The sequence below is a fragment of the Netta rufina genome, assembly GCF_964035555.1.
Source record: "Netta rufina genome assembly, chromosome: 2".
Taxonomy (NCBI): Eukaryota; Metazoa; Chordata; class Aves; order Anseriformes; family Anatidae; genus Netta; species Netta rufina.
This window is the reverse complement of record NC_140124.1, coordinates 71,282,425-71,354,513: the sequence shown is the minus strand read 5'-3', so window position 1 is coordinate 71,354,513 and position 72,089 is coordinate 71,282,425. Positions and strand designations below refer to the sequence as shown.

Sequence of the window (72,089 nt, the reverse complement as noted above, 5' to 3'; positions counted from 1 at the left end):
TCAGCTTTCAGTTGCTATAAATTGAGAAAGATTTAATTGATTTCAGCTAATGTATTCTAGAGTTGCACATGTATGTTTGGGAGCCAAATTTGGGCCAAGGACAGTAAGGACTGCAGTCACAAAACACTTGTGGTAGAGAACTAGCATTTTAACTCGGAGGACTAGAGACAGGTAATAAGCAGACCATGTCAGACCATGGCAACATCAGTCTACGTAACTTACCTGCCAAAAAAAAATAAAAAATATAAATAAAATAAAATAAAATAAAATAAAATAAAATAAAATAAAATAAAATAAAATAAAATAAAATAAAATAAAATAAAACTACTGTGGGGTAAAAGATTGTTCCCATATGTAACTTGTTGAGCATTAGCTAGCATATATAACTGTTTACAGCACTTTGTGTTGTGACTAAAACATAGGTAAATTATACAACTCTGCAAAAACTGTTGCTTAACCAATTGCCTATTGCTGATAATATTTTTTCAACCTAATTACAAATATTTTTTACCAAAGCTCCATTTGTAAAAGATAGCTAAGTACTTTCCCATGGTGTCGTTTACAAGACAGCATGAAAACAACAGCCTCCAGGTGCTATGAATTTCAAGCTGTTCCTTGTGAAAAGTACCATCAAGACTTCTTAATTTAGTTTTGGCAATCCCATATTTACCCATATTGTAAAATGTGCTGAAAGAAAAATCTAAAAGGGCTTTTCTCAGTTTTCATGTAAGTGTTGCTATAAAGCTTGTCAGGTGATTTTTTTTCCATTTATTTTCTTTGAAGTACTACCATTCTTTTACTACCATCTCTTTTCTTGAACATTGATGGTTTCTTGGTTGTGTTAAAACATCACCTGAAAGCAGAGAAGTGCCTTGTAACTTTTAAAGGTACACACCAAATCTGTAAAACTTCTAAGACTGAGGTATCCTGGCTTGAGGTTTTGAAAAGGTAGTGTAGAATAACTGTAGTGACGAGAGATAATCTTGTACTTGCTAAACATTTAAATGTCATTGTATAGATACAGATTCAGTGTTTAATGTGAAATGAAACCTTCTAAACAGATGTTCAGCTTTTGAGATCATGTCCTGCTCTGGTTTCTGTGTTTTTATGGTTTTTGTTTGTTTGGTTGGTTGTTGTTGTTGTTGCTGTTTTGTTGGTTGGTTGGTTGTTTTTTCCCTTGGGGTACAATGGTGCAAGCAACAGTGAGCCATGCAGAATTACCATAAGCAAAATCATAAAAGTCCCTGTACCAAGATCCCAATTTTTAGGCCCACTCACTTTTGAAGAGACTGAAAGAGGATATTGGCGATCCCAGAAAACCCTGTGAAACCATCTGTCTTTGGGTCAGTACAAAGTGAGACTTTCTGGGAGCAGGGAGCGGAGGACAAGCTTGGAGCTACTGGTGACCCCAGCACTGGTCATACCCTCACCCAGGAGGCACCAGTCTGCAGTGGTGACAGAGAAAAGGTCCCATCAACAGTCCAGTGATCATCTAACGAGGGCAGGGGGATGAGTCAAGTCAGCCAAGGGATCAACCAGGGAAATCCAAACAGATCAAGGACAGCAGAAAATGGCCACCTGCAACATAAGTTGGAAAAGGTTTGAGCACCCTGAGCTGGACTGAAATGGGGTCCTGAGCCATGGGCAGGGCAGGGGGAGACCCAGGGGAGGCTGGGTGTGAGCTGGAATAATGGTGTCCTCAGAGCCCATACATCAGCAACAGTTGTGGATGTCTTGGACATGTTAACTATTTGCAACTGTGATTTTGTGAGTATTTTAGTGTTACTTGTGCTAAATCCAGACTTTAGTCTTTCATTTCAGGTACAAATATTATTTTTGCACACATAGCCTAAGCCCTAAAAAAGTACCTCTCACAGGTATATATAACATATATTTTAACCTATGGATGGAACAAGGTAGAACAGACCCAGATTTAGTCCCTAAATTAAAAACACATCTCAAGTACACTTTGTAAATGCTCAGCCATCTGTAATGGTGACATCTTTTACATCTTAAACTTAGCATGTGAAATGAAAATGTCTCGATCACAAAAAGTTTGCTTCTAATAGACATAAAACTTTCCAGTGCCTCATGTCTCATAGGGCCATGACACCAGTAAAACCCAGTAAAAGCTTCCTCAAAAAGAGCTGTCAATGAGAGCCTTTTCATTCTTTTTTTCAATACTGTGCCCAGTTGAAACATCATTTCTGAAAAGTGCACTATTAGGAGGTTTGGTAAAGCTTCCAAGTCGCATTTCTGTGGGATGAGGAGGTCCAGCATAATGACTATCTGAAGGAGACATCATGTCAAATGAGCTATGAATGCTGCTTCCTCTTCTGCTTTTCTTTGACCATTATTAATTTTTTCATTATAGAAAGTACTAGTAACTGCTTTGCTTTCAAAATTTGCTACTCCGTGGACCCAGAGATGAAAATCCCCTTTCTCTTTTCATATAAGGGAGGAAATCTCTTGGTGTCCCTGTTCTGGTGCTTTGTAGTTGTTCTGGAAAGCCCAGCTTCAGCTGAGAGGCTAGTTCAGTGTCCTCAGCCACCATGACCTGAGATGGCAGCTGCCATGCTCTCTCGTGTGCGAAGCACAGAGAAGCAGCTGCTCTCATTATGCCCTAACCACCCCATGTCACCAATGGACATCCACAAATTAATTTATTTCCAGCACAAAAGTCCACATACCTCTTGTCCTTAATCTGGTGCTGAACTTCCAATGACAGCATGTGGATTTTTGTGTATGACCTAAGGAGAGGAAAAGGTCTTGGTTATTTATTATTGCTTATACTTTTCTCCCAGGGGGAGCTATTGATATCCTTAGCTTTATTCAGCCTCTTTAAATAAATATGACAAAAGAGTTCTGAGAGTCAAGCTGTGTTGATTCATCTGCAGCACTGTGGTTTCCCAGAAAAGGAACAGCAGGGGGATTATACATCCCAAGCTTCCCCAGCCTAGTACTGTATGCAAAACTTCCTCAGCAATTTTAACAAATACACAGTACTGTGGTCGAAACTGGTAAAGTCACCATCTAACACACCACCAGTTATGTTACTCTAGCTACCACAAGCAGGAGAAGAGGACAAAATAGAGAGAGCAGAGAGAAAGCATAGGCAGATGAAACTGTTACAGTTCAATTCAGGAGTAAGAAGTAAGATCCTGTACCCTTCCTAAATGAAATCTGAGATAATCAATGTGATTAACAGTCCTTTTTTGGAATCCTTGAGGTAAATAGCTTGGCTTTTTGTTAATAAACTAAACCTTTCCACAAGAACATTCAACTTTGGAAAATGGTTTGAGGTAAGAGCAAGCAAGGCAGAAACTGAGCCGTGGAGAATGTCTTGATCCCCACAGCATTCTGGCACATTGTTTCCTGAGGGTTAAAGACTCATACCAGGAGTGCACGATGGGCTTGTGAACTGGAAAGTGAAAGAAAGAAACTAGAAACTTTCATAGAAAGTTTTAATCTTAAAATAGAGTTGGTTTAAGTGAGCAGTATCCTGCAAAGAGTCTATATGCTCATTTCTGCTCCTGAGACTTCTCTGCTGCCTGCCACTGGGAGATCTGTATGAACACGATTACTACAGGCTGTAATTTAAAACTCAGAACAATGAATTCACAAATCTGATGAATAACACAATGAGCATAAGCCATACTTGAGAGCGGCAGCAAATGCTGGAAAGCTGATGTGGCTACAAAAACTTTGTCTCATGACTGACCCAGATTGCTTTTACATGAGTCAACTGACCCCAGAGCGAGGGCCCGTGGAGGCTGGCCTTTTTGATTACCATTATTAGGGGCTTATTGCTTCTCAGGTTTCTCACTGCTAGGTTGCCATTCCAGAAAATGACCATGCCTCTTACAGAAGCATCCCCCAGGGATGGCCGCTGGTTCATTTTGAGTGCTGTGATAAAATTGTGCAGATGTCTTGCTTAGTAAATAAGCAGGTGCCTACACTTACAGGGCTGTCTATCATGATATTAAGAGAACCTTATATATATTTGTGATAAGGTTTTCAGTGCCTATTGAGCATGTCTGCATCAGAACAGCAAGTCAGGTCCACATAACTGAATTGATGTAAAATGGCTGACATCAAAATAGAAGTACATTATACCAACCATAGGGCCTCAATTTATTCAGCGACATAGAAGCAACCCTTGCTACAAGCTAATGAAAAATATCATTTTAGAATACCTCTTCTAGTGCTAAGTGCAAGTCCAAATGTACTCAAATACTACAGATCTTCAGACATTGAATTTCAGCCTGTACAATGAGGTTTGAGTTCTGAAACCAGTCTAGATCCGGGTTTGGGATTTAGATTTTAATCTGTCTTGATTTTGCCAACTTCATATCTAATTTTCTTCCCCTCCTCCATCGAGAATATCTTTCCTGTAATGTAAGGAGGAAAGTTTTCTTTGAAAATTTTGATGTTATTTCAGTAGCTCTTGGCTGCTGTGATGTGTAAGGCTGCATTTTAAACTGTTTCAATTTCTATAAGTACCTAAGCAGTTCTCCTACTCTTCTTTTTAAAATAAGTTAAACATAAGCTATTTCTCACTTGCAAAGTAGTATACTGCAGGTGAAGTGGGAGCTGGAAGGAGGGACTGGAATCCAGAAATGAAGTGCTTTTTCAGATTTCTTTTCCTCTCCAGAACAGGGACACTATGAAATAAACCTTTAATCTGAGTAATTTGTATGTCAATTTATACCACCTTTGGCTTTGATCTTTCAGTCCTACCACAGTGCAAATTTTGCCTCATATTAAAAATTTGGAAAATCCCCTGGTTATAACATCTGCTCTTTCTCACTTCCCATTGTGCTAGAACCATTTTTTTTTTCTGAAATAGTTGTCTTTTTTGTGGTTCCTTTGAGAAGTGTAGCCCAACATTTCCTATTGAACTTTCATTTCATTGTGTATTTAGACAACTAAATGCCACTGTCTCAAGTTTTTTCTTCTTGTTATATTGCAACAAGTCACACTGCAGAGATCTTAGGAAGTTCAAAAAATTTGAGTATGCATTCAAAAAATGCAAGGGTGCATGACTTTTAAATGCCTGCTAAAGTCTCATTAAGTTCATGCCTGAAGTAAAATCCACCTAAATATTTTGCTGAATAGAGTCCCTTTGGGTCTAATCCAACACACATTGAAAGCAGTTACAAAATTCCCATTGACTTCAGTGGGCTCCCAGCCTATTCCTGGGAGGTATTGAGTGTGTAAAGTTCAGCGCTTCTCCTGCCAACCTTCCATTCTTGCTCTGACATGTGTTCTTTCATTCTTTACACTGTCTCCTCCCAGCAAAAGAATATAAAACTTTTAAGGCATCCCCAAAAGTCCAGAAAAGTTTTTCACCGCTGTATTAAATGCACTCTTGTCAAAACTGCGGCATTTCAAAAACATTCATTTCCTCCTACAAGTAACATCAAAACAGTTTGAGGTCTAATATCTAACTGTAGGGATGATATATGTCATTGCAGCTTTATCATTTTGAGGTTTGTGTTTCTATTTTTACACAAATATTTAGAACATTCATTACGAATCTTATATATATATATAAACACAAAATACACACACACACAATTGTACATATTTACAGTCTAAATCTAGTGATTTAAATAGCAATTTTTTTTTCTTTTTCAGAATTACAACTTTCAGAAGTTTTGGTTAAGTGGGAAATTTTAAAATAGAAACATTTTCAATTCAGAGTAAAACTAAGCTTCTAAGTATTCTGTTTTCCATTGAAGAAAGTTCAATTTTTTTCTGTTGACATCTTCTAAAATATTCCAGATTACATAGAGTTTTATACTTATTTCTCCCTTAAGTCTTTTACTAGCAAGTGGGGCAATCCATGCTAGATCAGTCAATACAAACACGCATAGCACTTTCACTCCAGCTTGCCTGTTTGAAGCAACTTAGAAACGTTAATAAATTTCTCCTCAAATAATCTTGCAGTTAAATGAGTGGTATTTCCGGGACTTAATATACAATGTGACAAGTTAAGCTAAAGTCTGCAGAGAAGGGCTCTGGTTTCTGTGTTAATTTAGTGACAGCTTCATTACATTCAAAAATTGAGAGTCAAATCTTCAGAAGGTTTAAGACTGCCAAAGCTCTGAAGTCTAATGAGCTATACTGGTTCTATGCAGCTGGGGATGTGTTCAGTTGAATATAAAATTGGATAATAGGAATTGAGTAAGAAGGAACCTGTTTTACTAAGATATAATATTCAATTTATTTTGTGCAGTCCCTGAACTTTCAAAAAGCCTCTTTACTTTTTTTCCTGTCTTCTCACTGAATCTGTTAGGAGGATCCTTGAGAGTTAGATGATGGAGATGGGGAGTTGGCACCCAGGAAGGCGTAGTAGGATAGTCCAATAGTTTGAGTCATAGGATATACCTGTTAGAGAGATCAGGACAAATTTTAACCACAGTTTAAATTTATCACTTAGAGATTTCACAGTTGGCAGGCCGTCAGAGTGCTCACAGCATGCCATATCTTTCATATCCAGGCACAGACTTACCAGAGGGAATAAGGGGCCTGTTGACCCCATCTGCAGAAACTATTCAGGGCAAGCATGAAGCAACCATGAAGACAGTACTAAAGCTGCTGCCCATGGCTGCTGTAGCCCTACTGTTCCCAAGGCTACACCAAAAAGCCACATACCTCGAGGGCAGGGGTGTTGCTCCTGCTGGATCCATGCTTATAGAAGCCAGTATTAGCTACTAGGGCAGTCCTGGTTTGTCAAAGAGCTTGACATCCAAACACCATTTCTCCTGAAATACCTTGGCTCTCCAGTGCACCCTGTTCTTACCCTGCCACTCATACAAGGGAGGGATTCAGATATTTCTTACCAGTTGTTTCTATGAGAAGCCTTCCCCACGTATTTACAAGTGCAGCTGTGAATGACTGTTTATTTCAAGTGACCACTGAGTTATGAAATGTTTTCCACACCTGAAATATTGCATGAAGCCTAGTAGCAACAGGGGAAGAGGAAGGGGAAGGGGAAGGGGGAGGGGGAGGGGGAGGGGGAGGGGAAGGGAAGGGAAGGGAAGGGAAGGGAAGGGAAGGGAAGGGAAGGGAAGGGAAGGGAAGGGAAGGGAAGGGAAGGGAAGGGAAGGGAAGGGAAGGGAAGGGAAGGGAAGGGAAGGGAAGGGAAGGGAAGGGAAGGGAAGGGAAGGGAAGGGAAGGGAAGGGAAGGGAAGGGAAGGGAAGGGAAGGGAAGGGAAGGGAAGGGAAGGGAAGGGAAGGGAAGGGAAGGGAAGGGATTGTCCTTTTACCATAACAAGGATCTAGATTATGCTTGTCCTGTGAAGAGAGAAACAAAAAATATATCCAGTCATCTTCAAAGACTTTTTCCTCCTCCATCTTCTTTGCCAGCCTGTTTGTTCACTCTTTCTGAATCACGGAGAAAATCCTTGAAAACAGTTATTTGGAAAATCATCTTTTGATACTACTTTGGACTTGCCCTCTCTCACACTTAAGTCAGTGGTGATATAATTCCTTCAGTCTGATGATGCACAATCTGATTCCTGTTTTGCAAGGACCTGATTCTGCAGTCATTTCCAGTTAAAGCCAAACTTCTTTCAATTTTATTCAGAACAGAACTGGGATATTGTTTTTCCCCATGTGAAGCCATATGTGCTAGGATAAACACAGAAAAATTAAAGTGATTGTTACAGCATGTAAGTTCTGTGACTTGTTTTACTCCAAGAGAAAAATAGCATATTGATTGGGATCTTTTTTTCCCCAAAGGGAAAGAAGTTATGTTCTTTCTTTCAAGATTTTGAAGAAAAGAATTAAAAAACAAAGCCTTAAAAACAAAGAAAAACACAGAGATAGCTTTCTCTAGCTATCACCTTTGTAGTACATGCAGAAGGAGGGCAACTGGGAGGCTGGTGGGTCAGTGGAAAAATGTAGGTAACTATAGAAGAGTTTATTTTATAGATTCTCAAAATAAGTTGCTGGTCAGGAAAGCTGCAGAGGAAAAAATGAGACGGTAGACTTAGAGCACATCATCAGCATTCACCAGCAGATGACTATAGAAATATTACATAACAAGAAGCGCCAAAAATTTCTGAGTCTACAAGTGGGAGGACAATATAGATACAAGAAAGCCAAGAAAGCCTCCAGCCTTCACAATTCTCTGGTCTCTTGGGTTTAGCTAGTGCTTTTAAATCCTCTCACTTACTGTTTCCCCAGTGCTTCTCTGTCAACCAAGCCCCCCATAAAATAATTAAACCAATAGGTAGTAATTTATAATACTGCAATTCATACAATCCCTCTTCATCATTTCATGATAATCCCAAATATTTTCTCTCTGTGGAGCATTAGCTTAAGTTGTACAGCTATCTACATAAAGGCAGCTTACCAAAATACCCCGTTGGAACAGCATTGTACACAGAGGTATAATAAATCCCTATATTTCTGAATAACCTAATACAGTTAGTACTGTTACACATACATGGAAACATAAGCTTTGAAGCTTTGCATCTCACCAGCATTATTTTTCTCCCTGCTTTATAAGCAGTTCTTCTAATGGTTATGCCAGAGCAACCTTGTTGCATTTTTTCTCCCTCAGATGACACTGCCTGGCCAGACTGTGATGCTTGGCTGTAAACCAAGAACTCCCTTGGACTCTTAAAGAGGGGGAAGGAGGGGGAAGAGTGGGCTGCATGGGTAAGGAGCATGTGCCTGGTTTCAGAACAGCAGTTAGTAATGAATAGCACAGATATCTTATCCAGGACAAGACTGTGTTGGTTTCTATTCAGCTTTCCAAAAACAAAGTGAATTAGACTGTCACTCTGTAATAGACTCTACTTCTTTGTTTGCTGTCGTATTGCTCATGCACTTGAAGCCTGAACTAGGTGCAACTCTTACAAATTACTGTGAAGCTTCATTTAAATTGACTGCTTTTTTAAAACTTCTAGGCCATTTTTCTCTTCATTACGAGTAGATCATGCATTTAAGACCACCTACAGAAAGAATCAGGCTCTAAAAAGTTAAAAACAAAAATGATCTCCTAAAAATAAAATATATTAGTAAAGAAATTGCCAAATGTTGAATAATAAGAAATGAATCAAAAATGAAAATACATTTTCTTCCATCCTTTCTACTCCCTTTCCCCTAAGCCCCCAACATCTGTTGGGAGCAGTTCTGATTTTCTGCTTAGGCAATTGCTTTGAATCTAAGCAGACCTAGCATAGTATTGTTTAAATAAATAAATAAATTATTATTAATAATAATATTAATAATAATAATAATAATTATTATTATTATTAATTATTATTAATTGTTATTATTAATAATACTAAGTATTTTGTCTTTGTCCCAGGGAGGTGGGATGGTATCTCATTAAACATAAACTGATAAACAGAGTTATGATATCTGTCATTGTCTGGGTTATCAACCCTAGCAGGAGTGGTTTGACTTATCATATGGCACCACTGGAATCCAGTTGCCACACGTTATACAAAATGACAGGGCCCATTGTAACAGCTGTATGTAATGGGAGTATGAATACAGCCATTTATCTTTCATAGAGAAATCAGCTAATCAAATACAGACATGTATAGTCTGTGAGTGAAACTTGCCAAAGTACATATTAAATAGTTCCATTCATTTAATTATTTAAAATTATATTGTTTCTGCACAATGAAGGATAATGAGTCCTATGAGCAGTTGCAATCATTGTTATGCCAAATACTTTACGCACAGGAGAAATTTGGAATATTCCCCTACAAACAAATTATAAAAACTGAAGGAAAACAAACAAACAAACAAACAAAAAACCTTTTCAAATGGAAGAAAAACAAAACAAACAAAAAAAAAAAAAACACGGACTGCCATTTCCACCCTCTAAGATATTTATTACCTGCATTAAGAAGATAAAATGAATTATCATCTTTTTATTACCATGTTTAGGTTTGATACAATGACTCAAGGAACACAGCTGTCCCCTTAGTTATTCAGTAACTTCTGCTGACAGGCCCAATTGTACATTCTACAAGAAATGTATGTTTCTTATTTGAAAAAGATACAGCTGTTCAATAAAGATTAAGGACTTTGGGGGGGTATTATAGAGACTTGCAAGTACTAAAATACTACACACCCTCCTGTATCTGCACAGTGATAAAACATTGGAGAAAATCTACCCATTAGCAGGGTAAGACGTCACTGGTTTCAGATACCAGGTGAGCTGACTCTTGGGTACCACCTCTGCGTAAACATTCCAGGTTCTGTGGAAGGGCACGGCAGACTCCTGTCATGGTTCTGCTCGAGTGGGCAACCGAGCTCCACCACAGCTGCTCTCTCACTCCCCTTCCTCAAAGAGGAACGGGGAGAAAATATGATGAAAAGGGCTCAAAGGTTGAGATAAGGACAAGAAGATCACACAAGAATTATTGTAATGGGCAAAACAGACTCTGCATAGGGAGATAGTGAGATTTATTGCTTATTACTAACAAGCTAGAGAAGTGAGAAACAAAGGAAAGAAACCAAAAGCACCTTCCCCCCCATCCACCCTCTTCCACCTCCTCCCCCCGAGCGGCGCAGGGGAACGGGGGAATGGGGGTTATGGTCAGTCTACAGCTCTTCTTCTCTGCCGCTCCTTCTCGGTCACTCTTGTCCTCTGTTCTGTGGGGTCCACCCACGGGATGCAGTCCTTGATGATCTGATCCGGCGTGGGCTTCCCACAGGCAGCAGCTCATCCAGAACTGCTCCAGATACGGGTCCGTACCACGGGGTCCATCCCTCAGGAGAAAACTGCTCCAACCTGGCTCCCCTACGGGCAGCAGCTCCTGCCAGTTCACCTGCTCCTGCATGGTCTCCTCTCCACGGGCTACAGGTCCGGCCCGGAATCTGCTCCGGCAGGGGTCTTCCACAGGCAGCAGCCTCCGTTGGTGCAGGTCCACCTGCTCCACCGTGGTCTCCTCCACGGGCTGCAGGGGGACATCCTGCTTCACCATGGTCCTCACCACAGGCCGCAGGGGACTTCTGCTCCGGCGCCTGGAGCACCTCACCCCCTCCTTCTTCACTGACCTTGGCACCTACAAGGCTGTTCCTCACTCCTCTCACTCTCCCAGCTGCTGTGTGGCACAGCGTTTTTTCCCTGTCTTAAACATGCTCTCACAGAGGCGCAAAACAACATCACTTATTGGTTCAGCTCGGGTCAACAGTGGGGCCCTTACCAAACATGGAGCAGCTTCTAGATCCTTCTCACAGAAACCACCCCTATGGCCCCCTGCTACCAAAACCTTGCCACATAAACCCACTACAACTCATCAGCAGTTACAGTTTTTATGGAAATGGAAGCTCAAGTATTTTCCCTAGACACAGTTGTTCCAGTTGAATAAATTTTTCATTTTCTTTTTTTCCTTTGTTTTAATAGCTTTAATGATTATTTTAACAGCATAATTAGTCTGGCTACAATCATGGCAAGCTGTACACATAGTCCTATCCTCTGAGCTTTGGATGAACTTGGCCCAACTAAGACTGGAGGGGTGTGAGAAGCATGGAAACTGTGATGGTTTCCAAGATTTCTGACATAAAACCCAGCAGTTTTTGCAGGTATTTTGCTCTGAGGTTTAGGTGTTAATAGATGCCAGGAGCCAAGACAGAGCACAGAGGAAGATGAACCCATGGAGTTTTCAACTGGAAAGACTTTGAAAGAATCCTCAAAACTGCCAGTTCCTGAGTTTCAAATGGATCTAATAACACTTACGTATAGAACTGAGTCACTTCAGAGCAGTCTCTGCTGCTCAGACGTGGCTGGGTGGAAACACACAAGGACTCAAGAAAGTCTGACTGAGCATCAGCCTCTAACCTCATTGCTCCCTCCATTAAAATAATTAATTAATTAATTAATTAATAATAATAAATAAAAATAAAAATAGAAATAAAAAAAAAATATCTCCAGGAGAAAAAAGGGAGTTTAAAATTTTGTGTTTTTTCCTACACCTATGCCAACTCTGAATTAACCTAGTACTAGTAGAGCTGTGCACAGGCCAGCACAAAGGAAAAAGAACAAAGCAGCAGTGATTGCTCAGCAGTCAGCACTGTACATGGGGCAGGGATTTTCCTGGTCATTTTTATCCAGTTGATTACCACAATTTGCTGGCCAAATTCTGTCACATCAGCAGATGCACTTCTTAAAAGAAAGCCTCTCCCAGTTTTGCACAGGCAGCACTCTCAGAGTTTGCAGGGTTACTATAGCACTTTTCATCAGAGATCCACTGTGAATTGCACTTTTAACCAAAGCCCTCAAAGATTAGAAAATTCTCACCACCGCTGGACATCTGCATATCCCCAAGTCAATTTATAAAAAGGGATGATCTTGTCCAGTTAAAATAGTAATATAATCCTTGCCTATAGCAATCTGAGACACGAACTGAAGTGCTGCACATAGATATCGTAGGGAAGACAGTGACCAAAACACATTTCTCATTTGTGGTTTGACTGATGCATGCAGGGAAAAGTAAGCAGCTTGGCCTTTTGATGGTCTGAAAGACAAAAGAATTGCTGTAATGAAATCATGAAACAGAGAGGGGGGGAAAATAATAAATTAAAGAAAAAATGAGAAAATTTTCATTCTGGGCACTCAGGCAACACTTCAAAACTCTATTTATAAAGGGAATGCTCAGTATCCCAGAGTAACAGTCTGCAGTGATTGAAATATAGCACCATGGGATTTGTTTAAGACTGAACCATGCTTTGTACTGCACTTAGATCTGCTGAAGGCAATCTAGAATGAATTATTATTCCATGAAAGCAGATATAGTCTAACTCCTACTTATTCAGCTGAAAGAAAACAATTCTCACTGGGGCAATCTGTGGTCATCACGGAACCATAGAAGATGTGGAAGACTTTCACAGGGTTTCCCATTCTCCCACCTTAAGGGAGCTATACCTCTATCCACATGATTCCTGTGCGGTGTTTCTGCTCCCCTTCCTTCAGATTCTCAGAGCCCTGCTGGTGTAGTTGGTCCTGCCATATTAAACCAGGAATGCTAGGTCAGGCATGGCTATGATAAACAGACAGGGGCAGTGCAGTGAAGAGCAGTGCAGAACTGCTTTTCAAATCTCACCCCAAAAACTGGTCCAACATGTGTGTGAAACAGCTGAACTAAAACATCAAAACTTGTTGTAGGGCAAAATTCAAGCCCAGTATATTTAAGTGCAGCCTGATGCGCTAGCATTAATTGAACACTTATTAAAAAGTGTATACCACTCCTTCTGAAACCATTTTTTTCTCAATTCCTTCTTTCTGTGCATATATAGAAATGTGCTGATCCTTATGTTGTCTCACATGTCTCACAGAAGCCCAGTGATACATTCATAAGAACTGACAACCTAGTCTTTGATTAATACTTTAAATATACTGGTTTAGAACTTACATTACATTTCTGATTAGTATTCACACACTGCTTCCATTCAAATCCAAATCTGTCTGTTATCAGGTTAACACTAAGGCTAACAGCTTAATTGTCTCACATCCAACCACACAACGTTACCTGTTATTATGTGACATTATATTGCTAATAGTTTTTCAAACTTGTGTTAAATAACTGCAAATAAAAGATGTTTCATGATGTTCAGAGGATCTTTATTGATTTTGCCAGCTGGTGGGCTGGCCTCCCATGTTCCAGATTTTCTCTCCTTATCCTGAGGTGAGTGGCCAAGCTCAACTAGACCAACCATGTAGCTTATCTTCAAAAGTTAAACTATAAAGATTTGCTTTCATGAATGTGTCCTTGAAAAACTGTTTATCGGGAAACTTTTCTTTAAAAAAGAAAAATGTTGGAAAAGATTCCTAAGTAATGTCAGAACTTCTTCTACTGGGAAAGGTTATTCAAGGTTTAATGATTGAAATTTTCCTTTGCAATGTAGTCATTATGAACTACTGTTGTTTGCCTTTTGAAACAAAAATGCTAGCTTGGAAATGCTCCTTTTTATTAAAAATAAAAAATAAAAATGATGTACAGCTGACAAAGTTCAAATAATTGGACAGAGCAGCAGAGCTTAAACCAACAATGCATTCGGCGCACAGACGTGATATCTTTTTAAATCTTCATAGGGTCTTTTAGCTTACAGTGAGATATTTCAGAATCCCAGACCACTGCAGAATAAAGGGTTTGCTCTTTCAGGCTTGCACCAATTTCCAGTGATATATATATATATATGTATATATATATATTTTTTTTTTTTTCCAAATGTTCATTTCTACCAGGTCAGTTCATAGTCTACTTGGTAAAGACATAGTTTCTTTTACAGACCCGGTCTGGAATTCTGCCAAACTGTACCAAAATAAATAAATAAATAAAATTAAAATGAATAAAATAAAAAAGCCAGAAACATACTATTGATGAAGCATCAGTATGGTCTGTCATTAACACTATTCTGTATTATTAACACATGATAAACCCAAAACTGGTAGAAAGCCAATAAAACAGGGATAAGGTAAAAGGAGTGCTAAAAATGAAAGCCACTGGAATAGGTAGACACAAGGCCAGCAGTTGGCTTCCTGCCATACAGGATGTCTCTGGTAGCCTACCTTCTCAGGGGAGCCATGTAGCTTGTGATTAAAACGTCACTCAGCTTTAAGTTTTAAAGTACTAACTGCTAAGTTTTAAGGACCTCTAGTTTATGGCTCATACGACTTAATCTAGATGCTATGAGCTTTGCCATGTCTGCGTCATTCCAAAAGTCAAAATACTATCTAGAGAGATAATCCTGTGTCACATTGGTTTTCTGAACGGGCTGCAACTGAGTGGAGGGAAAAAAAATAAAAATAAAATTCTATTACTTCTCCACATCCTAATGTGAACAGCTCTAATCTGTCCTTGTAGTGAGCCCATTATGATTTGTTTACGTCCCACTTGAGACTGAATGTTGAATTTTCCCAAGTGTTAACTTAATGTTACTGGCCAGCTAAACCGGCAATGATGTTTAGCAAGTCACTCATTTTGCAGCAAAGTGATGATGTTCCAAATAACAGACTGTATGCCTTGTGGGAAGGTCTCACATTGTCCTCAACCGAATCATCATGTAAAGCCTTTGAAATTTTTCTTAGTAAGTGGAACAAAGTTGTAGCTCAATCATATTTGCACTTCACTTGACTGAACAATCTCAAAATAAAGTCATCTTGATCAAGCCAAGTCCATGATGAACTTAAGAAACTCAGTAAGCTTCCTGGTGCACTGAGAGACTCTCAGAAATGTAGGACTTACACTGTGGAGGGAAGACCAGCTAAGAATGGAGGGAATCCATTTAGACATCCATGAAAGAAAGTAGTGGAATTAATATTTATTGTCAACACAAGTAAATATGCTGTAAGAGGGACAAGTGTGCTGACAACAAGAAGTTGAGAGAGAGACTCAGTAACCTTGTAGCAGCCAGTTAAGATATAACAATGGAAACAAAAAGGTTGTGTCACAAACCCTGTGTCCCAATTCCTGTGGCTGTATTTTGACATGCCCCCTTCCCCCAAAACAACAACAAATTATTTTTTTAAAAATGCTCTCCTGCTTACCTGACTCTGTGACCAGGAACTGAGCCCACCATGATAAATGCAGCAAGTAAAGCTTTGCCAAGTCCTGAAGTAAAAATTTTTGTGACAGCAGTGAAGGAAAACGCCTGTATGCTGCTGTTCCTCATGCTGTCCTTTTCCCATGACTGGAGAGCCATGATTTCCAAATCTGGCTGCTCAACAGCTGATATGCATTCTTATTGCATGAAATATGGTGTGGAGGTTAAATATACAACAGGATGTTAAAAAAAAAAAAAAAAAAAAAAAAAGGCAGAAAGTCAACCAAACCAGACTCAGGATAAATGTGGTGACAGAAGAGGAGCTTGATACAGAAATAAAAGTGACCCCCCCCCAAAAAAAAAAAAAAAAAAAAAAAAAAAAAAAAAAAGAGAGAAAACCAAGCCTCTAACATAAAAAAAAATAATATATATTTTTTAAATCCTTGAAGGCTATAAATTCAGCGCAAGGAGACAGCAACAAAAATATAACAGTAAGTGTACTGAAAAATCATGCTGTGAGAAAATGCTTTTTGCAGCACTGGCAACAAATCTGAGGTATTTCTTTGACACACTCCCCAGTTTTGCTAAATAAGTATGGAAAATTTATGGAAATTAAATTTAGTGATAAGCTGTTCCTGAAGCAAGACTGAAGGCTCGATTCCCTCCATCCACTTCAAACTCAGTTCAGTACACTGGAATCAAGCTGGAGTTCAAGCCGACCTGGAGATGGCAACCTCCATGTGGGACAGAGCCCTGACCGCCTGCAGGTAAGTGCTGGAACATGGGGAGCCCCCGCTGGGAAGCCCATGACTCCCTAGGTACCAGCAGTCCTGTACTTGCACACCCAGACATGCTGTCACACGGGACACCGATGCATCCTGCAATGTTGTATTTACTCTTGCTTCACAGAGATGTCTGTCCCATATGGATGCATAAATCAATGCACAGAAACCTGCCTAAGGCACATGGTAAGCATTGCTCTGAGGTGGCTTTCTTATTATTCAGTATCTTAACATAATTTCCGTTGTTTTTCCATCTCTAAATGTCATTATCAAAATGCCAGCAGGTATATTTCAAATACAGTAAGAAACAAATAAGCATGCCAAAAAGTAAAGGTTAAGTTGCTCTCCGTTTAACATCAACTGCTGTGAAATTGTGAGCGAGGCCAATGGACTGACCTTCCTGTTGTGGAAGGGACAACAACAAATTCTTGACGGTCTCCAAGGGAAAACAAGGGAGACCTTGCAAACATCTCTCTGCAGGGGCTTTAAACAATTGCAAAGGTTCTTTCCCAGGGCTGAGCTGTGTATTCCTTTGGCATACTTTCATGAAAGGGCTGGGTCTTTGAGGTTATCTGCAATGTGCTTAAGCTCAAAGCATTAACATGCCTGTTAGCTCAGTACCCTTCACATAGTTTTTCTGTTATTAAGGAGTAATTATAGCTCAGAAAAGGAGGATCTCAGAGATGAGCTACTAGACTGAGGTGAAGAAAAGCAGGTCTCCAGACTCTTTTCACGCCACTTCAGGCAAGAAACATGCTTCACATTTCTATTAACCCATCATGCTGCTTAATTCATAAGCTCTTTGAACAAAGGTGTTTTCTTTCCTTGTGTATGTAGGTACAGATCAGCAGCACTGTGGAACAATGGTCTAAGCCTCTTCACTAACAGTTACACACAAAGTGTTTTAAATATTGTGACAAGACCTGTGTTGCAATCCCCTATGTGAATAAAAGAATTAAAAACATTATATGGCAACTTTACTTCTACGTTTTTGAGAAGACTGAGCATTTAATTGCACCAGGTTTTGGTCACATTTCCTCTCAGCTTCCCAAATACATGTGCCTACTTCTTTACCTGCTTGCTAGTGATTTCCAGTCACTTGGGATGACGTCCCTTTGCACTATTGACAGCATCAGGAAGAAAATTCCACCGATAAGCAGGTTCTGAGAACTGCAGCATGTGTGTTAAGATTTTGCTGTCAACCACTGCAAAAAAAAAAAAAAAAAAAGTCTGGGTTTGGAGGCAGCTGTGGAGCACAGGGATATTTTAAATTGCCTCAGAGAATTAAAGTAAGACTACATTCAAAATCCTTTCACCAAGTCTAAGCATGCCAACTGAAGACATTTCAATAGATGACAAAGTTAATGTTGAATGTCATCTATTTTACTAGAAGAGATTGAGTGCTGCTTTGCAAATTGTATTTAAAGTGGATGGGCATGGTATCAGCCAAGGTGTGATACTGTTAGTAGGCACATTTGCATACCATCCTCACAAACAACTTACATACCTCTTCTCCACGGGCAACCCCTTCCAGCCCAAAGGCAGAGTGTTGATACATTGGCGTCAGGTTGGTCCAGTATCACACCACCACAAAGTGCCACAGGATCTCTGCACGCCTCCTCTCCATCCTGGACCTCTCTTGTGAAATTCATGGAGGAGTCCTGGACAGAAGTTCTCCCTCTCCAGGACACATGTACACCGGGGAGTGATGGCAGAGGGCTCTCAAAGGTTTGAAAGTAAGCCACAGACTTGGCCTCACAAGGATGCTGAAGACTGTGACAGCTACATAAGTAAGCACAAAGCTTGGTAATCTACAGTGCATGCGCTATCTGGCTAGCCCCAAAGAGCGCTTCAGCTCTTTCACTGGAGAAACCACCTTTTTTTTTTTTTTTTTTTTTTTTAAAGTCAGAGTACTGATCTTTGTGCAAAAGAATCACTTCATTTTGACACATTATGCAGGAAATTGGCTCCTTTTCATTAAGGATGCAAAAGCTTGATGGTCATGCCAGATTCATGCAAGTATTTGGACTGATCTGAAACCACCAGAGCTGCCTGTTCCAATAAGCTTTCCACAGATGCACGTCAGTATCCCCAGCACAAAATAAGAACCCCAAATTTCTGATTGAAATAAAGGATAAAAACTATGGGAGTCTGTAGAACGAATCATCCTCACCGCATAGAAGGAGAATATGGGAAATATTTTATATCATTTTTAAACACCACTTCCCTTATTTACTAAATACAAGGCCACTCATCCCTTTGTTTTGTGTACAAGCTGTGTTTCTGTTTTCCGTTGCTCACTTCTCTCAGAACCTCTGCTCAGCTCAAGAGCTTGTTGATGGACAGACCAAATGTGCTGCTTTAACCAGTTTTGTGATTCTGGGCTCCACACTGAAATCTTTGTGCATATCCAGCAAGGACACCACTCAGCAGAAACTGCAGTTATGTGTTCTGCAGAATAAAAATGGGGCAAACAAGCAAAACTATTGAAGAATGTTGTTTATACTAGGCTAAACTCTGCTCAGCTACAGAAGGGTAGCTGTATTTGAAATAAACAGAAATGGCCGCTTGTGACAGCTGCATTTCATCTCCTCCACAATGGCAATGGGAAAAAGAACAAAGTGTATCAGTGCTAAGAATATTTTAATAGGACTAGGATTAAATTTAATTGCCTTGTCTTAAGAGATCATTTTATCAAATCCACTGCCTTACTCCCAGCTAAAGCCCAGTCAGCATGCCTCTGGCTCTTTAAAATAGTGAGAGAGCAAGAGAGCATTTTTTCCACATGTTAAGGCAGGCATGAGGCATTTCTACTTTGCCTGGAATAAAACATGTATGAGAGGTGTTGTTTATTTGTTACTTCCAACCTCACCTGTGAATGCTTGTGGCTGCTGAAGCAGGAGTCTATGGCAGCATGTTTCTAGGATCACGAGGCTGATGGCATTTTGTTTACCTCTGCTTTGCTATAAATAGGTGAGTGAGTAACCCCAGATGTAACACTTCTGCTCTGGGTGTAAGGATTTCCTTCGCCGAGTTCCTAAGTGGTGAAAGTGAAGATTTAATCAGTCTTTACACTTTTATATTTTTTAAATTATTTAACTTTTATTACTGTTGCACCATTTATACAATTACATATAATTTCAATGCATCCATTGTACATTTTGTTTTTTTCATTTGTTTTCCAATGAGTGTGTGTTGGTGTCTGTGACACAGAATGGAAGAGAAACTGGAACTGCAATGAACGCAGACTTTTTCATTTCCACTGACCAATAAACAGAACTACAGGTGCACCCAACCACAGACATGCATTAACTCGTCATGAGAAATCTAGGTAGGCTAAGTAGGATGAGAATGCTTTTTACTCCCAAAAAATATTTGGAGAGGAAGAATTGGAGGATTGGCATTGAGAAATATGTGGACAGCTAAGTGGGTTTTGTCTGAAAGTTGGCATTCATCCACTGCATAAAAAAAAATATCAAAATAAGAAAGGCTGTAAATAAAATTTAAAAAAAATAAAATAAAATAATAACACAGAAAATACTGCTTTCATAAAGATCTGATTGCCTTGGCACAAACCCAGTGGGCAGAATCAAACACATCACTCCCAAACCCCATTACAGAACAAAAAGAAGATTTTGATACATTGGTGGAATGCATTTACAGCAGTTCAGATACAAAAGATGTGCTGTACTTTCAGACATCCATCTATTTTACTTTTTTTTTTTTTTTTTAATCCAGGACTTGTGTCAAGTTGGCAGAAAGTATATTAGATATTTCCCCACAAAAATACTATTTGGATTCTCCCCCCTCCCTCCCTCCCAGCTTGATGGGACATCCTTTTCATTTTTTTTATCCTTTTCTTTCTGGGCAATACTTATTGTTATTTCAGATCTGAAATGAGTTAGTATAGCTGAAAAAATAAAAAAAAAAAGACACAGGTTGTTTTAAGTGGTTGTTTCAACAGGCTGTCCAATTTAATCTTGCACTGCTATGGTTTGATCCGAATTAGTTGCTGGGGCTTCAGAAGGTTTCACTTCCTCTGGTGGGGCTGCGGGGTCCGAGGCCTTGGCAGTGGAACTAGGTGCTGCTGTGGCTGCTGCGCTCTCCTTGGAAGAAGGTGCAGCCTCGCTGCTGCTAGGTTTTGAGTCTGAAGCTGGGGCCACTTCGCTTTTAGTTTCTTGGGCTGCAGGCGTTGCGGGAGCCTCAGTCTTTTTGGCTTCCCCTTCTTCTTTGCTCTTGTCATCTGCTTTGCTGGGAGCTGTGGCTTCTGAAGGCTGGGAAACTTTTGCATCACTGCTAGGCTCAGAGGTTTTGGGTGCTTCGCTACTGGCAGCAGGAGCAGAGGCTGCAGTTGGCTCCTCTTGCTTGGGTGCCTGTTCATTGTTCTTCTGTGGCTCTACTTTCGCATCGACAACAGCCTCTGACTTCTCTGGTTCTGCTTTCTGGGTTTCTTCCTGGGTCACTGTTTTCTCTTTCTCCCCTTCTTTTTCTTCCGTCTTGTTGGCAGCGACCTGAGAATCCTTCTCGCCCTTCTCCTCCTTGTTGTTCTCCTTCACTTCTGTGGTCTCTGTGGTTTGCTGGGCATCCTCAGCCTCCTTTGGAGTCTCCTCTTCCTCAGCTGCTGCTCCTTCAGCCTTCTTGTCTTTGTCTTTAGCTTTTTCATCATTGACACTGTACCCCTTCTTCTTCTTGCTCAGTTTGCCTCCCATTTTGGAGCTCTGAAATGGAAAAGAGAAAGAGGTGGTTACCCAAAACACAGTGTTTACCACTGAGAGAAACAAAAGCAGATCAGCTGAAGTGCAAGAGGGAAATTTCAGTCTCCAGAAAAGGGGGACAACATCCATTTGGTCACACTGAGCCCGCTGAGCACTGCTGCCGCCGAGCCTCCAGCCCTACAAGCCTACAGCACCGCGGTCCCCAGGCCTGGCTCTGCCCCATGCCTTATGGACAGTCAAGAACCCCTCCAACTCTAACTGCTCCTAATGGCAGGAGAAGGGAGGCATAAGATGTTGGAGGAATAGCATATACTGCAACCCCTTCCACCCTGAGAAAGGGATGCAGGATGAGGAAGCCAGCCCCACATGGCAGAACAGGTATGGATGAGAAACATGGAGCCTGAACTACAACAAGCCCCCTGCCCCTTGGTAAGGCAGCTAAAGCAACAGGGGCACCCCTAAGCTGTGCATATGATGTGGTATCGTGCAATAAGAAAGATGGGGAGAGACGGGCATGTGCTTTGTGGCCTCTGCCCAAGGTTTTCAAACACCAGAAGTGACTGGGTACGCATTTCTGCTGCTTAAAAGAAATGATATGGCTGCACACATTGAGCACACTTGTAACCATACCGGCATTTACATATCCCGTGTGTGCAAGTCTCAGCTAAGTATATACAACATCTTTCACAGTACTTCAAAGCAAACTCTGCCAATTAAATCAGGAGACACTTTCAGATACATTGTTTCACTCATGAACTTCAAAATCCCTACAATTGCCTAAAAAATACGTTCCTGATATTAAAACAAGTATATCATTCAGACTCAATAAACAGTTAATAAAAACATAATCTCATGGTTTCACGTCATTTGAAAACAGTGGAGAAGGTAATTTTTTTAAGTACTGCCAAACAAATGTTTATGAGCTTCTCCAAGTGGAGCTCAATCATTCTAATTTTCTGTTTTTCCAATGTACATAGTCTTGTAGGCCCTATATTTTTTCACACACTTGCAAAATTCATGAATACAGACCAGTAAAAATTCATATGAGTGCTCATAGAAGGCTGTATAGTAAATTTCTTTAACTACCACTGAGAACTGGCTACCTCTCAACAGCTACCACTGGTACAAGGCACAGGCACAGCCCAAGAGCAGACCTTCCACATGTCTTGGGCAAAAATAAGAAATTATGATCAGCAGAGAACTGTCTGATTTCAGGTCTCAATGAGAATAATAATTTGCAAATATTGTTGAAGGGTCAGCACATAGCCCTGCAAAATGGTAACCTAATGTTGCTTAAACCCTACTTTGTTGTTGGGGATTTTATGAGTAACAACACTAAAAGGATAAACTTCCACAGAGCTGCACTTGAGCAATCTAATCTCTACCTTTATGGCAGAGATACCACTTTTTTATGTATTTAGGGGCAGGCTATGGACATTAGTTTGTTTTCTAGACTTCCTGATACTCCATAAAAATTGCTTCAGCTTACTGTTTATGTACAGTTAAAACCAAAAAAAAAAAAAAAATTTTTTTTTTTGAAAGGGCTTTTGCAAATCAGCGGGATCAGAGATTTATACTGAAGTCATGTGTGCATCCCAATCTGCAATCCCTAATTAAGCCTGTATTTGTTTCCCAGCAAAACCCAGATACTGCAAGCTTAATTTCATTTGCTGTATCTTCTGCATTTTTCCAGATTTTGCTATTTTGTGTGTAGTAACTCACCATGATTTATTTCTTTTTCCACAGAAAGCTTTTAACTGCAGATAGAGCTGGCTACAGAATGCATATGCCAAAGGACCTTTAATAAGCAGAGAAGCATGCATATGAGACAAGTGCTCCCAAACTAAGAAAAGAAACGCGCACTGTCTTTGCTCAGAGGTATGCTGTGAAATCGCTGTGTCTCAATTTGCATCACAGCCAGCTGGCTCCAGACAGTGGAGCAGAAGATAGGGAAGAGGTTCAGAGACTATCATTATGGTCTATTAGTAAATATTTACAGTTGCAAATGGACTGCCACCTTCCAGAGCAGTTTCAGCTACTTTATAACAGAACAGATTTGCTCCTTGTGACACTGAATCCTAAATCTCCCTTTTTAAAAGCCTTCATCACAGCTATGCCAGGCTATCATGTAAAATCGCAGCAATCACTAGGGTTATCAGCCAGCCCTGCAGGTAGCAATGGTTCCTTTCCCCTCTATCTGAACACCAAACCCTCTCCTCCTCCTCCTCCTCTCCCAGTCCCCAGTAGCATATCCAGGCCCCCTTGTTACATTTTCCAGGAAAAAAAAAGAAAAAAGTGCTCCATTGTGACAAACAGATGCTGGTCTGGTCCCTGTCCCACCTTAATCCTGCCTGAAGGAGAGCTCTGCACTGTCCAGCACAAAGAGTCATAGGGTGCAGCAGACAGAAAGCAGACCTTAAAAAGCATTTTGAAATTAAAGCCATCTGCACCTGGAAGAAACCTATCACACAGACCAAGCCATGTAACCATCTCTGTGTCTGTGTTGAGTATTCTTGCATGGCTAATCCTGCCTTGTGCTATATGAAGGCAGAATGCCAAGTCTTTCCCGAATTTATTCACAAGGAATTATTGTCCTATCTTAAGTGTACTACACCAGTTTTAATCTCTTCATCCAAGTCACTTAGCTTTGCTGGCAATCGGGTCACTTGGTTGTCTGAACAGTGTTGGGTTTCTGAAACCAGGCATTCAGAGTAAAAAAAGGAGAAAGTGAGAGAGATGGAAAAAAAATTAAAAAAAATGTGAAAAGAAAGATCAAAGGAGAGAGAAAAAAAAACCTGCCACAGTGACATTTTATTTAAAGAAAACACTCCCTGAAGAAATGTCTCAGTGAAAAGTCTCACAAGTGAAATAACAAACTGCTTTAAACCACTAAGGCCTGTATGTATACGGTGTTAAATCCACTCGGCATTACTGCTTACATACTAGCATTTGCAAGAGTGAGGACTTTTTTCTTCTTTCTTGACAAAGGGATACAATCTAAAAAAAGAGAATGACAACATCTTAAAAAAAAAAAAAAAAAAAAAAAAAAAAAGTTGAATCAAAGACCATGAAAAAAATATATAAATAAATTGTCTCCAACTATTCAAAGCCCAGTATACCTTCTACTTCTTCTACTTATACCTTTTACTACTTACTGCAGTCATGTAGTGGTTCCTGGCTCTAGCAGCTATCAGCTGAGTGCAAAACACTTTGCAATAAGCACATCCAAAAGGGGGATCCTCAAAATTTCTGGTGCTGAGCACCTTTCCTGCAAAATGGCACAGGATTTGATGGCTCTGCCTCTTCACTACTTGACAGGAAATGGTCTGGAGACAGACTAGAAGCAGTCTTGATATAAGTAGTTGCAATATATTGGTTATTTTCAGGCAACTTTGAGAAACCCGCTGGCAGACCAGTACTTCTGAAGAGCACAGTTAAATGCAAAACATCAAAGTTACAAGAGACTTCATCTGCTTTGCAGCATGTTTAATATTCTTCACCTGTTGTGCTCTTCCCAGGGAACAAGAAACAGATCCAGTGAGCACTAAAGAGGACTTCTACAACAGGAACAAGGATTTCTTGAGTTCCTAAGAGCTGCTGGCCATTCTGCTCATCCTGAAGTTTCCATTCTACTCCAGAAAGCAGGAAAATAATGGAGAGCTTGCACAGGTTATCTTCCTTATTGTACAGAAGAAATAATCTGACAGTATTTGCATTACAAAATATCACATCTACAGCTCAGCTTGAACATGTTAAGCCCTTTAAAAATTGAACATTTACAATAATCAGGATTTCCTGGAATAATAGTGTCAAAAAAAAAAAAAAAAAAAAAAAAAAAAAGGACAATGTCCATAAGACCATAGTATAGCAAGAAGAATTCACAGATCATTTCAAATTTTATAGGTGAAGACTAAACTGATAGGATGGCAATGAGTCCCTGGAACACAGGACACATGCATTCGTACAGTTCAGGACAGAAAATATTATTTCCAACTTTTATATTTCAAATTGTGCTTCTATAATGAGTAAATTCCTAGAATGATACTCTTTCTTTCTCTCTTCTGTCAGTAATGGTTTGTCTGCTCAGGTAGATTTCTTTAGTGCATGTAATATTCCAAAAATGTCATTTAGCAAACACTTCCATATCCCATGAAAGGGTCTGTCTCTCCCAAAAACAGACAGAGGAGGAGGACAAGCTGTCACCCTCAAAGCAGAAAACAGCACATCAGGAAGGGACCACTGCATGCCTGCCAAAGCTAACCTTCCAAAGCTCATGCTCAACTTCATGTAAAGTGTGGGGAACTCAGTCAACCTCCAAAAAAATACAGTTCATGAAGGCAACAGGTATCTTCTGAAGTCCTGCTGCCTTTGGTGCAATGCAGGTGTGTGAGGCAGGTCCGTCCAAAGTAGCCCTGGTGCAAGCCAGTTCCTGAGCATGAATTGTCTCACATCACCTGCAGACAGGAGCTGCAAAATGCACATCCCTTCCAAGGCAAGATTTCAACAACCCAAACCAAAAGAAATAACAATCCCAGAAAGTGCTCCAGAACCAACTATTCAAAATAAATAAAAATATCTTGAAGAAAGCTTTGCATCTCTGTTACTTCATTGATTTGCTTTACACCTCTGTTTTGAAAAAGCAATGGAAGTTTTTATAAAGGGATATTTATATAGAGACTTAGGCAAATAAGGGATTTTCAAGCATAAATTTCAAAGTATTTTTGAAAACTTACTACTTCTTAAGATATGCAGTACAATTTCATGATTCTCCTTATACATACACACACTATCCTAACTCACCAGCCCCAGACAACCAGTTTACTGGGTTAATTTTAGAAGATGTCTGTAGTAAACCCCCATACAGAATTTGATTCACTAGCCCTGCCTTCAGCCACAAAGCCCTGCTTCTCTGTTCTTTCTCAATTATCCTCACAAATCTTTTTCTTCTGCCATTACTTGGAATTAACAGAGCAGAAATGTTAGGTCTCATTCAGGTTCAAGCCTCTTTACAGCTCAGTAATAGTGACTTTTCTTTTTCTCCTCTTCTCTCCTGGAAAGTGGGCAGCTGAAGCAATGCCATACCTGCAGGTCTGTGATAGCAGCTTCACGTATCATAACATAACAAGACATCAGCTCATTAGATGCATGCATGACCTGTGGTTTCCACATGTTAATGGTCGTTCCAGGTGAGTCCTTAAAACTTAGTGATTCAGCATGTTTATTGCTGCAAGATGCATGACAGTACACTGGGAACATCTCAGCTTGGTGCTTGGGGAGTGTGTGACCAGTCTGTGCTGTTTTCTTTGCTGACCACTTATAATCTTTTCTCATTTCCTCAGTTTGTGCACAGGCCTGTAACTACTGTACCTCCTTTTCTTCCTCCAAAGCCTTATTAACCTCAAGATCTTGTAAAGGAGCATGGAGTAAATGAACAGTAAATGCTTAAAACCCAGAAATTGTGCTCACATGATTTTCTAACTTTGATATTTAAAAAAATCCAATGCCAGTTTTGTTACTGTCTTGTTTTCTTCTAATAGACAGCCAGTAGAAGAATCCTAAGAAGTTGTATTGCCAAGTCTAAGGGTGTAATTTTCAGCCAGATTTTAGTCCTGTTTTTCTTTGGTTAGAAGTAGAATACCTCTGTTGTATTTTTTTTATTTTTTTTTTTATGAAGAACTTTGATTTTTAAGTTCTTTTAAAATTATTTGGGACAGGTATACCACAGAAAAATGGGAAAGACGGTGTACTTTTTAAATATTAGCCACTTATCATTAACATATGTGAATTATGAGCATTTATAATAGATTGCCATTATGAGGCTTATAATAATTTAAGTACACTGCAGGCTGATATGAAATTGTGTCTGGATATTTAACAACTCATACATGAGTAACTTGTTCACTTGAAAAGTATAACGATTTATCAGAAAATTTAATAAACATATGACGATTATTTTGTGAGCAAATTAAAAATTTGTACCTGAGAATTACTAAGATTCATGTGAAATACTTGGGCTCTGGGGTATGTATTAATTCATCAGTTAGGAACCCATTTTTCCAGGAACAGAATAGTAATGAAGATCAGCAGATTCATCACAGGCAAAGGCTTTGCCAAAATTATCAACTCACATTAGCATCAACCTGAAACCACAAGTACTTCACATGCATAATTCATCTTTGCTAGCTAGCTAGGCAGAATTCCTAAATAAGACAAAATCTATCAATTATTTGATCAAAAAGTGATGAAGATTTCATGGGTTACATTGAAAGCAGCTACCAAAGTCTTTGGATATACCCCTCCTCACTTGGAGGACTCTACAGCTGAAGACCATAGAGGTGCATAACCACTGAAGGTCCACTGCCCAGTCTGACTCTGGTCAGACACCAACACTACTTTAGATTTAGGAGCTTCTGCAGAAACAAACACATCAAGGTTCTGTATTAGGTAGTCTCTGCATGTGTCACCCTTTATTAAAGCCACTTGTGCAATACTGAGCTGTGCACTGTATGAAGACATGATGTAGAGCTGCTCTGTTGCAGCTGGCTCCCGAATGCAGTATATGTCATTGCTTTAAGCTGTTACACCCTTAGCTTCCCTGGCTACAAAGCCATCTAGAAAACATCTAGAGAACATGGACTTATGTGCCATGCCTTCCCAAGTCCATAAGCAGCATGGAAGAGATGCTCTGCTATGTACAAACACCTACTCACCCCAGGCAAGGCTGTGCTTTGTAGGCCGAGACCCCATTTTCTATTTTCTATACACTTTAATGTCTTTATCAGTGATCTGGATGAGGGGATCAAGTGTACCTTCAGTAAGTTTGCCAATGACACCAAGCTGGGAATGAATGTTAATCTGTTCACACATAGGAGGGCTCTGCAGGAGGATCTGGATAGACTGGAGCAATGGGCCAACGCCAACTGTATGAAGTTCAACAAGGCTAAGTGCTGGGTCCTGAACTTGGGGCACGGCAACCCCATGCAGTGATACAGATTTGGGGAAGAGTGGCTGGAAAGTTGCCCATTGGAAAGGGACCTAGGGGTATTGGTCGATAGCCAGCTCAATATTAGCCAGCAGTGTGCTCAGATGTCCAAGAAGGCCAACAGCATCCCAGCTTGTATCAGAAACAGTGTGGCCAGCAGGACCAGGGAAGTGATTGTCCTTCTGTATTCAGCCCCTCACTACAAGGGCATTGAGATGCTGGAACCTGGACAAAGAAGGGCAATTAAGTTGGTGAAGGGTCTAGAGAACACATCTAATGAGGAGTGGCTGAAGGACCTGGGGTTGTTTAGTCTGGAGAAAAGGAGGCTCAGGGGAGACCTTACTGCTCTCTACAACTACCTCAAATGAGGCTGTATTGGTGTGGGGGGGTCAGTCTCTTCTCCCAAGCAACAAGTAATAGAACAAAAGGAAATGGCCTCAAGTTGTGCCAGGGGAGGTTTAGGTTGGATATTAGGAAACATTTCTTCACTGAAAGGGTTGTGAGGCTTTGGAACAGGCTTCCCAGGGAAGTGGTGGAGTCACCACCCCTGGAGGTATTTAAAAGACATGTAGATGTGGTGCTTAGAGACACAGTGTAGTGGTAGAATTGGCAGTGCAAGGTTAAAGGTTGGATGTGATGATCTTAGAGGTCTTTTCTAACCTAAATGATCCTGTGATTCTATCTGACCAGCTAATATAGATAGAAATAGCATTAATCCAGTTCTCCTTAGACACTTCTCCCTAGCTGATCTGTTTTAGTATTAACATTATTTGATACTTTCTAATTGCAGGTTTCAAATCAGAACCTCACTGCTTTTGACACATCCGTTTTTTCAGTAATCCAACACAATGATGCACTGCCCAGCAGCATAGATACAATTGCCAGTGCCTCCAGTTTCATCCCTGGCAGCTCCTCCAAGCCTGTTTTGCACTGTTTATACAGAAACATGAGTCATATTAAAAATCAAGCAACACAGAAGAAACATGAAGTAGATTATTTTAACAGTGTAGTGTATGCATTGCTTAGTTGTGTTTTCGGTTTGTTCAATGCTCCAATTGCTGAAATGAAAAATGCTTCCATCCATTTTTATTTGCCTCATCTGCCCTATTCAATATACCAGCCTTCCTACAGGCTTGAGACCTAGCTCATGTTCAAAGCATTTCTCCCATATTCAGATTACCTGCATATATTCCCTCTGTCAAAAAAAAAAAAAAAAAAAAAAAAAAAAAAAAAAAAAAAAGCAGCGTACAGACGTGCTCGTACAGATATACACATGCAGTCAAAAGTCAGCCTGCCCCAGACCAAGATCATAATCACACTATTGTTAGGCACATAGTTGGAAGAGGGAACTCTGCTGTAAACACCTGTTTTACAGAGACTGAGATTAATTTTACAACACCTCCTGTAGAAAGAGTTTGCAGGCTTCAAAACCAACCTGAAAGAATAAGCCAAAAATAAAAGTCCATGCCTCCTCCTTATCCATTTCAAGTTACAACGTCACTTTGGTTTTTATGTGTGACTCCCCAAGAAACAGTTTAATACATATGTTACAATAGCAAAAGTTTTCTAATCTGTATCCTAGATTTAAGTTCCTCAATAGGAAATTATGCAAATTTCAGAGGTGCTGATTACCCACACCTGTTTAGGGCCCAAGCGTGCTCACGGCAGAGGCAGAGGTAAGATTCCACACATATTATTCCAATTATGGTGAACCACTTTTTGTTTCCCTCAAATATTTTAAGCACCACCACCACATCTAACTACAAAAACACGCAAAATGATGAAAGCCTAGATAACAGGACAATTTCCTTCCAATTTGCATTTTACTCAAAACGTGTCCCTTTGGCATTATCTCCATCACAGATGTCAGTACCAAAAATATATTGCCATGCTTGGCTTATAGACCCCTGAGACATTTTGGGTGCCTACAGAAGAGACACTCTAAAACTGTAACAGTCAGATGCTAGTAAGCAATGAAAATATTTGCCTTCTCCACGCTACAATCTTGGTGAAAAGCAGGTGTGCTAAAACCTCCATCCTGGAGGGACTGTATGCTGGGAAATCTTTTTTTTTTTTTCAAGTGTAAAGCCAATCACTTATATATCTCTATCTCCTGAACAAAGAACATTCAGCCTTATACTAAACATGCAGTATGAGGCATGTGGCTTTTCAAATTCATGGTTTCTGTACCAGAGTACAGCTACAAGGAAAAAAAAAAAAAGTAAAAAAAAAAAGAAAAAAGTTATATAATCCTCATCTGCATGTTTCTTTCAATAACTAAGGATCTCAGCTACTGTTTGAATAAATAGAAAAGTTACCTGCCATTTCCTTAGCAAGGACATGTACAACCACATTCACTTTTTAAAAAAAAACACCTTAAAGTATTAAACTAGGGAACTGTCAGTGGAGATAATTATTTATGGGGATCTACATTTACACTATATCTGCTAAAGATTCCATACTTTAAAAAACTTTATTACTTTAATGCCCATTTAACTGGTCAAACTAGTTTCAATCAAATTTGAGACAGTCCTTAGAATATAAATTACAGTATACAACAATAAACGTATACATTCAGTTTGAAATCCTGGAACTACCAGTTTTATTTTGAAAATGGATTCTCCAATGTGATTGTCAAAGTCTTCTTTCTTTCCCATCTCTAGGCTGCTCACTGGAAACAGTGCTAGGTATATGCCCCAGCTATAAGGAAACATACTACAGCTGGGAATAGGACTCTAAACAGACATTTCAGACCTATAATGGGACACAACAATCTTCGGGCCATACATTTTCCTTTTTATGTTTGCATGACACCCTCATTACAGGCAGTGAAACCACATTTGTAATTGTGAACCAAATCCAATTGATTATAAATCAACAGTGTGCCGTGGTAGCCAAAAGGGCCAGCTGTGTCCTGGGGTATATCAGGCATAACACTGCTAGCTGGTCGAGGGAAGGGATTGTCCACTCTGCTCTGCCTGGTGCGGCCTCACCTCAAGTACTATGTGCAGCTTTGGGCACCACAATATAAGAATAAAATTATTAGAGAGTGTCCAAAGGAGGGCTACAGAGATTGTGAAGGGTCTAGAGGGCAAGACATATGAGGAGTGGCTGAGGTCCTTTGGTTTGTTCAGCCCAGAGCAGAGGAGGCTGAGGGGAGGCCTCATGGCAGCCTGTAGCTCTCTCATGAGGGGAGCGGAGGGGCAGGCGCTGAGCTCTGCTCTCTGGGGACAGCAACAGGACCCGAGGGAATGGCATGGAGCTGGGACAGGGAAGGGTGAGACTGGGTGTTAGGAAAAGGTTCTTCACCCAGAGGGTGGTCAGGCACTTGGACAGGCTCCCCAGGGAAGAGGTCACGTCACCAAGCCTTACAGAGTTCAAGAAGCCTCTGGACAATGCTCTCAGACAGAAGGTCTGATTTTTGGGTGGTCCTGTGCAAATCCAGGAGTTGGACTGCATGATTCTTTTGGGTCTCTTCCAACCCAGCATATTCTGTGATTCTATGATTCCCAGTTTTGTTTTCCTTTTTCAAACACAAGCTGCCACTTCTGACTGCAGCAGATGACCCCACAGTCACACTGCAGTGAGGAAGGTAACAGGGAGTCAAGGCCAGCGGCCATCCACCTGGTGCAGTGTTCACTGCTGTGGGGTGCGTGGCAGTGTTCATGAGGGCACTGCAAGTCCTTCTTTCCAAAACACGCAGTGTCTGCCTTACTCGGCAAAATAGAACACTAGCAATTTAAGTGAAGCACTTATTGTCGACTCTTTTATTCCATTACCTAACTATTAAAGAATTATAACATCTACAATCTAGTTGACACATTCCTTATCCTCTTATATCAGTATCAGTGAAGCTCCATGTTAAGCTGCACTGCTAGCTTTTCTCCATTTTCTTCAAAAAGAATCAATTGCAGACCCACCTGATAATCCAGCAGATTGGTATTGGGAGAGGTGACTTGATATTAAAAAAGCACTCCCCATTCTGTTCCTTCAAACGTGCATCAGAGAACATAGAGCTGCTTCAGGTAATGGCGATGCACCCACCTTCCTGCTAACCCTGGCCTTGAACACCTCTGTGGCATTCCTCAGAAATGAAGGTTTGTACAAGAATCAAAGAATCAAGCCAATTTCATCCTCCAGTTAATGTGCAACAGTTAATGACTGTTAAATTAGTCATTGAACCGTTGTTCTGAACATACTTGCAAGTTTAACAGTGCATTAGAAAGCTGAGCATAGTTGCAGCTGTAGGACAGAGCTACACATCAGGCCTCCCTGGTAGAAACTAACCTGCAAGTGGTCAGCACAAAACCTACTTTCCACCTCAGCAGTACTTACAGGGGATTTTTACACTGACTTCCTGAAGTGCTGCTGCATTTCCCCTTGCAATAACCACTTTTGCCTTTACATCTTTCTGTACACAGTTTCCTTTTAAATGAAAAATTCTGTACTGAAGTCAACGTACACAAGTTCAGTCATGTTTCACATAGCATCAAAACTACCTGTAATTAAGCCCTGCAAGACTTTGGGCTGAAATACAAGTATTCCTCACGCTGTGAAGAAATTCCCCCAACTTGTGAGCACAGTATCAGTGTCAGCACCTTATCAGCTCTCAGCTTCTCATGGCTCTGTCGTAATAATGTCTTGTAGTGAAGACATGTTCAAAAGAAATGGGAGAAATGTGAGTTGGAATGCTCAACATCTTGGAAAACCTTTTGCATTCACGTTCCCAGACACTTTCTTGTGCCTTTTAACATTTGCTACCTCACTGCAGCTCGCCCTATTACATCAGGGTAGTCACTTAGGTCATTCTCACTTCCTGGTTCTCACACTAGTACAATATGCATTTTTGTCAACAACATACACATAACACAAAAGAAAAATCTCATGTTCCAGACTTTCTTTTTTGATCTCATTTAGAATGTATGTTTATACTGGATTATTTATTTATTTATTTATTTATTTTTAACAAAGCATTGCATTCAAACTACCTGGCTTACTGGTTTCACTCTAGTCACAGGGGGAGGATTATCAAGATAACTGGCATACAACAGTCACTGGCAAGCAAAGAGCATCAAGCATTTGATTTCTGTTTGTGTCTTGCAAATGTCTTTCTCCACCATTTTTACCACTACTCATTTACATTCCTCTAATGGCTGTTCAAAATACTAGGCTGCCTCAGGCACTCTTTTAATTAAGACTAGCAGTAGCTGCATTTCTTCACTAAGATGAAGAACCATAGGTATGCATCAGCAGACATTATCATGTGGAGCCTATTACACTCCTTAGGTGTCGCATTTTGAAAGTAAGCTATAGAGTGCCATAGATGACTATGAGGAAAAAGGCAGAGTTTGCTTTTAAGTTTCAGTGGTGTAAGCTGACACAGGGCACGGCAGAATCAAAACAAGCTTTATTAGAGAGCTTTGTCTTCTGTCCCAATATGACAATGGTTTGCTTTCAGAAACCCACTTTGAAAATGTAAAGTGTTTCTAAGAAATCCAAAGTAAAAGCTATGCCAGGAAACAAGCTGTACCACGTCATGTGTTGGGTTGTCAGACATGTCAGCCAGGATTCGAGACTCCCAGATCTAGGTTGATTGCCTAGGTTTCCTTCTGACCTCTGTATTTTATTTTATTTTATTTTATTTTATTTTATTTTATTTTATTTTATTTTATTTTATTTTATTTTATTTTATTTTATTTTATTTTATTATTTTTGACTTGGTTTTGGTTCAGTTTATATTGGGATGGATGATCAGTTCAATTGGAAGAAAGGCTGCATAAGAATGGAGACTAACAAGTCCATTTGGCAAGATTTAAAGTCAGTAGCTAGTAGTGTATTCCCTGAATTGCATTAAGGGACTTACATTCAAACCAAGTAAGGCAGAAATGCAAGTTAATAATTACTCAGCCAGAACCATTCCAAGTTAGCATCTATAGAAAAAGGGGAAGAACAAACAATACAGAATGTATCAAAAGAAAGCCAGAAATTAGGAAAAGTGATTGGGTGCATATTTCCTTTAAATAAAATAGCTTGTTTTTCATTTTGCATTTAAGCATCAGCAGGAAATCTGACCATCTTAGAGCTATCAGATTTAAACTCATAAAATGAAAGCAAAACAAAAATAACTTTGTAAGCATACTTGTGGAGTTGGATGTAGTCCATTTCTCTCCCTCTCACCTGAGCACTGACTTGCATTTTGTGAAAACGTATGTAATTAATAGCTTAATGTGGCCACAATTCAATACCTGCAGTCCAGAATGCATATCATTTGCTTTATATTATATTACTCTTGATGTAGACCAGCTCTCCAGCAAAGTTGTGTATATGCCAATTTGCAGTTTTAGACAACTCGAAGCACATAACAGAAAAGAGTTTATTTTCAAAAGCTCACATGCTTTAGAAGTATGGGAATCTATTTATAGAGAACTCTTAGACTTATTCCTTCACTCTAAGGAGCTTTCTGTCTGTGGCTATTTGAAAATTACTTATTCTAACCAAAGAAGGCAGGCAGACATCAGTATAAAGTGTAACAAAGCTATTTCAGGATTCAAATGAGAAAAGTGTTTCAAAACAATGGAGACATGAGAAGGATGGAAGATTGGTTTGCATTTTTCAAGACAGAACCATAAATACCAACAGAAAGTTTCTGTTAGCTCTTTCATCATTAATACATTTCAGTAGTAGCCCATGATTTAAACCAGTACCAGAACTCATTTTGCTGCCCCCAATACTACTACATACATGGAACCCATCTATGCCCCAGGATGTCTAGGTTTTAAAAGGAGTGAGAGTATATCAATCTGTTTTAATGTTGTGAACAGATCACAGTTGCCAAGACTCCTGACTGTAACTGTTTTTTCCAAAGTTTTTTTGTCATCAGTTCCCCCCGGCTAGTGAGGTAGCAGCAGTCAGACTGAGCAGCCCTTCAATGTGTTTTTGTTTGTTTGTTTTTTCTTTCCCAGACTAGCAGGTTAGGTGGAGGCACAAAGCCCCTGCATTCCCCTATGAAATCTCATCAAGGAATGGGAACCCAGTGAGCCCCTTGGCCCTGCTGCCTGAGCTCTAGCTCCCAGGCTTTTACAATTCATTTGCTCGGGGCAGGGTGGCAAAAGCGAGCGGCGCTTCAAGAACTTTGATAATGTTGGCTGTCACAAACTAAGAGGCTTTCAGTTCTGCAGAAACAGTTTACACACCACAGTTTTCTGGATAATCCCCTCATATGCACAAGTGAAGCACTAAATTCACACATGCCATGCAAAGGGGATGATTCAAGTGCATAAAAGTCTCATGTCCATATTTAGAAATACTAGTTTCAAAAGTCTCATACTATTTCAGAAAATGGTGAGTGAGATAGTATCAAGAAACACTTATCAAGAAACATGTGACTAGTTTTAACAGTACTTGTAACCTAAAAGTTTTCATTTAAGTCTCTTAACTACCACAATCTCTGGCTGGTATTCCTTCTATTTTTAATCATGGGTAACTACTAAGCAACACCACAACTAAGCTTATTCTATGTTTTATACTTAAAACAGAATTTAAACATTTGTTGTTGTTGTTGTTGTTGTTGTTGTTGTTTTTCTAATTGGCCATTTCACTGCTTACTTTCAGTTCAGCAACACTTCATTACCAAGGGGCAATAGTTCTATTTGATTATTTATTAGCTTTAGCAAAGGAATGATTTAAACTGTCTTGTTTTCATAGTCTAGACTAGTGTTCTCTCAAATTTCTGTGTGAATATATGGGGTTAAAAATAGGGGTCCTTGTACACTGGTTGCTTGTAATTACAAATCTCTCTCATGTTACACACTTTTCCTGAAAAAAAACCTGACATGAGCCACTTTATTCAAATACAGAAATCAAATACAGACAGAATTATTATCTTTATTCAGGACAATTTAGATAAATTATGCGAAACCACCATCACACCATTACATTTTCTCATAGCTCGCCATTCACATTTAGCCTCAGTTGTGATGCCCATCCCAGCTCTGCATCCTTCTGCGGGACCAAAGAACTAACCTCACCTTCCAGCTGTGATTCCAAAATCACTCATTTGGGGCAGGAGTCATCTTTTCAAGATGAAATGAGCCATCCTAGAGCAGTGAAACAATGTCCCTTCCTCTAAGTTCCTGGCATCTGTCATAGTACAAAGCCTACTATGGTAAAAATGAAAGATAAGATTTTACCTTCCAAAGCACAAAAACAGACAAGTATTACTGCAATAAAACTGTATTGCAGCCAAAATCATGAGAATACCTCCCTCTCTGTGTTTTCAGGGATTCATAGCAACCTGGAGGAGGCAAGAGCTCAGAATCCACTCAGTCTCTTCCAGTTGCATTTCAAAGTCCTGCTCATCTGCAATCCAACTTCCTCATTTGCAAAATGGACAATATAATTTTTCTTCCCCAGAAAAGGTATGGCTGCTGCCAACAGGTTCTATAAAGAACTAAAGAGATTTATCCTTGTTTTAAAACAAAAGCTCCTATCATAGAATTGCTGCACCCCAAATCTCTTTATAAGGGAAGGCTGTCCTTTTACATATCCGCACTGTACTAAATTACTGTCTCTAAAGTTTACAATTATAAAACATGTTAGAATATCATAATGAACAAGTTACTCTTCTAGATTTTATGGTACTGTGTTAATATCATATGGAGATGTAAAGCATCTCTGAGCATTTTCAGGTATTACTGAAAGCCCCACTTGGAACCAAGCTCCTTTGTAATTGTGCCTTTAGGCTGAGAACAACTGTGCATGGGCATTTTGATTTAGAGTTCCAAATGCACACATTTCAGTCATTTTTCGTTCACTTGATGAGAAGGATTTTTTGCTCAAGCTAAGAAAGCTCAGGTGTATCCAGCTGGATAAAGATGAAGCTGCTGCTTGGCAGCCGTTTTAGAGCATTATTAAAGACAGATGTAAGAAAACAAAATATTTTTTTGCTTAAATAGAACACTGTGAATGCCTGAAAAGCTCCAGCAAACCCCTTTTAATGTGCTTTCATTAGGTTTTCAGGAGCTGGGCTCAGACATCATAGTTAGTGCTATCTTTATGCTATGTTTATTAGTTAAATGCATGTCTTTGTTAAAAGGACCTCCCTTTTAAGAACAATCATTCAAATATGAACAGATGCAAGAGGAAGCTCTAAACTGGTTCACTAACTTTCCAAGACCTTTTTAAAGACTATGAAAGTTAGAAAATTCTGAGTTATATTTGTCACACATTGCAGAAGTTGCCTTTCCTATCTATAGAACTGAGTTGTAGCAGCAATATCATTACAATAATGGAGAGCTGTGACAATCAAAAACATCTTCCTATAACTTGTGATTAAATGTCAGCCAGACACCGCAACACAGTGCTGCTGGAGGTGGTGCTCAACAGAGCAGGAAACAGAAGGATCTTCTGCAAGGACTAGCAGGAATTAGAATTTGAGGGTGACAATTTTTGGTAAATTCACCTTAACATCTGTAAGCAGCATTTTCATTCTGGCATCTCCAACTAGTATGTATTCCGGAGCTTCAGAAGCCTTGGTAAGTAAGGTAAGACCAGCAGCACAAACTTGGCCAGGTAAATAGTATTAGTGGGAATGAAAAATGCTCCCAGAAGTCTCAGTTCTCAGTACTCGCATTGAGGCAAGCAGCTGCAAAGGGCCACACTCAGCCCGTTGCAGGTTCAAAGATACAGGGTCAGTTTGGGAACCTATAACCTTGTATTCACTAAATTTTATATAAAGTACACTAGTCTCATTTCAATATATTTTCATATTTTTTAATATGCAGAGATTAAGGACACACATTTTATTGTAGAGACTTACATATGAGGCTAACCATTGTCATGCAGGTTACATGGTGACAATTCTGTAAACACACTTTTGCAAAATCTCAAATTAGTGCCTGTTGAGCAGGATCAGAATCTATTTTATTGTCACTGGCTGACAAATAAACTTCTCTTAAAAGCAAAGAGATTGTCTGGATTAATTTCATAAATATGTAGAATTTCCATGTAAAAAAATCCAATAGCTGTTACAGAGAAAGTAAAAATACTGAAAGATGTCTTTTTATTTAACTGAAAGAAAACTGATTTCATCATCACATTTGTCATAGACAAGTTAGAAAAAATATCATGTGTGCCAAAAAATCGTGGAGCTACTTGTCTGAGAAAAAAGTGAGGTTAAAGAAATTAGATCATATGGGATCATAACCATAAGATATTCAGTTTCAAATGAACTCAGTTTCTATGAATTCTCATATTCATAAGTTGTCAACTCATAATTTTATCATAACCTCAAAGTGTTTGAATTTTTTCAAACCATCAGTTCTGGCATTTATTACAAAAATAATCCATGCTTTCATTTCTAATTGTCATTTTAGCAAGAAAAGTCCTGAAAGAGTCCTGAAACTAGTTCCATGTTCTTTTCTCATGGTTGCTTAAGGCATCATAGATTTTAAGTGCTTAAGGCTGGGAACTCAGCATGCTTGCAAGGAGCAAAAGTTATCTGAAACCGTCATTAAAAAATTTATGCCAATTTACTTTAAGCATCCATAACCAGTATCCTGGTATTCAGGACAATGAAGAAACACAATAACTATTTAAATTTATTTTAATATTTGTATGAATGTTTCTCCTTGGCATGCTTTTTTTTGATACATTAACCTTGCACTTTCAGGAGTCAAGATAGCACTGTTAGAAATTAACCTGACAAAGGGCTCTACAGCAAGACCACAGAGAAGAGAGAAGAGTTGTGGAGGGGAGAGAGAAATGTTCCTAATATTTTTTTCCATATATATTAATAATAATAATAATAATTTTAAAATGAAAAGGTCAAGAATACTTTTGTTTAAATAAGAAAGATCTTCAAAAAGTCTGTTTGGATTTTTCTTGACGTTGAGAAGGCTGTCCACAAACTAGCTACAATGCATCACTGCAAGATGATCAATGCTATCAGCTCTCCATCTACTGAGTTTCTACAATGTTTTCCCACATATCCCTTTGCTCATTTGCACTTAACTGATATTTTGGGTGCTCTGAGTGGTTTTCCAGCTGGAGCACTATAACAATAATTTGATTTTATTTATGTTATTTATAGCATAGAACAAATCCACAAATGAAAACATCAGAATTCAAAATTGGCTGCCTGTTAGGCCATTTCTACTGTTTCGCCTGGGTATTTTTTTCTAACTCATTCCTATTTTTAGTGATTTGCAAATAGCTATCTGCCATGATGCTAGAATAGAACAACAGTAGTTCTAAAATTTGTTCAGAATAATGTGTTGATGTTATGTGTTACAACAAGTAATGCAATAATACACCAAGTAAATCAATATGAAACTGCAGTGTTACTGAAGAGACAGGAGTTTCTTCACCCCTTTCTAAGTTCTAAATTTTATTTTCATTAGTTACATTTTCAAAATTCAGCTAGGTGCCCTTGAGATCTTTTCTTTATGATCTTTCCCTCATAGATAGCTACAGAAAATGGTCTTTACAGAATGCTACCAGCTTTAAGAATAATTTTGCAGTTTCGCTCAAAGAACTACATGACAATGCTTAGCAATGCTAAACAAAAGATAATCTGCAATATCTGCCTGCAATTGTATACTTTCAAATGAGTACTAAATTACTAAATTTTATATTTAGGAGAGTGAAATTTATCTGGGATCCTTGACGACATTTACAGCATTTGCCAGTACTATTCCCTTTCAGTAAAACAAGAAAAAGAGTGAGATTTTGCTCACTAGCCCTACTTACAAGGTTAGCAGTTGGATCAAAGAATAGTGAATCAGAAGCTCTGAAGCCTGTTGTCTATGCTGAAGCCCACATTTAACATGTTTTTTTCTTCAAAAATCACGTGGTTTGTATACAGCCCAACTGTATGACATCTACAATTATTCTATTATGATCTTCAGTTACCAGAATAAATTCACACTACCAAGCAGCAGCTGGAAAACATTAGTATCAGTGGTATACCTGGATGGATATCTACATTCAATAGCCAAAGAAGAGAGGTTGTACAGTTGTACATGGCCACCAGCCCATACAGACTGAGAGCCATTAACTCTCTTCTCAGCTGAACATCACCCTCCTCAGACTTCTTCAACAAACTTTGAACATCATTTAGGTTACTGAAAGCATATTCTTTACATTCACAAGGCCCAACACCATTTCTCCACTGTAAATCACCACAATTTACAGCCTTGCCATGACTAGCACCTCGGCACGATGCTATGGAGCAGAATGCACCACTGGGTTTACAAAGATTCAGCGCATGTGATTAAGCATGTGGAATAAAAGGCTTAGTACTCAGCCACAAAAACGTGCAATAATTAATTAATTATTTGACTACAGCAGGATAAAATTAAAAGCCTGACTTTCCATCAGCACTTTGTAAATCAACATCAGACCAATGTCTAAGAAAATATAAAGCCCTGCCTTTCTTCATGTGACATTATCAAGCAGTTGATGTTTCTGTTAATAAATAGACAGGACAAGGAAGCAAGAAGAGAGTAACTTTGGGTGCATCCACTTTCCTGTATTCAAAAGAGAGACATTAAAACATGACTGCAATTAAATATAACAGGAAACAAAGTCTGGAGTCTGTAAAGAGGTAATGAGATCTGAGAAAAAGGTGTTCTTTCTATTTCATATTTGGTACTGGGAAGACACACACACACACTCACACACACATGAAAATGTCATCCTGCATGCTCTGTACCACCCGACATTGCCAGTCAGCCATGGGGATTCAATGGATGGTTATCCACACAGATTGGGAATGCATCACAGAGAGGATATTTTCCATCCTAACTCGCCAGATCAGCAATCTTGCAGCTCTGAAAGGCTCCATGCTCCATTGCTGATCTTGCAAAGATTTGACAGACCAGTAGCATTCAAGAGCTCTGTGCAGATTTCTTTGCATTGTGGGCTGAACAACCAGACATAGCCTAAAACACCAATATCTAGATGAAGACATTTCCACACAGTTAGTGTAACAACAGCTCCAAGCTTTACTTTTGTTCTAGGAATATTGCTGAGAGGTTTCTATAGCACTAGTAGGACTCACTCTCTGATCAGATACTAGCTTAAATTGGTACAGTAGGTTCTTGGGGGTTGTTATTCCTATCCACCTAAACCACAAGTTTCAACTCTACTTTCCTTGCAAAAATGAAGAAAAAAATGTAAGCAATCTCAACATTTTTTTTTTGCCTGAGAAGCTACAGGATTTTGCATCTCAGTTGTAAATAGCTATTCCGTATCATTGGGTCAATCTGCATACTTAACCTAGGAATCTGAACAATTTCTGTTTGCCACTACATTCAGAGGAAAAGAGACATAAAGATGTTTAAATGGTTCTTTCATTCTAGGGTACAGTTTATTTTATTTTACAGCAATGTTTTAGATCTCAAAAAGATTAAAAAAGTTAAAATACAGATCTAAACTATCCTGAACATCAGCCAGGGAAGTGGGAGGCATTACAGTAATTCAGAAAATGAAGTTACTCACTGCCATTGTACATACTGAGCACAATCTAACAGCAAAAGTATAACAAGCAATACCAGGAACAGGTTACTAAATTGGTCCTTACACTGTTCTGAATATTCAAATACTGTTTAAGCATCTGATAAATGATCAGTATCTTTGCAGCCCCCAGGGGTAGCAGTCATTTTAGGATGCTACTGATAATCTCTGAGGTCAATCTGTGTTTAAATGCTAAGAAGTGAAACCGTTTATATGTCCAAGAATTTGCAAGAGAAAAGAAAAGATTGAAAGTGTGACCCTTTCCTTTAAGAACATTTCTGAAAGAAGGATGTCACTTATCTGCTCCTGATGCAGACACTGGAACATGGCAGATTGCCTCCCTCCTGCTTTCTTTCCTCTTTGTTTTACCTCGCTCCCCACTGGAGGAATATCCTCACTAAAATTATTCTAGCAAGGAAGGTACTGTGGACAACAGAAGGCAAGATGTCCTCTGTTCTGACCAAGAAACTTAAAAATGGGGTTAGTATGGTCCATATTGCTGCTTCTCTCTCCATTACCATGACAGAGCAGCTCCAAGCTGTCCTATGCAAGATCAGCATCTGAAGTGCTCTGTTTCCCTTTTTCTGTCACCAGTCAGCAACATTTTCCTATTTTCCTTGAAACAGTATCAAACAAAAGACCCTACAAAAAAAAAAAAAAAAAAGCTTCCAGAAGAAGTTTCTAGAGGAAAACACACAGAGGAGGAGATTTTCTATTACACTTTGATGGAGGGGAGGAGAGGGGCAGAGGAGGACAGAAATATTGATAAAATGATATATAGGAAAACTATTCTCTATATTCAAAACAAGTAAGGAGTTGCTGACAGGAGACCTCCTTCACCTCCTTTTTCATTGGGACCCTTGCAAAGAAGCCCTACCACCTGCAGCTGTACACCAGGTAATGTCCCACGACACTGGGTGCTGCACACAGGGATAAGTACTCTCCTGGCCTCGATAAGAAATGTGCAGCATCAGCAAATCTCCAAAGTGATACTTCTCTCTCAAATCAGTACTGGTTTGCTCCAAGTGCTAAGCATCACTGAGGCTGGGGCACAGTCCAAATGTGCAAGATGAGGCCTAGAAAAGCATCAGATTAAATTTAACAGCAAAATGTACAGAAAAGGCAGTATACTTAAGATATTCTTGGTAAATAGTTGTTTAGGAACATCAGGTCAAGATGCATAGCTGACCTCAGAATCTGAACATTATGTGTACCACTACAATTGGTGGAAAAGGGGCATAAAATTTTTTAAAGGGTTCTAAAAAAAATATCACCTAGAGTTTAATCTGGAACAGTTAGAAATATGAATAGTTCAGTTGCTTAGCAACAGCACGTGTGATTTTTTTTTTTTTTTACTTTAACAGACATCTGAAATTAGAGTAATAGTTGAAGGCTCTGCAACTAGTTTTCTAATTGCTAGTATTGCTATAACTGCATAAACTGTAGGCTGGAACCAATTTCTGGGCATGTTTCCTGTGAGATATGATACTGGACAAGAAAGTTTCACAAAGCACACAATCTTCTGTTCTTCAGTGTCACATTTTGCTGTATGTCCTATTTTGGCTCATACATTATCTTTTATGAATTACCCTCCCCCTGCACTTACGGTGCCCTTTCACTCTTATGAAACACAGCTGTCAAAAACTCCAGTAACAAAGAAATTCCAAAATACTCTCAGTATTAGGCATTTTCCTGTCTAATAAACTGCTTACAACATTAGAGTGATATTGTATGAAACAAGGTTGCCTTAATAGTATAGCTGCCACCATCCATTGACACAGAACACTTTAAAACGAGAATGTAGTATGAGCCAGTGCTCAAGCACTGTGCGCCCAGTCCAGCTGGATAACATACAAACATCTTACAACTCAATCTCATTAAAAGAGTTCAGGGAAAGGGCATTGCTAAAAATGAAGAACAAATGTCTTGATTTACAGATCTACACTGCATTTGCTGCAGTATGTTAAACAGTAACAGAAGTCATTTTTAATCTAGTGGAGAAGCTCATAATGGTACCCCATCTGTGCTGCTAAGGAGAAACCCAGAAAGGATGCATGCAACATAAATTACTTGTGCTACCTTCTACTGGACACTCATACCAGCAAAAAGTGATGGCAGTGGTACATGCCAGTACAAAATGCTGTTCCAAGTCAAGACCCTCTGTCCTTGCCCTTCCTTACTGACCACTGCATGTCCACAAGCAGATGGGACAGCCCAGGAGATGCTCTCAACAGCAACTGGGTCACCCAATGCACTAAATGTCACCAAGTTTCAGAGGCTCAAATCCAAATATATAAAAAACAGGGTTGAAAACCAGTGACTACACATTCTTGTTGTCACTGCAAGGACATGCTGATACAAATCAGAATACTGATTTTATCAGTTTACCAGTAACAATAGCCAGCTGGTCCACAGCAATCACACAGGTTACTGAATACATGCTTCTGTTGAGTTATGCAGTGATTGCTTCTGAACTGCTCCTCCACCCTTTCCAAAGATGCCTAAGGAACTTCCCACACTACGTTTTTTCCCTCTGCCATTGCAAAGGGCCCCTCTCAAACACCACAGATTTTGCTGGGATGAAAGCAAAACAATGCTGATGTATCTGCCATAGATACAGAACAACTGTGCTTGATTTAAATGTGAGCTGTGGGAGAGAATGTGAGCTTGAGAGAGAATTTCTTTGCTGTGGGACTCGGGGAGGGGAGCAGTGGTCATTGCCCTGCTCACCTCTGCGGGGTCTGGGAAGGCAGTATGTTTGTTGCAAGATGAGGTTGGGTTTCGAGTTCCTGCTCTGCCCAGCTCAGGGGGAAGAAGAATCAAGGGCTAACACTTTGAACTTTGGATCTCCTGCAGCCTAATCTGTCCTTCAGCGAGCATGCACAGCGAGCAAGGCAGCCTGCCCTCTTCCCACAGCCATGCAGTCCCCTGGACAACGCATGGATCCAGATGGAAAACTCTGTAAAAGCAGATATGTTTCCACAGAGAAACACTGCAATTAACTTTAATTTGAAGCAGAACAGCTATCTCTGCTCAACACACTACTCTTAGAGAAGGGAAAATAGGAAGAAAAGGGCAAAACTGTGCGGCAATTTCATACCTCTTAGGCAAGGACCCCCTCAGCCTTGCAAGTATAAAAAACAATGGCACCTGTCCAAATACCTTATACCACCTTGCTGCCAGCTTGTTTACCCTGTCTTTGGCAGAGCATTTGAGATCTCATAAGCATGCTTTTTCCCTTCCTCTCCTGAAGCTTTGAAGATATCAATCTCAGTTTTACCTCCACAACAATTTCTCCAAGTTTAGGCACTGTATTAGTTAACTTCCTGCAGCTAAGCAGACAATCAGAATAAGACACCCAGGATTATAAGGATCATGTATCCATGGTGATTTTTAATAAGAAATCTTACTTGCAGGAGAATAGATAGAAGCAAGAAACAGAATAAGGCTTCATGGGTGATTAATTTTAATTAATCTCCTGGAAACTAGGATGTTACTGGCTTGACTTGTAGACAAAAATGGTAAGCCTGGATCAAATTCTTGAGATTCAAACTCAACTATATTCCACTCTCAGAAACCAGGAGACTGTGGCTGTCTGCACTGTGAATATACCCGTTCTCTTTGGTAAATTGCTTACAATGTATTATGCCAAGGTTTGACAGATTCATGCTCTGAGCAATAATTTCATCAACATAAGTACCTTACTTAACTGCCCAGTTTCTTTTCCTGCAGCTTACTGAAGCATCAGTATTTGTAGCCCTTCTGTCCCTCCTCAGGGCCACCAATGTGCAATAGTGCTCAGATAAAGTAGCTGAATACACATGTACCAAATTTTGCCAATCCTTCAGCCAGAAAAGAGCAGCAATTTCAAAATACATGCCAGGATGCCACATAGAAAAGGAAAACTAAACAGTTAAAACTTTCGTTTCTATCTATATTTAATTTACATTATCTCTAAGTATTTGTACACGTTTATAAATATAAATGTATGTACATAAACATATACGGGTTCTGCCCAGTAGGAGCATCCTTTGTTTACAAAACTTCTTGGATCAACCGCTCAATGCCCCTCATTCCTGGCAGCTGACTGCCATGTTTCATGAATGTAGCAACACAAGTTTATAGTTACTATTCCTTTTAATAAGCCTTCTACCAAGCTTTTTTTAAACTGCTCTTCAGCACCATGTCTCCTGAGATCTGGGTTAAACAAAGCACTTGTGCTAGCATCACCCATGGGATTCTGCAACAAAGCTACCCAACCACGGGTGTTTCCCAAGCAGTAAAGCTATTTCTGATGTTAGAGAAGCTACTCCATATCCATTTGATTTCCTTTATTTTCTACACAGGTGTTTTATTCAGTGTTCTTACTCAGTCAAAGAGAAAGAAACCCCCCAAAAATTGCCATGCACGAAGCTATGACAACAAAGTAGAATTTAATAGAAAGACTTGAAGAATATGGAGAAAAGAGTCCTGCTTTCCTCGAGACCAACTCTGTAGGAGGGAAATGCCGTGGTTAGAGCCTTAGGCTTGAAAGATCTAAGACCAAATTATATTAAGGCTTCTGAGAAAAGGACTCTGACAAATGGCAAATCAGGGGTGAAATGTTTGCATTCCTTCTGCAGTGTCAAATAGCTCTGTTCCCATAGCTACTGTATGTTGAGGTGGATGATGTAACTACAGCAACAGAGAGCCAATATCCATGTTCACTGTAAAATTCCAAAGTTATTACTTACTCCTTCTGTTACCTCCTTCCAAACTTCTAAAGCAGGAATAACATCAGTCTAGCTTGTTCATTGAATGAATTAAAATTATCCTAAAAATATTAAAATGAACAGATACACAGAACAGACAACTGGACCTAAACTGGCCATAAACAAATTGCCTCATCCTATGATTTCCCTGTCCACACTGCCTGGGAGCCATTACTGTTTTGCCAGAAAGAGACCTGCTACTGCACTGCTCCACGGGTGATGGCTGGCAGGCTGCAGATCCTCCAGGTGATGATGGATTCCAGTGCAGCACCCATTCATGTGTAAGCACATCAGCTACACTTGGCTGTTTCTTATCTCCCACCTCCCACCATGTCTACCCCACTGCTGCTTTGAAGTAATACTTCTACTCAGAAAATCTGCAAATTTTCGTGATAATTATTTGCCCCCACTTAACAATGTTAGTTCCCTACATAATTAAGAGGGAAATACTGCATCAAGCACAAAAAGTGTTGTTTAAAGCACAGAGTCTTTTAATCTTCAGTATGTTGTTTGCCATGTGATTGCCAACTGGATAATGTTTGGCAACCCAAGGGCATGTTTTGTTATATGTATATACAGCTAAACAGAAAAGAGTTTAAAGTTTAACCCACTATAATGATTTCTGCTTTACTGCCCCAATTCACGTCTCACCAAAAACAATAGGAGTCTCACTTAGGGGGATTTATACTGGGCCCTTAGGAGGAACAGTCAGCACAAGCCTTGATTTCCTAAGGGCAGAATCCAAACTTAGAGATACCAGCGGAAGTCAGCATGCTGAGCTCTACATTCTTTTTTATTTTTATTTCTCAATGTCTGATTTGAAATTGCTCATTTTCAAAGCTACATAGATTACTCAAATAGTCACTCTTTGCTTGAACTATAACAGTGTTAAGCAACACATTAGCCCTGACACAGTGTAAATTATTCTGTAGCCATTCATTAGAAAAGCAATGCAGCACAGCTCTATGTTAAAAAGTCAACCCTAGAATATTCTCCATTAAAAACGAAACAAAAACAACAACAACAACAAAAAAAAAACAACCTTTAGTGTTCAGAAATATTCTCACAAGAGTCCAGAAGGCAGCAGAATCTCAGTGTAAATATTTAAAGTTTTAATAACAAGATGTTTATGCAAGCTCATAAATCCATGTATGGCATAACTACCCAACATTTACACTGACATTGCTAATTTTGGCTTGTGTGGACAGAAGGAAGGCTCAAGTAAATACTGCAGGGAATTGTTTTTCCAGACCTTTCTTTCTGTCAGTTCAGAATTTCGAAAGCTTGCAGACACATTCAGTTAATGTCGGCATAATTTTTTTTCCTGTCAGGAGAGGTACAGCACAGGTAGCACATATGCAAAGTTACTGCTTCAGCAAGTGTCATTAGTCTAGAGTTTTCCATTAAAAATAAGTAAAAAATAAAAATAAGTTAAAAATATAAAAATAAAAATAATATTTATATTTATTTTATTATTTTATATTTTTATATTTATTTTTCTATAAAATTTTTATATTTTTATATTTTTATATAACATATATTATATTTATATTTTATATTTTTATATAAAAATAAAAATACAAGCACAGCCCAGGTTCCACCTTCTTTGGAGGAGAGGGTAGCCACTCAAATCATGAAAAATTAATACTTCAGAGACCAGTTTGTTGTTGTTGTTGCCGTTTTCCCCTTCCCCTCCTGCAAGGGCAAACATTAAAACATGTCTTTCCCACCCCCCGGGACACAGCTTCCGCAAGAGGAAAGTTTCACAACACGGCGCCAGGCAGAGAGTGTGTGCACACCACATACCAGCCAGGGACGACAGAAATTGTGCAGGAAGTGAAACTACCATAACTTCACAAGTTTTCACATACATAGCTGAATATAGATACAAGCTAGCTGAAAAGTGGAAGCGAAGTAGAGTTGATACGGTTTGTGCAATGCAGGCAGAGAGAGAAAAACACACACCAATGAACTGATTACTTTTTAATCTGCACATTTCTCCCTTTCTAATTTCAGTCCCTTCAGAGGTTACTCAACAGGTTGATATTTCATATGTATTAAAAAAATAAATAAAGCAAATTTGCAAATAACCCACTTGTCTAAAAAAAAAATAATAAAATAATAAAAAAATAATAAAAATAATAAAAAAATGTACCAGATCTGGGCATCTAGGCAATATAACAAAGTAAGGTCACGAAGACATCATTAGCCCCAGAACTGTACTGCCTCTGAAGTTCTGCGGCAGAATTCATTTAAACATCTGAAGTGATTTGTCAGGCTGCACTGCTAAAGTCCTCCTTATCTACTTATTTGGGGTGACTCTAGGCTCTGAATGAATGAAGAGCAAAAAAGCAGACAGGATGCTCTCTCTATATAAGCTTTGCACACAAATGCATGCACTGGCACCGCTGGGATTTCAAACAGAACTAGGAAGGAATTCCTAAAGACTGCCTAGAAATGTTTGCCATAACCGTACCAGTAATAGTTCTGAGGCCAGAAGTAAAAAGAGTAGGACATCATCAAAATTGTACCATCAAGCATATGAGATTCCACCTGCATACCAGGATAGCGTTAAACAGGCTTGGTACAAGCCTGTGCAAGGAAAAATGTGAATTCAGAGGGCATGAATGCATTCTGTTGCTTCCAGAATCAAGCACAAATCAGATCACACATCGATTTTTACAGCAGCTCCAGTCGGAATGGATGAAATGGGGGACCAGAAGTAACTTTTCATCAAGCTGTGCCTATTCTGTAAGACTGGTAGCAAAATGTTACAAGGAACTGCCCCTACCCATGTGGATTGAGCTTCCCCTGTTGAACTAGAAAAACTGTGAAATGACGAGTCCTCATATGGCAGAAAACAAGCCACAGCTCCAGAGAAGCACAAGGTTCCTCCCTGCATGTTGGCCATTGCCACGAGATAAAGACACGGACTCCAAATGAATATGACTATTTCAATTGTACTGAGGAACTCTGTGAAACTCAAGTACAAAGCTGGAAAATAATTTGATGTGGGATTGCCCTAGGCATGCTAAGAGCAAAGAGTGCCACTGTTATTTCTTCCTGAAACAGAGATGGAAATCAGCTTGGCAAATTGGATTCCAGTGCCAGTAACGCAGGATGAAAACTAACAAAGGGGAATAAATCATAAGCTATCAGGATCCTCAAAACTCAGCATTTTAAACATGCAAATTTTGTGAAATATGAACTATATTTAAAAAAATAACAATAAATCTTCTATATTCCAGGAACTTAAAATAAACTGCCACTCTATTGCATGGGCACCAGTTCTATTATTAATAGTTCTAGCTTATACTGCACAGTACCTAATAAAAAATCCAGATCTGGGATTGCATTTTCTCCATTCTTCATTAAATTAACACCTTAAATTTTATTCTCTGATCCCTGGCATAACTTGACAAAGGCCTCCAAAGGCCCATCCGAATGATGCCTTCTGTTGAATTCAGCATAAGTAGTGCTTCCTCCCAGGCTCTCATTTCAGTAAGACTGACTCAGCACAGCAATCTGAGAGAAAGCAATGCCCCACAGACACAGTCAACCTTATGACTTTCATCCCGCATTTGTTATAAGAAATGCAGCAACTTGTTCTAGCCCCCCTGAGCCAGGAGAAATAGAGCATTTTACTTGCATGGACATCAGAGTCACAGCACTATATGATGAACATTTCCAGAGCTCCTCAAGCAAGCGACTGTAATCCTCTGATTACTGCATAAAAAACATAGCTTACATACATGATAACAAAGACTCAAGTATAAAGAGCAGGTAGTCTGCATCCATCCAATAAAGCTAGCACTCAGCAAGAGAGTTGGTCCTAGCCAGTATTTTGGTACGGAACATGCAAATGAAAGGTGCAGCATGTAAGATTATGCCAGCAATACTTATCTCAGTAGGTGCAACACCATTTAGAAGAAATTTGCAATTTTAAGTGATTTAGCTTTACTGTGTGTTCATTAAAGAAAAATCACAAGTACAACTGTGATGTGGACAAAATTTAATCAGTATTGTTGTGGAGCCATGACCTCATGACCAGAACTTTATGTAGTTCAATTTTTTTTTTAATTATTTTTTTGTTAGTGTGTACCAACAAAATAGAATAGAAAGTCCTTAAAGACCTAAATGGATCCAACTGGAAGCTGCTTATAGTGAGTGGTCTTAAGCAACCACAGGAAAACTCATTCAACACTGAGAGTGGTGAGGTGATCAGGAATGGGAAGGAAAGGCATTAGGAGTTCCTGATGTGGGTGAAGACTTTGCTAAGGATGTATCCCAAAAGACAAGATGCAAATACACTGATTTAAAAAGTCTATTTGGAGTAAAAAAATGTCCTAAGAAATGACAGTGGGAAAAGTTTGTAACAGATCCGGACATGGTCGGGAGATGACTAGTCTGATTCACTTTCAGTGTTTCCTTCTGTGTTTGCAAGGTAAAAGGTTAGAAGCCACTCAGAAGAGCAGGATCGAGGAAATTCAAGTCTCCCCAGAGGCCTGTGAAGCTCTAATTATGTAAGTTCCTTCCATTTTACATAACTCAGTCATTCACTGCTTCCAACATACAAAGTGCATAGGAAGTTTTCTAAGTATTTGAATGCAAGTATTGCCCCTTTAAAATTGATGTTTCTCTCCAGCACAGGAGGTAATCCAGAGAACTGAGATTTCTGCTTTGAGGTATTAATTGGCAAAGCACCTAACTGTCTGGTTGGGGGCAGGAGTGAATTATCTCAAAGAATTTCTTAACCCATAAGAGGATTTCATCTGAACGCAACAAGTGGCTAATGGTCAATGAACAAAAGGAGCTGCTCTCTCAAGGATGTTTCAGTGTGTGCCTACTGGCTTCCATCCATTCCTGCACCCCTCGATGGAAAAAGTGATGCAATAAAATTCAGGCTATGAAAGCAAGCAATTTAAAATAAACCCAAAGCAAGGAAGGACCAGTATTTTTGGAGATACTACAAGTGCATAAAAGAGTCATTGCCAGCTGGCAGGCTGTGGGGCAGAGAGCTTGCCAGAACAACTATCCTGTGCCCTGGCACAAGGTTTTGGCATGCTTTGCCATGTCTGCTGGAGCTGTATTTCTGTGAGGGCTGGCAGCACCGGCAGGGTCTCACCTGAACTGCGCCCAGCCAGAAGCAAACTCAGGGAGAGGAGAGGAGGGAAAAGAAGAGCAGAGGAGAACGGGGAGCCTGCAGCCAAACAGGGGACTAGGACCTGCAGCACAGGGGAGCACAAGAAATAGAGCTGGGATGTGAAAGAGTTATGAGAAAACCCCAAGATCCAAAGACAAATACTTCAAGGATTTGGGGGAAGGGTGAGGAAGCTGCACAAGGGAGATGCCTAATGGCAGAGATGTTTGTAACAATAATTAACTAGAGAGGCCTGCTGCTGCGATAAGGGGTAGGACAGTCAGTGCCAAACTACAAGGGCAATGTCCCCAGAGCAGCAACACAGACGTGCAGTGCCAGACAGAGAGATACAGCCCTGGTGGGGACTGAAAGAGACCATGTGCTGGGTTGAGAGCCTCGGCTCAGAATGACCTCTGCTACATGGTTGTGGTTTGGGATTCAGGGAACAGAGAGGGTGGGGGGAGAAAGATAAAAGACGGGGATTGTTCAGAGCATCAAGGCAATCCTTAATTCATATAGCCAGATTTTGGTTCTCATTCCAGTCTCTGTAATGAACTAGAGTGTCTGCCTGCATGCTGCCTCCCATGCTGGCTCCTCGCGGCTGGCAAAGGTTGGGCCAGGATTCAGGAGGGGCTCAGGGGCAGATAGATTAGGTCTGGCACTGAAGGAGTTAAGGAGTTCTGTAATTTAAAAACAAAACAAAGCCCACAATATTCTCTGTCAAACCTTCCTCATCAATGTTTTTCCTTTCCCATTACTTGAGCATTCGTTTATCAGAGCTAATAAAGGATTGCCCATTACTTTGGTCCAGCCCCAAAGCAGTTTCCCAAGAGGAGCAGAGGTGAAACAGTCCTCAATACCACAAAACATAGCACACGTTGGCAGAGAGGAATGGATTAAATACAAGCACAGGGTTCATCTGTTTTTCCATTTACTCTAGTATTTAACTCTATTAAGGTTATTTTAAAGATGGAGATCTCAGTCACTACTGTAGTGGGATATGTTTTGAAGTTATTCCAGAGTATTTTTACTGTGTTTTTTTTTATTTTTTCTCCATTCTAATGGGAAAGCCTCACACACACACACACACACAAAAAAAAAAAAAAAAAAAAAAAAAAGGCCTCAATTTTAAGAAAACATGTCAATTCTTTTATGTTCTCAAGGACTTGGCAAGCAGGCAGATTTGGCAAGCAGAGTCAGGCAGCAGCTTTTAAGTTTATGAACATGAAGGCCAGTGACATAAGGCACATACACTCTGTATCACAGCTGCATGCTACTGAATTTCCACAGTGGGTCAGTGACTCGATTACATAAACAGTGGAAGTAAGAGATCAAATCATCCCCAACACAGGGAATCTATTAATAAAATAAAGTCATGCTGGGTATGAAAAATCAAGAATTGGCAGAAGATGAGCTAAGAATGTTCCCTGGCTAAAAGACGGCTCAGATCAGAGATTGAAGTTACTGGCTCCAGTAAACGTGGCTTAAATCAATCTCAAATGATCTACAGCTTTTTGAAATATTGTGCACTGCTTCATTGCACACAAGATATATTTGCATTCCAGTTATACAAAGAGGAAAGGCAGTACCTTACAGAATCTGTTTCTAACTCACACATCTCATTTTACTTTGCTTCAAAGAAATCCTCAGATTGTTTTAATCTCTGTGGCATCTGAGGTATGATAACCATGTCCAAGTATGGTCAGCTAATTATCCTCAGTGGATAATTAAGAACACTGAGTAGCTTGGCTTCCTCCATCACGAGTATATGTCAAGGCTTTTAATTTAGGCATTTTACTTGTTTTCTTAAGCTACTCAGTGAGAACAGTAACACTATACGCTTATTTTTATAAAACGTACAGAACGGAGCAAAATCTTCTTTTACATTATAATGACTTGCTTTACAGCACTGCTAGCTCTTCATTGTAAAGACTTTCATGCCTGATGAATTAGGCTTCAAAATACCGTGTAGCCCAGGCATATAACTGTAGTCGAATGCAAATAGCTGCTAACCACAGTTAAGTTACTATTCCCTATTACGACTTACATCACACTGAAGGGATAAGAAGCAATATGAGGGGAGGAGTTAGAGCATCCTCTATAACTCTTATTTGAATATCTTAACCAGCATTTTTGTAATGATTTATTGCTTGGCCTAGGCAATTTTTTAAAAAGTCAAGGTTTCCATTTGTTGTCTACAAAAGAAAATTTCACTTGCCAGTATCTAACTATCTTAACATATAATAACATGATACAGTTTTCCTGGAAGCATGGTCAAGGAATAGTACCTGCAAGATACCGTCTGAAGTCTTGAAGCTCTCCACAATTGTTGAGACAGCAGCTGGTTGAAAAACAAAACAAACTCTGATCTTTGCTTTATTGTTGATCTGCATGATGTCCTTCATTTGGCTCCTTTGTGTTGTTCTATGCAAACAATTGGACTATTTGTCTGGGAATAGAAATATTCTGGATAGTCAGAAAATGGTCTAATTTTTAATTTTCTTTTAAAATGGCATAAGGAAATTATTTCTGAAGCAGTACAAGTCCCATGTACAGTTAAAATGGAAAATAGAAATATTGTTCCAAGAAAGAGAAACAGTCTCAAAATACTTAATGAATTTTCCGTGCATTGCTCCATCTGACAAATTGCATTAATCTCACTATACAAGAAGCATTACACCTTCTCACCTCCCAAGACTGCACATATTTTAGGCATGAAGAAGTTAAACCCAACTAGAATCAAGAAACAGTGACCCCCTGAAAACAGGTGTTTCAAGAGTTTTCTCAGTTAGGCTTATAGAAATGCTAAGTTTGGAGAAGACTTCATTCTTAGCCTAGACAGAATAATGACTGATTTAACTTTTGTTTTGTTTTGTTTTGTTTTGATTTGTTTTTTTTTTGTTTGTTTGTTTGTTTGTTTGTTTTGTTTTACTCTTTGTGTACTTCACAGGAGAAATGTTTGTACAAAATTTGTACTTGTTAGCTAGGACAACACACCCATGACAGTTGTTGAGAACAACAATACCCCTGAAGCAGTGCTTCAGTGCTAGACTGTGGAAGTTGAAGAGCAACCCAAATGAACCCAGAATTTCAGGGCAATGCTCTTTATATCTCTCTAATTGGGTGGACACATCAATCCTTGTTAGAGCACCTCAGTGATTCATTTGTTGTTTACTGAGGCATGTGTTGGAAGAGTCCACTGGCATGCCTTCAAGGGTCACAGAGAAGCCTCTTCCATTGAAATTAAAAATTTAGTTTTCTTTAGCAGCTTTTTAATAAACAAGATTTCCATTTGACCCACATTAGAATCTTGCTTTGTTGAGATTTAGAAAGAAGTTTGTCCTTGCAAAAGAGCACTAAGAACCGTTAATATTCAGACTGGATTGCTGTAGTGATTAGATATCATTCTCATTTGAGTTTCAGCTCAAGATGAACATAGTTTCTTCCTCATCTCAAGACGTTCTTCTCAAAGAGACACCTTTCTTCCTCTCAGAGGCAGCAGCCTTCATAGACTTTAATGCCCTTTAAATGAAGGGATTTTCAATCAAACCTGCATTGGGCAAAGTGCTCCAAGGACTCATCAGGCATGGGTTTATACCAGACCACCTAAAATGCAGATGCGTGCAGACTGGCTTTAACGCCTGCTACGCCAGGTGCTGGTAGTGGTGTGAGCTATGGCAGCCTGAAGAACCGTGTGAGTGAACTATTTCTGTATTCACACTGCTCCTTGCACATTTTCTGCAGATTGATGACCCCTGAACTGCCATACAACTGCCATGCCCTGAGCTAGCTTACAACCAGCCCCTATAATGCCACGCATTTGCAGAAGTGTGCAAATGTAAGGTGGTGGGATCTCTATCATTACCATCATCTCTCATGTTGCCATGCTGCAATTGTACATATTCAATTACTTAGGGCTGAAGTTAAGAAGGGATCTTAGATTTTACAAGCATTTCTGCAGAGCCACGTGCATATAATCAAAGCTTTATAATGAAAGATAAAACTCATACATGCAATGCTTATTTTTTTTTTTTTAATTGCTGTTATATTTATTCAATTTAATTCCGTTTAAAAGAATGGAGCAAGGATACTCCAGGCTTTGCAACACTGAAGTTAGTTCTGAGACAGCTAGTTAGGAGGCAGAACTATGGGGCACAAAGCAGCATAATGTGTTGGTGCCCACATTAGAGGAAGCAGCAAGGTAAAATACATGTGAAATTCTACAAGAGGCTGCTAAACATTCTCAGAAGGATAAAATTAGCTCCCACAGAGCTTCCACATGAACACAGCAATGTGCTGCTGGGAATGGAGCTAACTCCAGCACTTGTGAAGCTACCAATCACATTACAGATATATCCCTGGTTTTAAGGCCACAACATAACCCAGCAGAAATTTGTAGATCCAGAGCTGTAGATCTGATGGATTAGGACAAGTCCAATTGTTCTCCACTTCAGGATAAAATCAGGTAAGAAATTCACTTGCAGTTGGTTTCTCAGAAATCCCAGCAATAATCCTGTCTTACTATATTGCCTCAGGACATGGTGGAAAACAGTTCTTAAGGAGTTTCAGTAAGCAGACATTACCCAATGCTTTACTATATGAAAAGCTCGTATAGCAGCTGGGCTCGCCGCACAAAACACAGCTTTACACAGGAACAGCACCACTTCCCTCTCCCTCCTGACAAACCATCTTGTGCTTGGCTAACAGCGCTGACTCCCCTCCTTCCAGCAAGCGTTGCAGCTCTCCTGCAGCCAAATGGCTGACACAGCAGACATAACTACAAAAAAGCTGTGTAGACTGAAGCTCAGTTTTACGGACTTTGTGTAAATAAGCTACGTGAGAAAACTACACGCATTCATAAATTATTCTGAGTAGCTATCTTCAGGATAAGACATTTCATAAGCAGTGCTAAGTTCCCTTTTACAGTGTAAAGGATTTCTTACACCAGCACCAGTGTAGCAATTTGTTATGTGCAACACATTTCTATTGCTGCCTTACTGCTCTAATTCTATTGAGAAGTATCTGTACTCTCAATGACCTGGTTTGTAATGGGAGTCAGGAATTACAGATTAAAACAGTTGAGCTAAAATATCCTTTATCTTTTCAACCAAACTATGAGTGGCTCTTGTATTGGAAAAAAAAAAAAAAAATATATATATATATATATATTTATATATAAATATATAAATAAATAAATGGTCCTTTGAAGAGATTATAAATATGTATTAGGAATTAAAATTTTAGTCCTCTTGATTAAAACTGATGGAAATCCCCCCGATTCCCCACAGTCAGCATTAAATGAACATTAAGAAACACTTGAAAGCATGAACCTAAGTTGTCAGTCCAATGTGATGGTTTTATCATTACAACCTACTCATTACTTTTAATATTTGAATAAAAAGGCAACATTAAAGCAAGAATTTACTTCTTGCTTCTGTAGCTCTCTTGCAGAGCCAGAATCACAATATCTATGTCTGGCTCCTGCCCAAGGCCAGAAGTGTCAGATGCTCCTAGGCATTTCTTTAGTCGCTGCACCACTTTACTCACATCTGAGTTTTATACATCGTTCTCGACTCAGATGAACACCTTATAAGCCATAACAGTTATCGCTTGCCTTACATGAATTGAAACAACTTAAAAAGGAAGCTTAAGATTTGAGTTGATCTTAATTTAGACAAAATAGAAACTGATGTAAGAGATGTAAATGGTCTTTACAGACCAATGGAGTTAATTCATTTCTGAACTCCATTGTCAGTTTAGAAATTCAGTGATCTTTGGGTAGATTTAGACCTTTGGCACTGCAAAAATTCACTCAATAGATTTTAAACCAAAAAGCATTTTACTGGAAAATCTCACAATTTCTTTTAATTTGCAGAAGCTTATGCAATTTTTTTAAAGACCCATTATGTGATGTTTCCATGTTCATACGGTGGATACTCTTTAAAAATATGTTTTTAGATGAAAAACATGCTTAGAGGAACAACATTAAAAACCATTAAGACCATGAGATGGATGTGCAGCTCAGTGATGCACTAAGCCAAATTAAATAGCTTGCTGTTTCCAGCAGGACGGGCCCACTGCCCATTCCCCTTTCCTCGCAGCTGGTCTGGCTCTTAGCAGAGCCCTGGGGCAAGGCGATTCAGCTCACCCAGCTGGGAGCAAAAGGAGCCCAGCCAGAAACAGCAAACAAGCAAACAGGGGGGAGCAAGCAGTGAGCCACCCCAAGGGGCTGCTAGAAGTATCTAACACTGCAGACAGAATTAGATCTCAAATAAGTAAGAACTCCCACATCTTGCAATGAACATTTCAAATTTCCATAGTACATCATCTAACTCTAACTTAAAGTAGTGGGACCAGCTCCTTGGTTAAGATTCATGATGAGCACTTAATTGGCACTTGGGACTTGAACATCTTCCCAGAAACACCTACAAATCAAACACTGCAAAACGACAGAAGGACTGCATATTTCGTTTATGAATTCAAACAAAGACACTGGTTTTACACTACACTACATAGAAAAATGCTCTCTAATCCCCTGAAAGATTGGTATTTGGGGCATTTTTATATGAACTTTTGCAGTCGGACAAGCAAAGAATTAGCCACAGGTTCAAGCCCTCTGCTGAAACAGTCACTTCATCTGAAAGTGAGCACGGTTCAGCTCTTTTCTCTGTACAATTCAGACCTGAACCTCGACATTCATCACCTCTGAGCACAGGTGATCTCCAGACAGGTGGTAGTTTATACAGCATGGAGTAACCAGCTCTGTCAGCAGCTGCTCAGACTCACCCAACCGAAACTGGACACCAGTCTGCTGAGTAGATTGCTCACTTGCTTTATGGAAGACAAGACTAAACCCCCCAGCTGGGATCAGCAACAACAAAAATTTGAACCTTTGCTTCCCGCATGGGTTGCTTATACATTAAATGATTAACTAGCCCAAGGTGGGTAAGTCTGACCTTTATTTCAGCTAGAAATCAAAACCTGTATTATTCCTACAGATGCTGAGCTGCAAGAACTCAAACATTTTCCAGCATAAAACATTTCACTGAGAGGTTTCCAGCTGGCTCCAGTGTCATGTTCAAAGTTCAGACTTTTTAATCACAATGTCTTTAAAATAATAAATAAAATAAAAATAATATTAATAAAATAAATAAATAAATACATTCTTTATTTGACTAGGAAATGTTGATAGGATTTTATTTAAACTTTCCTCCTATCACTGTTACACTTCCTATTAGGTCGAAAAATGCACAGGATGCGGTACTATACAGGAATCTACAAAATCTACCGAAATACATTCAAATGTCAAATAGGTCAAGCTACACTTCGTGCAATGAGTTTTCTTACTGCTGCACATCCTCACGGTGTTTTACCAACAGGCATGTGATATACGCCTTTCTTAAAATAACACTTACTAGTCCATAGGACTTGTATGCTATTGCATGCTTTAGGTTGTAAACTTGAAAATAGTATGAACTGTGGTTAGTTACTTTTTCTCAGAAAATGCAAATGTTTTTACTATCCTACTGTGGCAGATAGTAGTCTCAGAAGCATACTCTAACCTTGGAATACAAACTTGAGGGTTGTTTTTAAAGTTCATGTTTATTTTCATTGGCCTGTCTCTTAAGTAGACAAGTGTTTTTTTTTGCAGAAGCACACCAATTACATCAGCCATTCCTGGTTTATACATGTCACAAATTTCTCTATGAAAAAACAGACCAGCTATGGAGTTTAAACACTGGCATGCACATAATACCTGAAGATAAAAAATATTTTCTAGGGCATATCCCCTGAATTAGGTGCCAGTGTGGTCATTTTTAGCACTTTGTCTTGCTTACTTACTGCTTGTACTGAAGAGCTCCATAAAGCAGCTGGTAAGAGAGGCTTGGTTGGACCACTTGTGAACAGTTTTACCTAAACCAGATTCATCCATGAACTACAGCTTGGGCTCCAAGTGCTGCCTCTAACCCAGTATAATCAGGAGGAACCCCATGACCACCCCAGCTCACCTCTTCATTCAATAGTTTCTGCAGAGAAGCAAGAAAGCTCTGCCTGCACGCACATCAGCATGTGCTCTCCACCGTCCCTGGCCTATACCATGGCATAGAAGGATAGCCTAATACATCTATTACAAGCTCCTTTCCCTCATGCTGTCATTGCGAGACCTGTTTCTCATGCAGAGGTCCATGCACTGGAAAAAATAAAAAAAATAAAAAAATAAAAAAAAAAAAAAACACACGTCTGCCGTCTGCTCAGACCATGCTGCAGCCCTTTGTACCAGTTTATATAAGCTTATTAATATTAGTAAGACCTAATGCCAGGGATTTTGTCTCTGACCAAAGGAATCCTAACCTAAGGCATATATTTTTTTTCTGACCTATCTACTCAACATGAAAATTGCACTGCTGCACACACTTAAATTCTACAGATTAAAAAGATAATCCTTCTTCCTCTTCAGGCAGTATGAAACTTGCTTTCAACACCAAAATTATCCAAGTTCACCTACCATTAGTGTGTTAAAGGAACTGAGGAAGAAAAGCAAACAGATGACAAAACACTTGGATTTAATGTTTTAGGAAATGCTTGCGTATTATGATTGCAAACACAGGCATTGCTGTATCACATCAGAACATCAGACCCAATCAGTGCTGCACATCCAACCACTCAAATTACCCTGGTGTTCCAGCAGCTCACTGCTCTGACTGTACTGGTACTACTCAATTACATTCAGAGCAAATACTTTCTGATCAAGCAGGTAAATAAAGCCAGAATCAAGCCCACAGCTCTAGCTCTGCCCCCAAAACACATCTCCCTCTGTGAGAGATTCACTTCAGAGTAATGCCAATGCACTGTTGTGCGCAGCTCGAAATCCATACTGAGCTGAACAGTCTGACAATTAGCAGCTAAACAAAGGTGAACGTTTCCTCATCTCTAATAACACCAAGATGCGGGCAACTAGCCAAGAAGCTGTTTCATCCAACAGAAGCATACACACAACTCCTGCAAGTGCTTCTGAAGAGCACACCACTATTTTCAGTAAGCACATATGGAAACTAAATAAGTCTCAGGTTGCATTCAGGTGCAAAAGGTTGACAGAGTTCAAACATGCAGTCCCAAGTAGCTGCAGCTTGGGCAGCCCTTGGTATTGACCCAGGAACTTCAACTGCAGCTGCCCACCTGCACACAAAACAGATTGCACAGAGGTGTTTGTTCAGCTAAACATTAAGTCTATTCAAAACCATTTATGAATACACACCAAGGATTTCTTTAGAAATGAGCCTAATTTATATCAGGCTTAACCTTCAAAGCTATTGTTATTATGCCATTAAGTTTGAGCAACCATGTGTTGAAAATGTGTGTATAGCCTTTGTTATGCAGTTAGATTCTCTACTCATCTGTGGAACAACCACATAAACGTTTCTGCAGCCTATAGATTAAGTAACAAAGGATGTACTTGTGTCGTACCAACCAGCATCACGCAGCCATTCTCAGCTGCAGTTACAAAATTTCTTTCTGGGATTACAGAGCACAATTTTCACACATACCCACGCGACTACATATTACCATCCTGAAATGAAATTTAGTAACTGAAAAGCCTCAATCATTTTTGTAAGCTTTATTCCGCTTCTTTTACATCAGCTTTAATTAGAAGAATAGACTCAAATGTACAGCGCATTTCAAGAATTCTGTCAGCAGTACCCAACAGAAATCTCTGTTTAAAAGCCTCTGCTGTCCAGCATCAATAAATTAAATCTCTTTGTACCAGCTTTAGAAAAGCTTTATTTGTGTATTTCATATTTGTGGAAGTTTATCTTTGATCTCTACTTTAGCAGAGCTCATACATATTGCTAATAAATTGGCACATTTGGGAACAGTTGTTTTTCAACAGAACTAATTTCCTTGCATTCCAGAACAAGCTCACCCCAAAGGTCCCTCCTGTGCCTGATCCCACAAACTGTAGGCAGGGAGGGATCTCAAAAGCAGTGTGGATAATCCCCCTTCCTGCTTCAAGGCAGAAGAGTGACTTCCATTTAAGTGATGCCTCGCTGGCAGTTCTTACCCGCTCTTAAAATAATCATTCTCTTCTTTACACTGCTCAAAACCAACCTATTCATTTTTTTCCTTTCACAGATTCTGCTTGATTGTTCTCAATGTGTACATGTTCATCCATTTGAATGATGTCTCTCTTGTAGAATCATAGAATCATTAAGGTTGGAAAAGACCTCCAAGATCATCTGGTCCAACTATCCCTCTACTACCAATGTCACCCACTAAACCATGTCCCTAAGCACCAAGTCCAACCTTGTATGGGGCGTATGACCCACAAAAGTAATATGTTTATAAGTTCTACACATAGTATATGAAAGGAAATTCTTAGATGTTCATTTTAGGATAGTTATAGGCAATGTATTCTATTATGGTTGTTAACATTTAGTGGAACACTTTTATTCTTGTCCATCACTGGTCAACAAAGTCTTCTTTATTGTAATTCTGATCACATAGCTACAATGACTTTATTAGAAATGTTTCCACAGACAAGGAATTTTTACTATGATTTATTATTTTCAAATTATTCAGATTATTTTAACTCAGTACTGACCATCTCCCATCTGTTACAGAGGAAAGGGCAAATGTTTACCACATATGTTCTAAAATTATGTTTATCTGCTCAAACAGTGGAAATCCCATTTTTTGTATACAGCACAACTACTTGGTAGTCCTCTGTGTCAGAACAGGAAAAGATGTCTCCTTGTTTTCATGAGAGACTTGAAGGTGATTGTAAATTATGAGGTGTACCATTAACACAAAAACTTATTCCACCACGTTAATTAAGATGAACTCTCTCTATTTTTCATTTCAGATGAAGGGCGGCTATTATTCTCAACTGTGACTCTGTAACTTTGAAATATAGTCTCTTAGGAACTGTGAGCAGATTTAACCATGAATAACTAAATGTGCCTAGATACATGAAGTTATATTTAACTATCCCCCCAGATAATTAGATTGGGGAACCTGAATCATATGGCTAGATTAATTAAGATAAAGCAGGACATTTGTAGTAATTAAGTTAGCTATTTGGTCTCCTTTCTAGTGCAAGGAATCAAAGATGACTGGCACTTTAGACTGCGTATGCCCCACAAATAAGGTCCTACCAAAGCCAGACAGCACAGAAAACTCCAGCGGACAGTCTCATTTTATTTGTTTGCTTTAAGAAGAAGACTCAAGTGACCAGAAGAGCTCCTTCCCTGGGGGAGTCCCTGACACTGCTCAGAGGCGAGAAGGTTTCTGGAGCTGGCAGGGTGGGACAGACAGGAGATGCAGGCTGGGAACCTGCAGCTCAGGAACAGAACCATGAAAATGCTGGGGGCAGCTTGTAGCGGACCCATGGTCAGGCCCCAGAGGTGCTGGAAAGGAGTTTCAAAAGCAGGGAGGATTGAGAATTTGCTGCAACTCGAAAAACCACCAGGTACTTGAAACCAAACCTGTGCTTTAGAAAAAAGGCATAAATATTTGCCATCATGAACTCATTTGGCTTGAACATGACCAAATGACCCATCTTGCTGGCATTCATAATGAATTTGCACAGCAGTTGTGTTGTTGTCTCCATCACTTATGGATGTGATGCTTTATCTGGGCACAATGAAAATCTCAAGCAATTGGAAGTAGATCCGAAGAAAGGTTTCTCCATGAAAGATGCTCAGGCCTTTGTGGCTGTGACAACTACCGGCCTTCATGTGATATGCAGCGCAGAAAAGCCCCAGCTTAACAGACAAGCTTTCTCTATTATAATAGCAAGTATTCCATGTCCACCCACCCCCTCCCAAAAAAAAAAAAAAAAAAAAAAAAAAAAAAGTGTTTTGCACCTCACTAATGTAGTTTAATTCTGATCTTGTGGCAAGTTGTTTAATGTCCTACAGGAATCAAACAAATCTAGTTCTTCTTGAAAATAAGACTGGCAAGGCAAGCTACCACCGATTTTTTTTTTTTCACTTAGTCATGAGCCCTTTTTTGCTTAAAAATAAAACACCATTAAAAAAATTAAAAAAATATATCCAATTCCCTTGCACTCAGCAGAAGGAGAAACCACATGAATATTTTTTTTTTTAAGCAATAAAAAGTTAGAAGTGTTGAATGCTTTTGGCTGGAAGAACTCCAAGATGTCTATATTGTCATAGGATTTGCATAAAATACTTTTTAAGATCAAATTCTCGTGTTGATATGATCTCACTTTAGTGCACATCTAGATTTGGGAACCCTCCATGCAAACAGTGGGGGTCCTGTAACATTATTAGTTTTAGAGCTTAAAATTAAAGTTTTTGAAGGCATTCTGTACTCATATTCCTGCTTATTACAAAGGAATGAGACTACACTTAAAGTTTATGCCATAGACCTTACTGCATTCTGTGTATCTGCTAATGCACATATTGCATGTTAATGTGCAATTAATGAGATCTTCTGTGAAATGTGTTGTGTTAGTTCCCAGCTGTAAATATGGACTTCTAGAAAGGATAACCAAAAGAAATGGCAACATAACCAGTGTGATAATTTAACAGAAAAACTATCTGCAATGTTATTACAAGGAAGAGTGCAGAGCCAAAGTTAGCTGAAAAAAAAAAATAATAAAAAATGAATGAAAAGTACTAGCTTGAAGACCTTTGAACTCTTTTTACTGTGACACATTTACAAATACATGGTATGCACAGAGATATATAAGATGTATCCCAACATGTTAAAATACAAAGTTCCTATAAGAAAGTATATCAAATGGCTTCTTTAACCAGGAGCAACCATGCCAAAGAGCTTTCTGTTTGAAGTAGAAAAGAAATAAAAGCTGCTGAGATAAATATTTCTATTCTCAGACCATAAATTTATGGTCATTGTTTCAAAGCAAACTCATGGACAGGGTTTTTTTCCATACCACAAATCTGTTAGTGCAGAACTGGTGAGCTATTTCACTACTCTTCCTTCACTACTTGTTGCTTCTCTGTTTTAGTTGTTGAGAGGCTCGGATGCTCAGTCACAATGACTGTGGGAGGGCACGCAAAGCCACTTTGTGCCCCTTAACACCATCCTCCATGTACCACTCCATGTCAGAACAGAGGAGGCAAGTATTTTAAGTTGTGATGTTTAGCCTGCTTCAAGCAGGAGAAATCCATTATATTTATCATTTGTTGACTGGATATGGTTTCTCCACAATGCTTTGTTGGCAGCATCGTTTCAAGAGATGTTTACAAAACAAATATGTGAAGGTGATTTGCAGTGTAGTTTGAATCCTTGGTAACAGAAGCTACGTCTGTACTGAAGGCCACTTTCAAGACATCATGGTTTTGTGGATTGCCATTGTCACTCTATTGCTTGGTCAGGCATGAGAGACCGTGAGGAGCACCACGCTCCTCTTATCATTGCCATCAATAATTTGTTCATAAAGCCATCATCAAACAGCTTGTCCAGAGGAGAGAATGACAACTGAACTTTCACTGACCTAATAATTGTTCTAGTGCTTACAAAAACGTTGTTGTAATATTAGTTCTCTTGAGCACTGTTGTAGATTTTAATATTACATGCACTGGAAAAGAGTACATGCAGGTGACCTATTATATTTGAATGCACAATAGGGCTGCATGTACTTTGCTTGGTTCTAAAAGCACTATTCATTAAGACAATGTCACCAGTCCAAGGCAACTGCATGTAAAGCTTGGGCCACTATGCTGAAAGCTAAATGCTACTCTAAATATCACCTATGGAGCCTAGCACTGAGAAAATCACCAAAATGGTTATTTTAGCAATTACAAGACTGGTTGGAACATCAGACGACCACAAGCAGCTTAAAACAGGTTCTGCTGATCCTTCTGAACTGTAGGATGGTCTTCTTCAAGATGAAGATCCATGAGGTGGGAAAGAAGAAATGCAAACAGAGTGCAGGAACAGAGAATGGATAAGTTCTTCTTATCCCATAAACTGCAGGCATCAGATCCATCAGAAAAAAAATTGTCTGCATGGACAACTCCTTGTCACACTCCTTGAGCTCCCACATCCTACATGCAGCTTTCTAGAGGCATCAGGATGCCCTTGGCTGTGAATCCTGGAGTTATGCAGAGCATACACAAGCTGCAGCAGGAAAGGTAAGAGGTTCCACATTTGCTTCAGTCTGCTAATTTAGGGACTTGAATTAGAGGCTCAGATCCCAAGCAATCAAGTACACTGTGGAGGCTTCACTGACAACACATACTCCTAGTGAAAATTCCTTGTAAAACAAAGCTACGAACCACCACTGTGTTCTACTGCCTCTCAATGAAAAGATGGAAAGGAAGAAGCTGGGAAATCTGGCCAGGTTCTCGTTATTACTCCCTGGGGACCTGTAGTCTCCCTCCCTTCACACGGCTTGCAGATCTCCAAATGAAAGTAAAACTCAGCAGGCAGCTCTTCTCACAGACACCTCAGTGAGACCAGCTGTCCCCAGCACAGGCTGTTCATTCACTGGTGCCGAGCACACACCCAGGGCTGAGCAATGCTGCTGGAGGAGCACCAGCCCCACTCTCTCAGCCCATCTGCTTCAGAAACCTGTTTAGAGTACCTAGCAAATCCTCCCTATTTGCCTCAGCTTTTGTGGTGAAAGCAAGAAACCCAGAAGAGCTGCTTTCGCCATCTCAGAGCTCACTGAATTTGCTTCCTCCCACCAGCTCAGCCCAACCAGCAGCAGAAGTCAGTCATGCACTTACCAGTGCTGGCCAAAGCACAAGCAGCAGGAAACTTTGCTTACTAATGGGGAATGCCATAATCATCAGACCATCACTTCTAATGGTGACAGCATTCATCCTCTCTGTTTCCAGATTCCTAGTTTTGTACCACCTTTGGCCTGTTTTGTTGTTTTGTTTTTCTCCCAGAATGACGTGCTTAACTGCTCTGAGGAACTGTGATTACAGGAAGCTGATGTAGCATTTCTCAGGCTCCAGCCTATCTTGGATAAACAGATGTACATGATGTACATGACATGTTTGTCATGATTTTACCCTCCCATGCTGACTGCATGTTTGTAACTGTGGGTTTTCACTACATCTTGATTTGGTCTTGTTTTGTGTGTGCTTTTCTAAAGTAGATAGTGAAAGAGACATGTATCAGTTCTGTTATTGTTGATCTGTTCTATTTTGTCTAATGCTGCTTCATTCGTTCTCCATAGTTCAGCAATCATCTTAAATTTGTCTAGCAAATACAAATCTACAGCAAACTACTATGTGACCATCCACTTTATCTTAAAACAGTTAATAACATCAAGCTGTAATTTTGAATAGAAGCCTCTCCTTCAGCAACCAATCCCTCAAGGAAAACAGTAACAGCAGAAAATAAACTGATAAAACAGGCTCTAGCCTTTGAAGGGCTTATACTCTACATCCCATTGTGTATTTAAGGTCTGTTGAAACAGAAGATGGCCAACAGCCCCCTGATTTCACTACTTGTATAGGAGCAGCTTCCATTTGTCAGGTAAAGACATGATGGCATACATTTCTGCCATTAAAAGTAATCCTATGGCAAGCTTTCCCACTACAGTCATTTGGCTTTTGCTTGGAGTAAAAAGCTTTGCTTCAGTGTTGCGTTGACATCCTCCTCATGCCAACGCGTAGGTACTACTACCAGCACCATGACCTCATTAGCAAACATCTATCAACACACCTCTGTAAGTAGCAGAAGGTAGGTGGTTGAGGCCCAATCTTACTACACATTCAGTCGTTAATCAAAATGAAGCTCCCACCATCAGACATACTGTTTGCATTAAGCACCAAGGGCACGCTGCTTTAAACAACTGCTAGGGAATCGTACACAAAATTACATCTTTTGAAAATACATTCAAATCCCTATAGGATATTAAAAATAAAAATAATAATAAAAAATAATAATAATAATAATAATAAATAAAAATAATAATAAAAAAATAAAAATAATAAAAAAAAGAATTAACAAAAATAATAATAAAATCCCTGGATCAGCAGATCATAATCATACGTGTCACTACGTACAAGGCTAAAATCTAAACTAGACAACATGTGCCCAAAAAACACGTGTCTAGCCCAGCAGCTACAGTACCGGTGAGGTACTTGGCAGTCGACACCCCACAAGTCCGGTCGACGGTGCAGCCTGCTGCAGTTTGACTCTGCAGAACCCAACACCAAACACATCAAAAGAGATCTGCCCCTGATTTATATCCTAAGACAGAAGGGTTTTATTAATAAAACTGTTTCCTCAGACTTAAATTCCATTAACCATACTTAACAGGGAGTTACTACACATCTTGCCCCCAGGCAAAACCTGACGGCTCCACATGTGTTAAAAATTAGTATCTCTTTACATTTATTGGTGTGCTGAAAAAAAGTCAAAGGATTTTATTTTCAGATTCTGGCAAGTCAGTAATCTTTCATGTTTGAGGAATCACATTGCTATCAATCAGTTTCTATTTTGAACTTACACATTTTCGTATCACAAATATCAACCAATAGCTACGTTTTTATACGAACCACATTTCTCCATCTTGAAGCAAGAAGCTTAGCTGGCATCACGCTTTTAAGAAAGGCAGCTGTGTGATATAAGATGCCGTAGAGAAGACTTTAATGTTCATTCCATCCTGCACGAGGTGCTTTTACCCTTCTTCCCTCTGCATTTTTTTAAATCTTGAAAGCATTTCCTACTAATGCATGAAACCTCTATTATGCTGCATATGGTTTCTATTTTCAAGTCTCTAATGCTTTCAGGAATTTCTTTGATTTCTCTAGTTGTTACTTCATTCTTGTCATTACTGATTGACACAAAAGAAATAACCCAAGCCCCTCCTAAGATTTCCTTCTTTAGTTATGAAGCTGTCTTGATGCAGACAGTACTTCAAAATGGCCTGCCTTTACTGCCCCTGCAGGAAAGAAGGTAGGGCCTTGAATATTGGTTGATAAGTCTCTGTTGCATTCGAATAGCATCCCCTTTTTCTTACTTGAAGCACTCAGGCTTAAACCATTAAATTTGCAGAGCACCCAGGGACACTACATTCACACCTAAAGACCTAAATCAAGACCCAAGTCAAGTCCAAGGATTTTCACATAAATCTGTATATACAAATTCCTGGAAAGAAAAACTCTGAAATTCTTGTATTCAAAACTATGTGACATCAACACGAAACATAAAGTTTCCAAGTAGTTAGTAGCTCAATGGTAGTCAAAGCCTTGCAAAGAAGCTCTCCCACGATTTCATGGCAAAGCCTGCTTCTGCCCTGCAGCCTGTTCTTTGTGCCAGCTTCTGTCCCTCTGCGTGCCCCATTGGGACATGTGTGGATGCCAGCACAAGAGAAGAATTTTGCATTGTTTGGTCTGAAGCTGTCTTGTACACAGGAGGCTCTGCTGAAGGACTTCACGGTTCACTGCATGGGGCAAAGCTACCACTGGAACACAGCACGAATACAAGGAGCTTCACTCAGAAAATACGATTTATTCCAGAGGCTTAATGTTGAAAGACCAAAACTGACAAATAAATAAGGACAGACAGTTCTAATCAGTTGTGAAATTATGGGGTGTGCACTCTGTAATCTCAGGGAAAGGGTATGCTCCAAAGGTGTGCCATTTTCTGAGATAAATCTGCCTGTTAGTACCAGGTTGCTTTAGTGGGTGTTGCATTTCAGATGCTAAGAGGCACGGAAAGAGAAGAAGGGAAAAAAAAAAAACAACAACACACACACAAAAAAAAAAAAAAAAAAAAAAAACACCTGGTCACTGCTTCACGCAATAACTGGGCCAGTAGTTTTACCAGTTTTAATGCCGATTCCTTTTCAACTGGATGTGAGGATATGATACTCTCAGAGATTCATATCAACAGAAGAAACTGCTGCATGATTGCTTTTTGGCAGCTATGTATAAACAAATTCCCCAAATTACACAATCGGCTATCTCACACATGAAGCATACAAGAATAGACAGAGCCACCAAGAATTTCCCCTCTTTGGGTTTATTCCATCCACAGCACAGCCAGTGCTCTCCAGCAAAACTACAACAGCCACGCCAAAAGGAGGTATTTGCTGCATACAATCCCATCGGCTGGTCGATCACAAAGCAAAGCTCCTCGCTTGTCCAACGCTTCATGCCATGAGGAGCAGGCAGAGCAAAGCGTAAAAAAAAAAAACACCTCTGGTCACATCCTGGCTGCATTCTTCTCCCCCTCCTACCCCCAGCTAGAGCTTGGGGGCTGTGAGCAACATCCTCGAAGGCACAAAGGAATCCGCAGGTATGGAGAGCAGCAGCAGCAGAGCAGATGCCGCATCTCCCTGCGTATGGCACTCCCAGCTCACGGTCCTGAGTGCTCAAGGGATAAACCCACCGTGCCTGAAGCTTGCCCGTGGCTCTGGGCAGCACCTGGCAGGCAGAGAAGCAGCTCTGCCACAGGTTTGAGGGCTCAGATGGCTGTGCTTCTCCAGAAGTGGCCTTCACTGGAAACACCAAGTGGTCGCAGCTGGAGGCCCCAGGGTGTGCGCTCTGCAGCTCACGTCCGCAGCCCCAGAGGGGAAGCAGCAAAACCCCACGGCCGCCCTCCATGTGGGAGCCCGCTTGCGAGATTCTTTTGTCATCTTTGAGCTTGGCGAGTGTATCGTTTCTCTGCGAGCAGAGCCTCGCAGGTTGCCAGCTGGCAAAATTTCCCACTTCACAACAGGCTGCAGGAGAGCTGCAGGACCTGGTGCCCCAGTCCTGAGCACGGGCCCCACTGGGGAATAAGGGGGGCGGAGGAGGAACGGGCAGCGGTGCCAACCCCGAGGTGCAGCCATCGGAACAAAAGAGCTTTCAAGATGTCGCACTGGCAGGATCCTCCCGGGGAGGGCGAGCAGAGGGGGATGCTCCAGAGGCCGCCCGGCAGCCGGGAGCGCCGCTGGCTCCCCCTAGGTGGAAGCGGGGCTTCTCCGCGACATCCCTCGCGTGGCACTGAACCGCAGCGCATAAATCACAGCCCACCCCCCCCCCCATGCCCCTCCGCCGAAAGGCCCCCCCCGTGCACGGCCCTGCCGAGCGGGTGCCGCAGCCGAGCACCCCCCTGCCCGCAGGAGGGGCAGCGCCGCCCGCCCGCCCTCGCCCCATTTTCCGCGCTCGCTCCCTCGGGGCGCAGCGAGAGGGGCCGAGGGGGTTCGGGAGCCCCCCGGGAAAAAAGGAGGGGCTGCGGGGGGGGGGCGCCTTTGTTCCTCCCCATCCCCATCCTCGGCGGGGCGGGCCCCGCGCATGCGCCGGGCAGAGACAAAGGAAGGGGCGGCTGCGCCCCCCCGGCGGCGGGGAGCCCCCCCGCGACCCCCACCGCACCCCGGCTCCCCCCCAGGGCCGTGCCGGGGGCGTTTGGGACACGCGAGTGCGTGGGGAGAGGCGGCACGTCGTGGGGGAAGAGGGGCACGGCTCCAGGGGGGCGCAGCTTCCTCGCTAGGGGGGAGGGTGGAGTGTGATAAATTGGGGGGAGGGGAGGGGGGGTAAATATGTCGGGAGAAGGCACTCGATGAATATTCATGGCCGAGCGCATCCGGGCGCTGCTCCCGCAGCACCGGCACGGCACCGGCACGACACCCGTGGGCTGCCGCGCCCACGCGTGGTGGTGGCGGCGTGGGCAGCCCCCGCCCGAGAACCAGCGCCTGGGTGCCGGACACAATGGGGAGATAATGGGGGAATATGGGGGGGAATGGGGACCGCCGCCCCCCGGCGCGGAGCGGAGCCCCCCGCGGCACCGCCGCCCCTATGGGGGGCCGGGCTCGGCCGCCCCCGGGCTTCGTTTTTCGGCCCCCTCCCCTCGGGAGCGGACCCCAGGCGGCGAGAGGGAACGGGGTGCAAAAGCCTCTTACACCCCCCTCCCCTCTTTTTATTTTTTATTTTATTATTTTATTCCATTTTTCTTCCCACCACACCCATGGCTTCCCGCCACCCCCCAGGGAACGCGCGATCGGGGCGTTTAAATTCCTCGGAAATCCCGTTTTGTGCCTCGAAGGAATTCGGTGCCCGGCGCCTTCCCTCTCGAGGAACCCCGCTCCTCGCAGCACCGCACCCCAAACGCGCCGGGGGAGGCAGCCCCCAACCCCACCACCACCATCACCCCCTCCCCCCAGCTTCAGGAGCCCCTCTCCCCACACCTGAGACACCGGGGGGGGGGGGGAATAATAATTAAAAAAAAAATTAAAAATAAAGGCAAGACTCTCCGGTTCTGCCCCGCAAACGGCACGAGCGGGGCTCCCCGCGTGTTACCTTGCGTGCCTCTCCTCCGTGCCCCTCTCGTGTCCGCGTGTGGCCGTGTCACCGAGCGCCCCGGGTGGCCCCGTGCCCGCTCGCCCCGCTCCGAGCGCTGCGGCTCCCCCGCTCGCCGCCCGGCACTGGAGTGCCTGGTGCCTGCTGGAGCAATGCCGCCGCTACCGCGGCTGCTGCCTCTGCATTTCTCGCTCTCTCTCCCCCTCCCTCTTTCCCTCCCTTCCCCCTCCTACCCCCCCCCCCTTCTCTCTCTGTGACAGTCTGTGGGCAGTTCAAAAGCCACCCGCACTTATTTATTTATTTCGGGGGCTCGCTGCGCTGCGCGGAGCTCACGCTTAGGGGGCGCACGGAGACGGGGGTTTGCGGGGGTCCGCAGCCGCACCTTGCATCCTTAATCCCCCCACCCCCAAAAAAGAACCCACACCCAAAGCCTCGGGGGAAAAAGGAGCCC

General features: G+C 40.5%; 1 protein-coding gene across 1 annotated transcript; it reads right to left on the bottom strand.

The window, feature by feature from the left end:
• Positions 1-20,135: 20,135 nt before the first annotated feature.
• Positions 20,136-71,779, bottom strand: BASP1 (brain abundant membrane attached signal protein 1). The gene is made up of 2 exons (XM_084281553.1): positions 71,639-71,779; positions 20,136-21,019 (listed from the first exon to the last, which is right to left on the bottom strand). The coding sequence occupies exon 2, from the start codon at positions 21,008-21,010 to the stop codon at positions 20,276-20,278; it is 735 nt and encodes a 244-aa protein (XP_084137679.1). The 5' UTR covers positions 21,011-21,019; positions 71,639-71,779; the 3' UTR covers positions 20,136-20,275.
• Positions 71,780-72,089: the final 310 nt, after the last annotated feature.

Excerpts from the sequence above, each read along its gene's own strand:
- BASP1 (XM_084281553.1), bottom strand. The coding sequence starts at position 21,010 with ATGGGAGGCAAACTGAGCAAGAAGAAGAAGGGGTACAGTGTCAATGAT.